Source organism: Bos javanicus, chromosome X, assembly GCF_032452875.1.
Source record: "Bos javanicus breed banteng chromosome X, ARS-OSU_banteng_1.0, whole genome shotgun sequence".
NCBI lineage: Eukaryota > Metazoa > Chordata > Mammalia > Artiodactyla > Bovidae > Bos > Bos javanicus.
Window position 1 is genome coordinate 100,397,953 of NC_083897.1, and position 63,891 is coordinate 100,461,843.

The 63,891-nt window shown below is 39.7% G+C and overlaps 1 long non-coding RNA gene across 1 annotated transcript; it reads left to right on the plus strand.

Moving 5' to 3' along the window:
- Window positions 1–28,666: 28,666 nt before the first annotated feature.
- On the plus strand, window positions 28,667–59,512 carry LOC133243442 (uncharacterized). Its single transcript, XR_009735084.1, has 3 exons — window positions 28,667–30,029; window positions 57,685–57,727; window positions 59,091–59,512. It is a non-coding gene; the product is annotated as an uncharacterized LOC133243442 (long non-coding RNA).
- Window positions 59,513–63,891: the final 4,379 nt, after the last annotated feature.

Genomic DNA, 63,891 nt, shown 5'->3' on the forward strand with positions numbered 1-63,891 from the left:
ACATAGAGCCCAAGGTCAGTCGTCATCATTTTTCCATTGATTCACAGAATTACTGAACTAACAAGGTACTCCTGAGGTTACTACACCAGCTCCTGAGGTGTGAGGGAAATGTGAACTAAACCATTCTATTATTAATAACTTTCAAGGAGGGAGATTCCATTAAGCCTTTGTGGTAGTTCCTACTTTAGACTTTTACAGCCTGTTGTGATGATGATAAATTATTTCTGCCCCATAAGAGTTGGCAAGTATGAATCTGAATTTTTAAGGTGAATACATTAAGAAATTTTAAAAAATCTTAAATTCTGTACCTTTAACCAAAATAAACACCTTTAGACATTTTGGGATGATGAGCAGAGAGCCTAGATGCATGGTCACATACCTGTTTTTCTATAGCTGTGGCCTGAATCCTACACATTCTGAGATAAAGCGAGAAGCTTTGTGACTGTCTGACAGTTCCTCCTGCTTTTCTGTCAGAAACTCTGTGTTCTGTTTACCCCACTTCTCAATCTGGTATAGATGCTTCTGGAAACATCTCTTTTAGTAGTTATCTTTGCCACTTCATAGGTAAGTTGACCTTTTTTTTTTTCTTACAGAAGGCTCTTTGCTTCATGTAGAATTGTACACCTATTTCAATCCTTATCATTATGGTTAAAAGACCTCCTGATACAGTAGAATTCTCAGTTCATGGACTATAGCCTTGAGCCTGTTTTATTAAACTCTCATGTGGTAACTTACCACGTGCAAAGCTTCAGTGATGACCACTTTTCACCTCAAGTCTCATATTCCATGATTTAGTTTATCCCTTGAAAGTACAAGGGAAAACCAGAGCCCCTTTAAATACTTCCATCATGAGAGCACCAGTTGTAGGGGAAACATCTCCCCAAAGTGTAACTTATTAAACTTTCATGAAAGTTTCCCATTTAAAATGTCACATTGATAAGTCTCTGAGATAAAACTAGAAGCTTTATCTGTGCACATTTCATCTTGTTCTTTCTTCATCAGCAAGCTGTTGAAATAGATCCTACAGGCATTCATTCTCTACCCTGCAGAACTATCCAGTTTACTGAGTAGAGGGCTCCTGCTCTCTGGAGTATGTCATGCTGGTGCATGTTTCAGGGCCTTGGTGGCTGTGGTGCTACCTCTTTGCAGTATCTGGGCCATGCTTGGCTTGAATTACCTTACAGCGGCTCTTTCATCCTGGTCCAAGAAAGGACTCATGGCAAAAACTGTTATTCCTTTCAATGTCCAGCTTTTTGTCTAGCTCCTTAGTATACTAAATGTGACATTCTTCTCCATGTACCTAAGATTGTGCTTCACATTAGGGACAAAAGCAGTCTGGGTTGCAGACTTAAACAACATGCAGTTTCACTCAATCAGTGAAAGATCGCATTTGCTCAGTCACTTCAGCCATGTCCAACTCTGCGACCCTATGGACTGTAGCCCCTAGGCTCCTCTGTCCATGGGATTCTCCAGGTGAGTGTACTGGAGTGGGTTGCCATGCCCTCCTCCAGGGATCTTCCCAACCCAGGAATCAAACCCACATCTTTTATGTCTCCTACATTGGCAGGTGGGTTCTTTACCACTAGCGCCACCTGGGAAGCCCTCACATTTGATAATTCCCCAGTTTTTCAAGGTGAAACTTTTCCACTGAGATCACTATGACAGTTGTGTTAATGCTGGTGGGTTTGTATTTTGGGAAAACTTTAAGTTAATATATTTATACTCATTATGTTATTTCTTATTAATTTAATGCTCATTTTCATTTTAGTTACCTATGTAATTATTGAATATCCAGACTCCCCACTGAAGTTCAAATTCCATGATGATGGAAACTGTTGTCACATTGACTCATATATGTGTAGTAGCTGTATATATATAAACAGTCAATACTTGTTTTTATGTGTAAGGTAAAGAACACTGGTGGGGACCTGGAATTTGGGCCCCAATCCCATTTTTGCCTCAACAGCGTAGGCGACCTTGGGCCAGCTACTTCCCATAACTGGACTTCAGTCTCTTCATCTGTGAAATAAGGCCATAGGAAGGGGGATTCATGCAGTCACTTTCAGCTTTATGAGTCTCAGTGTGTGAGTCTGACTAAATGGAGGAAGAATTGCAGCCAGTCCGTTGAATGCCACGACTTTCTTTCCAAACCCCGGCTGATTCCATTGAAGTGCCCTGCCCTGGGCTGGGAAGGGCTGGCCCAGGGCCTTCCTCAGGAGCCCAGGCCAGAACCCGTCACCTCCTTTGGGACATCCGGGAGCAGTGTTTTCCACACTTTTCCTGTTGCAGCCCCGTTCTCCTCAAAATAATAAAAGAATTAAAAAGACTTCTGCTTCTTTGTGGGCAGAAGCCATGTCAACCTTAACCTATGCCTGGCTGTTTGCTGCAGCTAAGATGGAGGAATCCCAGGAGGTGGTTCAGTGGGCAGTTGCTCTGGTGGGAGAGGAGGGTGGAGACACTGGCCTTCCCCTGCTGACTGGACTTAGAATTGACTTCAGCCTCCACTCCTATGTCCCATCCCCTGCCCTACCTCCAGCACCACAGTTTCTAGCCACCTTGTAATACTTGAGATCCTCTGCCTGGCCAGGTAATAGGGATTCAGATGACTGTAGTAAGTACAGTGGTGTGTGACAGACCAGTCTCAGAAGCTAGGAGCCTGAAATTTACCATATCAAAACCCCTCCCCTGAGCCTCTTATATATTCCCCCTTCCCCTCCCCTTATCTGATTTACTGCCAAGAAGATTGGAGCCCTCTCTGTGACAGTTTGGAAAGTCCTGGATCAAATGGTCTCTTCTCTAATGCAAGGGGAATCAAATTTGAGAATTCAACAAAAAATTATACCAATTCCTGGAAAAAAAAAAAAAACTATAGCCTACCAAATCTCATCTGAGATGAAATCAATAATCTGAATAGTTCTATAATCATTAATAAAACTGGATTCATAGTTTAAAACATTCTGAAAAAGAAATCTCCAGGCTCAGGTGGTTCTGCTGGTAAATTCTAACAAACATTTGAGGAAGAAATAGCACCAATTTTAGACAATCTCTTTCAGAAGAGGGAAAAGTTCCCAGTTTGTTTTATGAGGCCAGCATCACTCTGATACCAAAAATGGTAAAAAGAACAAAACAAAGAAAACCACAGACCCATATACCTCAAGAACATAGATTTTTTAAAAAACATAAAAAATATTAGCAATATTATCAAATTTATATGTTTAGAATTGTTCGTAATATTTCCTTATTATCCTTTTAATGTCAGTGAGAATGATGTGGTATTCCCTCTTTCATTCCTGATGTTAGTAAGTTGTGTTTTTTTTTTTTCCCTTTGTCAGTCTTGCTAGAGGCTTAATGATTTTATTGATATTTTCAAGTAATCAGTGTATGTTTTCATTGATTTTTCTTTCTTTCCTTTCTTTGCCTTTTTTTCCCTTTCATTTTCATTTATTTCAGCTCTGTCGTTTCCTTGCTTTGGGTGAATTTTGCTCTTTGCTTTCTTGTTTTTGCATGTGGAAGCTTAGATTATTGATTAGAGACCTCTCATTTTTCTAATATAACTGTTTGTTATAAATTTCCCTATAAGTAGCATTTTAACTGCATCACACACATTTTGATATCTTGTATTTTTTATTTTTTTAGTCACACCATGCAGCATACAGAATCTTAGTTCCCTGACTAGGGATCGAACCCATGTCCCCTGCAGTGGAGGCATGGATTCTTAACCACTGGACTGCCAGGAGGTCCCACCCATGATAAGCTTATATTTTTATTTTGTTCAGTTAAATTTTTTTCACTTGAAACTTTCCCTTTGACCCATACATTAATTTAGAAGTAACATTGTTGATTTCTAGTTTAATTTCATTATGATCAGAAGACATATTTTGCATTATTTCAATTCTTTGAAGTTTGTTGAGGTTTAATACTTTAGAGTTTGGTCTATCTTGGTGGATATTTTATGTGTACTTGAAAAGAATGCATATTCTGCTTTTGTGGGTTAGAATGTTTTATAAATACGAGATTCAGTTGTTTGGTGGTATTTTCTGTCTACAATTTCTACTATATATTACTAAGAGAGGAGTAGGAGTTTTAAAGCTTCCAACTATAACTTTAGATCTATCTGTTTCTTGTTTGAGTTATGTCAGTTTTTGCTTAATGTATTTTGAAGGTCTGTTGTTAGATACAAATGCATTTCAGATTTTCACATCTTTTTTGGCAAATTGACCCTTTTATGTAGTCTGCTTCTTTGTTTCTGGCAGTTGTCTTTGTTTTGAAGTCTGTTTTGTCTAATGTAAAGCCACTCCAGCTTTCTTCTGAAGTGTTTTCATAGTATACCTTTTTCTATCCTTTTACTTTTAACCTATCTACAGATAGTATTATATTTCAAGTGAGGTTTTTGTTAGCATATGGCTCATATTTTTTATTCATTCTCATAGTCTTTGTCTTTTCATCTGTTTAGACCATTTGAGTTTAACATAATTATTGATATTGGATTTATGCCTATCATTTCATTATTGTTTTCTGTTTGTTCCTTCTATTTTCAGGCATCTGTTTTCTGTATCCTGCCTTCTTTATTTATTTCTTAGTGTTTTATTTTACTTGATCTCTTGTGTTTCTGTTTGTATCTTTTTATTCAGTACCTGCTCTAGAAATTGTGACCGTCATAAAGGTCCCTTTATCCTCCCTTCTGTTGTTACTTTCATCTGATCTGTTATATTGGCATACTTTGAAATCCCGTAGGCAATGTTATAATTTTTGCTTTCAACAAAGAGCTCTAGAGGAAAAGTATTATGTTTTATTTTTAGCCAGATATCTACCAGTTCTCTTGCTCTTTCTTCAGTCCTCATGTTCCTTGTGGTATCACTCCCCTCTGACTTTTCTTTAGCTGTTATCTTAGAGGAAGTCAGCCGCCAATAAATGGTCTTAGTTTTCCTTCAAGTGAGGATGTTAGTATTTCACTTTCATTCCTGAAGGATAGCTTTTTGAATGTATAGATTTATGTCTCTTGGGACTTCCCTGGTGGTCCAGTGGTTAAGACTTTGTGCTCCCAATTCCGGGGGCCTGGGTTCGATCTCTGGTCAGGGAACTAGGTCCCATACACCACAACTAAAGATCCAGCATGCCACAACCAAGACCTGGCATAGCCAAATCAATCAATATTTAGATTTATGTTTCTTGAGAAATTTAGGAAGCTTTCAGCTATTATGTTGTTAGATTTTCTTCCTGCACTGCATTCTTTCTCTTTTTTCTGGGACTACCATGACACAAATGTCAGATCTTCTGTTATTGTCCCACAAATCCCCGGGGCACTGTGGTTTTGCTCTTAAATCTTTTTTTTGTTTGTTCCCCTCTCTGTTGTTCAGATTGGCTAATTTCTATGGTTTTATCTTCAAGTTCACTGACTCATCTCCACACAGCACTGAGCCCATCTAGTAAGTTTTTATTTCATTTTATTTTTCCATTCTAAAATTTCCAGCAGTTCTTCTTTGTATATTTTCTGTCTTTGTTCAGATTTTGGTTCAGACGGTAAAGCATCTGCCTACAATGAGGGAGACCTGGGTTCAATCCCTGGGTAGGGAAAATCTCCTGGAGAAGGAAATGACAACCCACTCCAGTATTTCCACTCTGGAAAATCCCATGGACGGAGAAGCCTGGTAGGCTGCAGTCCATGAGGTCAAAAGGGTCGGACATGACTGAGCGACTTCACTTTCACTTATAGGTTCCAAGATTGCACATGATTGGTTGCTGGAGCATTTTTATAATAACTCTTTTAAATTCTTTATCAGGTAGTTCAAACCTCTCTGTTTTCTTGACATTGGCATCTGTTGATAGTCTTTTCCCATGCTGGGTAATTTTGAATTTTATCCAGCATATTTTGAGTATTATGAGACTGTATCTTGTTGAAAGCCCATGGAGAATGTTGCTATTTTTGTTTTAGCAGACAGTCTACTTGGTTAGGTTCATAGAGCAAGTTCTAACCCACCTTCTGTTCTAACCCACCTTCTGGTCCCAGTGTCAGTTCAATTTTCCAAGCCTTGACAGTGGTACTTGAATGTGTCTGATATATATGCTCCCCAGTGACCTGCCTGGGACTTAGGTAGTTCAGTTCTCAGGGTTTTCAGTAGGCTGTTTAGGATGAGATCCACGCAGGTAAAGCTTACAGGTGAGTCCGGGAGTTCAGAAACCATTTATGGGGCCTCTTCCCAAGTTCCTTCCTCTGTGATCTCAACAGTACTTTTAAAAAATTTTTATTTGATTCAAGTATAGTTGATTTACAATGTGTTTATTTCTGCTGTAGACCAAAGTAATTCAGTTATATGTTTCATTATATTCAGTTATATAATTCAGTTATATATATGTGTTTGTGTATATATATATGCCTGCATGCTAAGTCACTTCAGTCATGTCCAACTCTTTGCGACCCCATGGTTTGTAGTCCGCTAGGCTCCTCTGGCCATGGGAGTCTCCAGGCAAGAATACTGGAGTGGGTTGCCATGCCTTCCTTCAGGGGATCTTCCCAACCGAGGGACTGAATCCTCATCTTTCATGTCTCCTGCATTTTCTGCATTAGCAGGCTGATTCTTTACCACTAGCGCCACCTGGGACGCTATATATATATATATATATATATACATACATATATATACACACACACTCTTTTTTTGACTCTTCCATTATGGTTGATCAAAGGATATTGAATATAGTTCCTTGTGCTATACAGTAAGACCTTGTTGTTTTCCAATAGTTTCTAAGTCCACCAGACTTCCCTTTTTTTAACCAAAAAATTGGATTTCATTATTCTGTTCTGCCATGTACTTCCACATCTGTGCCCATATCCCCAGTGCAAGCAATAGAGAGAAACACCAGAGAGAGAAAAAATATCGCGAGCTTTGGCCCCATCCTCTTGGAACCCCTGTTCTGCTGAACCCAGAGGAATGTTCTCCTCCTCCAGAGTTCTGGTCCTACAGGCTCCTGTTGCTCCAGGCTGCTCCTGGGGGCTGTGGCCTGAGAGAACAGAGAGGAGGAAAAAAATGAGGGATTTCCCCCTCTCTGAGTGTCAGGAGTTTTCTTTCCTGCTCTCTGAGCCAGAGCTACAGGGCATCTCCTGGCTCTCTGTCAGTGCCTGGTGCCTGCTGGCAATGTGTTGAGTTGTCTTGGGGCATACTAGAGGAAAAGTCATGGTAAACTTGCTGGCACTTTGGTGGTATTTGAATTCTAGTCTTTCCTAATCTGCCTGCTACTATTTACTCCTCAGTCCTCAAAGAGCTGCTCCAGGCAGTCCTTCCAGGTTTTACAGTTTGTGTTCCCTGGGAAAGACAGGGTGGAGTGTGCTGTCAACATCTTAAGCAGACCCAGAAGTTCTATGTCTGTTTTCAAATATTTAGAATAGCATGAATTTAAACAATGGATACGTGAACTGTCTCCTTAGTGTTACTCTACCCAGCTTTACATCTTTGCTTGAAAAACCATCCTTGGATCTAGATGTGCATTTTAGAAGGAAGGTGGGATTAATACTGCCAATCAGTAGTGTTATATCCATCATTCGATGAAATTAAAGTTGCTTCTTTCTTGACACTACAACTAAAATTAAATGAGGAGAGTTTTTTTTTTTTTTTTCCTCATTGACCTATTTATTACAATGGAAGTTCTTTTTCAAGCACAAAAGTTATACATACAACTCAGAGCTTTCTGAAATCCTTTTATCCAACTAGAAAAAGACCAGGGAGACAGTGCTTCTATAAATTTGAATCCAGCAAGCACCCTCTTGAGGCAATGAAATACTTCTTAAACGAAGAGAGCTTCGTTGTGCAGATTTTTCAGTGCTCTGTTTTAGATTCTGAATGTTAGCTGGGCTTATAATTCCTGGAGAAGTGATTATTATGCTAATAGTTAAAATAGTTGAGTTAAAAATCTGAGAACAAGCCTCTATGAGGACTGGAAGTGAAATTGTAAATGTCTCCCTCCATAGCTAAACAGTTAAAGGTATTACCAGGGTGGTGAATGATTTTCAAAGACCTGTTGTTCAGGAGGGGTGGGGAGCAGGAAACTCTGTTGGTATTAGAGGAGAATGGAATGTTTTAGGCAGTGGGGGGTTGTCATTTCCAGGAGCAGGGCTGGCAGTGCGGTGGGAAGGTCTGGCTCCAGCTTGAGCCCACTCACAGGATGTTAGGGGGAAGTGTGACTAAGGTCATGGCCACGCCACATGGTGGGCCAGCTGGAGCCAGGGCAGGGGCCGCTGTGGCCACACATCCTGAGTTTCCATAGTCTAATGCACTGGGTTTGAAAGAAAGGGTGGATGCAGGATGCTGGCTAGGCGTGCAGAGCGCGTGGGCTGCTATGTCTTTAAGTGACAGTGGGTGGAGATTACAGCATTTCTTCTGCTTTTCCTTTGACACCTTTTAAAGATACAACCCACGGTTTGCAAGGGTTTCTGCCTATGTCTGCTAGAGGGATCTGAAACCCTGCAGCATTCCTAGGAGCACAAGGAAAAATTTTAAGTACCATTGACAATGAATATGGAAATTTTAAATTAAGCTGGAAATTTGAAATGCTCTTCATATTCAGCAGTTTAATAGGGGACTATTTTGAAATCCTTCTTAGGGAATTTTGAGACGTTTTCACATCTGAAAAGGATACGTACATTGCTTGTAACTTTTCTTTGGAAAAAGGCTATTCAGGTTGTTTAGCAGGTTGGGTTTCAGAATTTCAGCAGCTTTATGGTGTTGTCATCCAGTTTGACAGATTGAATGTGCACTTAGAGGAAATGGAATGTATTTTTAATCGCTGGAATGTATTATACCTAAGGAACATGGGAGAGTATATATCAGGTTTCAGCTGAGATTAATATTTTGCTGATGATTTTTCAGCTACATGGCAAGTTTAAACTCAGCCTCTACTTGAACAGTGTCTAGTATTTCCTGATTGTCAAAAAGAAAATGGGTCTTAGAAAACTTGTCTAGAATTCTTATCCTTAGCCCATTAGGAGCCAAGGAGGTCTCACTTGAAAATTAATGTCTTAATTTAGGGAAAAAACCAATTGTATTAAAAAGTATAAAGTATAAATCTTTTCCCTCCCTCAACAAATTATTTTAAAACTGCTTTGAGGAATGAGGCAAGGGGTTTTCTTTAGATTACTTGGCAGTTTGAATTCAAACCCTTTGCCTTCAAGCATCACCATAGAAACTTGGGTAGGAGGCTGTAAGTACTGTGGGCTGTTATCCTTAGGCATCATGGTGAAGATTCTGTGTTTTTAAGATCGTGTCTCCTGGCAAGGATTCATTGAAGTGAAAATGAGTTTCCTTTAAAGTGCTAAGTATTTACTTAGTTGTGATGTTCTTCCTAAAAATTAAGACTTGCATTCCTCCTACAGAGAGAAAGGTAGAGGAAGTAGAAAAAATCATAATCTTGAGTTGTTATTTTGATTGTAATGCCATATTCAAAATATGTGATCTTACCTTTGAAATTAGGGGCCTGAAAGGGACAGATGTCTGTTTTAAAAGCTACAAATTCTTTTAATAGAAAGGGAGAGTGGAAATCAAGCATTTTTTGAGTGGTTACCCATTCCTTTTATGGATTTTTTTTTTTTTAATTTTCACAGCTGTTCATTGAAGTAAATTTATAGACTTGAAAAAAAGTCAATGCATAGGATGGTGAGTTTGGCCTTTGTTGGACAGGGGATGCTAAGAAGGAGGAGAAGCTAAACAGACGGGTGTGTTTGGGGACTTAAAACAGCTGAGAATGACTTTGCCCCTTCAGGACATTTGGCAATGTCTGGAGTAGGTTTTTGGTTGTTCCAACTGGGGAGTGGAGATGCTATTGGCCTCTAGTGGATTGACACTAGGGATATTGTTAAACATCCTACAATGCACAGGACAGCGCTCCTAGCCTCAACACCGATGAATGGTCTGGCCCCGAATGTCAACAGAACTGGTCTTGAGCAACCATAACTTGAAATGAAATAAAAAAGAAATTTAATATTCTCCCTGCCTCACTGAAATGTGTCGAAGAAATGTTAGCCTGAGTCACCCACCTTAGCAAAGAGTTATATCTAAATACTTTTTCTAGATATCTCAATGAGTAGAAACCATAGCTTACTAACAAAAAGGATTTATATGTGATCTCTGGGATCCATTATTTTAATCATTTTTTAAATGTATAGTTCATTTATAATGTTGTGATAGTTTCAGGTATACAGCAAAGTGATTCAGTTATATATATATATATAACTGAATATATATATATATGTATATATATGTATGCTGCTGCTAAGTCGCGTCAGTCGTGTCCGACTCTGTGCGACCCCACAGACGGCAGCCCACCAGGCTCCCCGTCCCTGGGATTCTCCAGGCAAGAACACTGCAGTGGGTTGCCATTTCCTTCTCCAATGCATGAAAGTGAAAAGTGAAAGTGAAGTCGCTCAGTCGTGTCCGACCCTTAGCGACCCCATGGACTGCAGCCTTCCAGGCTCCTCCGTCCATGGGATTTTCCAGGCAAGAGTACTGGAGTGGGGTGCCATTGCCTTCTCCAATACATATGTTTGTTTAGTCACTAAGTCATGTCCAACTCTTTTGTGACTCCATGAACTGTAGCCCGCCAGGTTCTTCTGTCCATGGAATTCTCCAGGCAAGAATACTGGAGTGGGTAGCCATTTTCTTCTCCAGCCATTCTCTTCTCCAGGGGATCTTCCCAACCTAGGGATCAAACCCAGGTCTCCTGAGTTTATATATTATTATATATATAAATATAATTTTCACTTTCTTTCCCCATATAGGTTATTACAAAGTACTGAGTATAGTTCCCTGTGCTATATAGTAGGTCCTTTTTGTTTATCTATCTGGGGCCCATTATTTTTTAGGATTTCACTTTCAAGGTACACTGCTTTTTCTCCATTCTGCTTTTCTCATAGTAGAATTTTGTCTTCTTTCACTTCCACCTGATCTCTCCATCATGGAGGTAATAATCAGTTGGCAGCCATTCTGTATGAAGTATTCTTTTGTCCAGGGTATTTAGAAGCTGCTATTATATTCAACTGAGCTTCAGGTACCATCATCCAGTACAGAGTGCTACAGTGTATATTGGCTATGTTCAAACTGTTACTAAGCATCAAAAATAGTAAGGGTTGCAAAGTCAGAATATAATGTACTGTAAGGATATGGCTTTGTTAGCATCAAGTGGCAGTAATATGTAGTTCTTGTTAATAAAACACTTAAGTTCTATTTTTAGATGTTCGGCTTGTGCCTGGAGACTCAGAAATTGAGTTTCAAAGCCTCAGCAATTCAGAGGTCCTCTGCTCCCTTTTGCCACTCAAGCAGGTTCCTTCCCCTTTTCACCGTTTCAAGTGACCATAGATTTGTAAAAGGTGATATACCCATAGTATCTGACCCAAGACGTCATTCTTAGACATTTTGGAACACTTACCACTGTTTTGGGCTTCCCTGATAGCTCAGTTAGTAAAGAATTGCCTGCAATGCAGGAGACCCTGGTTCGATTCCTGGGTTGTGAAGGTCCCCTGGAGAAGGGCTAGGCTACCCACTCCAGTATTCTTGGACTTCCCTTGTAGTTCAGCTGGTAAAGAATCCGCCTGCAATGGGGGAGACATGGGTGTGATCCCTGGGTTGGGAAGATCCCCTGGAGAAGGGAATGGCTACCCACTCCAGTATTCTGGCCTGGAGAATTCCATAGACTACAGTCCATGGGGTCGCAAAGAATTGGACACGAGTGAGCGACGTTACCTTTCTTTTTACTTTGCACCACTGTTTTAAATGGCAGAACACTGCAATCAATGAAAAGATGGAATAGAGCTAGGACAAGAGAGCTGCAAAGCTGAGAAAGGTGAGGTTTGCAGACAATGGGAAGAGTGTCAAATAAACCAATAGTGGTTCATTCTGCAATATCTGAAATATTTTTGAGCACCTAGAAAATGTGAGTTCTTTAGGCACTGGTGGCAGTCTGGAGAGAGAGAAGGGATGGGATTTAGCTAGAACTGAAAGGGCTGATGGAAGGAACAGCAAATAAGACAATCTAGACTGCTGATTTTATAAAATAAAACATTTTCTCATAGTCCTAGGAGAAGACCAGATGTCTGCCTCTCAGTTTTAATTAGGAAATGTGCTATAGTTATCTGAAAAGGATTACCTTTGCCCTCTTAAAATCATATTTTACAAAGATGCTGCCACTAACTCTACCCAAAAAAAAAAAATAGAGATGTATATGGGTATAAATAATACACAGATAGAGCTATGTTCTCAATGATAGACATTGAATTGAAATTTAAAAATATAAATATTTCCCCATATTACCTTTTTAAAAAATGTTGAACAATGGACATGCAGATTTTTGTTGTGGTGGTTCACTGAACATTATCCTTTCATCTGCTAAAAGTTTAAACTCCACAGAAAATTAGAAAGCAACCTAACCATTTTAAGTCATATTTTAAAAATACATCTCTTGGCCTGAAAAAGTGTACATATTATATTACTTACCTATCTTACAACTGATCTTTTTAATTTGCCAAGGTCAGAGGATACACTGACAAGGGTGGAAAGTGACTTTCACTCAGGCTGGGTTTATCTTTTGTTTTGTTCTTCCTCAGTTTTAATCTCTCAGAAGAACTTTTTATAATTTTTTAAAAAATTTGGCCTGAGCTATAATTTTATATCTTCTTTTTATAGGGTACTTTGAGTGAGGCACTCCCTCTCTAATATCAATTTTATTAACTTTTAAAACAAGGGGGTAAAAACAATGGTGGATGGGGATAGATGAAACAAGCTTGGCAAAAATAACCTTTGCAGTCAATTAAAGGAGTCATTATACTATTCTCTCTACTTTGGGAGATGCTTTTAAGAGCTCCCCAATAAAAATATTTTTAAAGGAGGCAGCAGAAATAGACGATACTAAATCTTGTTCCAGAACAACCATTGGTGCTCTTAAAAGGTCTGGGGGAGATCTGAACATACCCAGAGGCCAGGTTCAAAGGCAGGCATATGTGGTATGGGATTGGCTCAGGACTGTCTGGAACCAGTAGAAGATGAAGGGAGAAGATGAAATGAGTGATGAGCGATGTAGATTGAAATTTCTTAGCTGTGATGAGTGAATCCTGACCTGGCTCTTATAAACTTAACCGTAATGGAGTCTGTCCTCTGCTCATTCTATTCAGCCCCATTTCTCCCCTCCTTTCCTCTATAAATTGGTCCAAACCTCCCATTGCCCTGAACAATGTTATATGTTCATAAATGCAGAAATATGGTGCCATCTCGAGTCTTGCATGCCCTCAGCAAGATGATCAAGAGTTTCTTCTGTCTCAACACTTCTGGGAGCTGTGCATTTGTTTCTGGGACACTTTAGTCTTTGTCATGAAGCTCTGATTAAGTGCCTCACTTCAGTGGTTGGGTTTCTGGAGCCATCTCCTTATTACCTTGCAAGAGTTGTTTTATTTATTCTGATGTACAGGACACACATTAGGTAGAACTTTCACCCTGTCCATCTTGGAACTCACTGATCCTCAAATCTTACACTTACTTGACTTTCTGTTGAATCCCAACAAGAGCTACTGAGAGCAGAGACTTTGTTGTTGTAGTTCAGTCACTCAGTCATGTCCAACTCTTTGTGACCCCATGGACTGCAGCACACCAGGCTTCCCTGTCCTTTGCTGTCTCACAGAGTTTGCTCAAACTCATGTCCATTGAGTCAGTGATACCCTACAACCACCTCATCCTCTGTCATCCCCTTCTACTCCTTCCCTTAATCTTTCCCAGCATCAGGGTCTTTTGTTTACTCTATCCATCAGGTGGCCAAAGTATTGGAGCTTCAGCATGGGTCCTTGCAATGAATATTCAGAATTGATTTCCTTTTAAAATTGATTGGTTTGATCTTGCTGTCCAAGGGACTCTCAAGAGTTTTCTCCAACACCACAATTCAAAAGCATCAATTCTTCAGTTCTCAGCCTTTTTTATGGTCCAACTCTTACATACATACATACATAGATTCATGAGTACTGGAAAAACCATAGCTTTGACTATACGGACCTGAGACATCTCAAAAACCCTAGAAATACATTTTAATATAAGAGCTCCAGAGATGTTCCTGACAACCCCATGACTACATACACATCATTCTAGTTTTCTGGCAAGGACCAGGGCACTGAAGAGCAGAGATTCAGAGGTCTCCCACCTCAGAGGTCTTAACTATCTTCTGAGGCTGGAGATAGATGTAGCGCCACCTGCCACCCTCATATGGAACTGCACATGTATTCCCCATTTTCTTAGTGATTTTGATTTTTTTTTTTTTCTTCCTAAAACCCTGAGTGAAATCTTGGAAGAAAGAAGGGAAAAGAGGAAGGAAAGAACTAGATTGAGATTGAGGTAATCATAACATCATAACAGAAAACTTTGAAGAACTGAGGTGTGGAGGGCAAATCCAGTAATACTGGCTCTGTCAATAGTGACCTGTGAGTAATTTATCCATAGATTGCCCTTTATGTAGAACCTGTTACCCCATATACTTCCCCTAAGCTGTGGTGTTTCTCTAATGGAGGAAAGACAAAAGAAGTTGGGTTACAAACTGCTGCCTAATATAATACTTGTTTCTCATTTACTCAACAGATATATATTGAACACATATGTACATAAACACAGCTGGGCAAGATGCTGGGGCTAGTGCAGTAAGTAGGCAAGATAGATTCAGACTCCTTCTGATGTAAGAATGCACCATGGCCTGTAGGTATATTCTCTGGCTCACACAGTGTTATAAACACTGCAGTGTTTCTTTCTTTTGAAAAAACTGGGAGATTGGGCCTCCTGGACCTCTATCTTCAAGTGGTAAAAGTCAGGGAAGTTGGGGAGGGTTAGTATGAAAAAAATACCTACCATGGTAAGCAGAGGCACAGGTTCCACAACTTGCCCTGGCCTCCACCTCTCATTTGTTTTTGGTACTTCAGCCCCGGGGACATCTTGGTTGGGATCTCCTGTGGTCATGTTCCTTGTTTTCACAGGGATCACACTGTGGGATGGGGTGGCTTGGGTGAGAGCTGGAATGAGAAACCAGGTTGGGATGGGAGGTGTGGCTCCTGCTGCTCTCCCTGCCATTTGGGTGATGGATGGAGTTACGCCCTCCATCCAAGCCTTCCCAAGCCACTGCTGCACAGCTTACTTTAAATAGCTGCACAGTTGCTGTGCACTCTTCAGGATTAGAATTTTAAGTCAGAAACGGGAAATCATGGCTCCAGCTTTTTCTAACCCTCCTATCCATGAAGCCTCCATTTCTGATCGTTGGGTTCTTTATTTTTTTCTTCCCTAAATACACTTACAGCATTGTTTTCGCCTCCACACCTGTGTCTCTGCCATTCTTCTTACCTAGCCAGCCCTTTCCTACCTGCTCATTGGTGCTGCTCACCTTTGAAAGCATACCCTGCCTCGCTTTCTCTAGGCTCTGAAGGCTGGGCACTGGTGAGGTTCAGGCGGCAGGGAATAGAGCCGCCTGTAGGGGCTCTTGTGGCTTCTGCCAGATCACTTACTTTGATCTGTTTTACATACTGGGCTTTCTTGTTAATTTCCTTTGAAGAATGCATTCCAGACCTTCAGATATTTTTCATTTGTTTAGAGTCTATCTGTTACTTCATAGTATTCATTATCGTTCCTAACCTGCATGCCTGGATTCTACAATTGTATCTTAAATCCTAGACCACAGGATTCCTGTCCAACTCAGTTCTACTGTTCCAGAGCCCAGCCTGGGACTGCACATAGTCAAAAATAGATATTTGTTGCACAAGCAGATAATTTCATTTACTGATCGTCAGAGTACAGTTTCTAGATTATCCAAATTTAAATATTAATACCCTGAGACCTTCTTCTGAGGGCATACCCATTCGTTGCTCCTCTCAAAATGTATTAATATATAGTTTAAAAAATGGAATCCATCTATACCACCGTCACTTTATTTCCCTTATCTGTTGGGTTCTGTCTCTTTAAGTCTGAGTCTAAAAGTAAGGGACAGGTGGTGACAGGCCTCATGGGAACAGACGTTGGAGCCTCAAACCACCTGATGTGGGGAAGGTAGGGAGGGATGGGCACTTTGACAGCATTCAAGGTGGAGACCACAGTTCAGAAATGCCCCGGGGATTCCCGGACTCTCCTTCAAGAAACACTGTGCCTGCAGCATGGCATCTCTCATTGGGCAAATAGGTACCCTTTAGGGGAGACTCCACATTCCAGCCCATGGTGGAAGGATGGCTGAACTGGCTGTTGGGGACCCTGATTTATTTGTTAACTGTACCACTTGCTGTTTTTTTAACCTTTAGCAGTCACTGAACTTTTCCAGGTCTGTTTTGTCTAGCGTTAGGAATTAAATGGGCTTCCCAGGTGGTGCTAGTACTAAAGAACTTGCCTGACAGTGCAGGAGATGTAAGAGATGTGAGTTTGATTCCTGGGTTGGGAAGATCCCCTGGGGGAGGCCATGGCAACCCACTCCAGTGTTCCCCTTAAGTTTCAAAAGAGAATACTAAACTCAGACCATGGAGGATGAAAGGTACTGAGGCGAACAGACATATAATTTATTGATCAAGTCTCTGCCTTATCCTAAAATGTCAAGGTTGTATTCCATTCTTCACTAGATGTCTATGTTCCCAAATTAAGACAATTTAAAAATTATTTTTGCTGAGTTACATTATTTATTGTCCTCAAATTTTGGAGTACAGTTGATGTCTGGTTTTGCAAATTCCTGAGAGGGTCCTCATATTACTTCTAATTTTTTTTTTGTTCAGTTTTAAATTCCAAGATAGAGATGATGACTTTATAGTAAACATTGCATGTAGCAATTCACTTTACCCTCCCAGTAACCCTATGAAATAGGTACTGTTGTTTCCCTTCGTTTTACAGACAAGAAAGCAGACATAGAGATGTTCAATGAATTGCCCAAAGTTACCCAGTCTGTAAATGGTGGAGCTGAGACTTGGCCCCGGGCAGTCTGGCTCCGAAGTCTGTGGTCTTAACCTTATTCTGCTGTCTGTCTCTAGAGTCAGTTAATTCAGGTAAACCAATTGATTTTTTGTTGTTGATAATGGAATTGATAATGGAATTTTGGTGCTGCTTTTCACAGCCACTACCTGACTCACAGCTTTTTTGCAATTAACTTTAATGTCATTTCCAGATAACTAATTTTTCTAGAGCTCTAGAAGTTCAATGGTTGGGCTTAATGTCTTCTGTTACCAAGAACTTGGTCAGCCTCAGTTTATGGCCACAGAGACTTTACCTGATAACTACCAACTCATCAGCTTCTGAGAAATGTTACACAGCTAGTACCTCTAATTGGGGTGATCAGTGTTGCTGAGCACACAACTGAGCACACACGCACACATCCCCTTCCAGCCACTGTGCCATTTCTCTTTGAAAGTGTTGTCTTTATTTACTGCTGCAAATACCTCTCTTTCCATGCTCCATTGTCTCCACTCCAATTACACTTCGTGTCCCTACCCACTGTACCCCCAAAATGGCTCCCATCAAGCACTCCCAGACCTCTGCATTTCAAATTCACTGGTGAGTCCCCAGTCCTTATCTTATTCAGCTTCCCAGCAGGATTTGACCCAGCTGCTCCTGCCATCTTCCTTGAAATTGTTTCCTTCCCTTGGCTTCCTTGAGGCCACACTTGATGCTCTGCCTTCCCAGAGGATGCTCCTTGCCAGTCTTCCTTGCTGAATCCTGGCATCACTCCAACCTCTTCTTATTCAAGTGCCTCAGTTCTCCTACCACTTCTCTATCTGTCCTCACTCCCAAAGTCAAATTAATCTCTTGGCTTTCAATACCACTTAAACGCTAATGATTTCATCTTGGAACTCTTCACTCAATTTCAGATTCATTTCTGCTTGGATGTCTACTTGGCATCTCAAACCTAGCATATCTAAAACCCAACTCTTCATCCTCCTCTACACACCTCCCTAACCCCAGCCATACCCAGCCTGCCTCTTTTGGGGAAATAGCAGTTTTGTTCTTTCAGCTGTCCAGGCCAGAAACCCTGGAGTAGTCAGTGACTTCTTTCTTTAGCTTATATCCCCCATCAGTGGGCTTCCCTGGTGGCTCAGACAGTAAAGAATCCTCCTGCAATGTGAGAGACCTGGATTCAATCCCTAGATCAGGAAGACCCTCTGGAGGAGGGCATGGCAACCCACTCCAGCGTTCTTGGAGAATGCCATAGACAGAGGAATCTGGTGGGCTACAGTCCATAGGGTCGCAAAGAGTCAGACACGACTGAAGTGACTTAGCATGCACGCCCCCATCAGCAAATCCTGTCTGCTCTTCCTTTAAAATGTATCCAGAATCTGACCAGTCACCTTTATCTCCCACGGATATCACTTAGGCCAGGCCACTGGCATCTCATCTGGGTTAATCAACTAAGCATTCTGTTCCATCCTTGCCTCAGGTGGTACCTCTTCGATCTTTCCACTCTTCCCGATCAAAAGCCTCCTAGGTATTTATTTTTCTTAGAGTAAAGACCATAGTCCTTGAAAGATAATGGCCTAGAAAGCTCTATGTCATCTGCTCCCCTCATTCCTGCTCAACCGAATCAGTGTCATCTCCTTCTTTCTCCCTTGCCCATTCTGCTGTAGCGTCATGGCCTCTTTGCTATCCCTTAACTGACCACGTATAATCCTATATCTCCTCTGCCTTGCCCTCTCGTTTGTTGCCTAGGTTTCCATGGAACCCACTTCCTCCCTTTCCTCAGAACTTTGTTCAAATGCCTGCTTGATCCGAAGGGACTTTATTCACTGATCACCCTAAACAAAATAAGAGTCACCCACACACTCCCACCCCCACCTGCATCCCAGGATTGTTGGTCCTCTGTATCCTACCAGAGATCACATCACCTACTGGCATATTTTGCATTTATTTGATTGTCTGTCCTTCTCCTCTGGACTGGAAACTCCACGAGGTCAGAGACTTTGTCTCATGTTAATTGCTATCCCTTGAACCTAGCCCAGTACATGGAAGTTGAGTACTCAATAAGTTTTTTTTTTTTTTTAATGAGCAAGTGAATTAATCATTTGAACAAGGTGGTCAGAAACAGGCTATGGGAAATGAGGATTTTCCCAGGCTGGAAGGAGACCTACAGCATCTACGAAATTTTATGTGTTCTAAGAGACCACCTCTACCTATCCTTCATATTTGACTGTTTCTAAAACTGGGATACTTATTAGAATGGACAGTCTGTCCCACGTGCCATCTGCCATGCAGTGGTTATGATGCAGTTGCTGTTGCCCATGCATTTACAAAGTTGGCCATAGCTGTTCACATGGCCAACAGCTTAGTTGTGTTGTCTTGTATATTACTGGCTCTATATATGGCTGAGAGTACCTATCATTTGATGCACTTTCAATAAGAGTACACTTATTGTCCTTCAGATGAATGCATAAAGATGTACAATGGAATACTGCTCAGTCATAAAAAAGAATGAGATAGTGCCATCTGTAGCAACATGGATGGACCTAGAGATTATCATACTAAGAGAAGTAAGTCAGAGGAAGACAAATGCTGTTTGTTATCACATACAGTGATATATGTAGAATCTAAAAAATACAACAAACTAGTGAGTATAACAAAAGGAAATAGACTCACCAATATAGAGGACTAGTGTTTACTAGTGGGGAGAAGGACAGGGGAGAGGGGCAACATAGAGGTAGAGAATTAGGAGGTAAAAACTACTTCGTATAAAATAAATAAGCTACAGGGATACATTGTACAGCACAGGGAATATGGCCAGTATTTTAAAATAACTATAAATGGAGTATAACCTTTAATATTGTGAATCACTGTGCTGTACACCAGAAACTTACACATCAACCATGCCTCAAAAGGGAGGTTACACTTAATAAAATAAAATGTTATTGGCACTGAAACAAAATGTTATTGTGTACCCAGAACAGCGGGGAGTAAATTTGATATTAGTGAAGCAAATGTTCATTGTTGGATAAATGACTGAAATCCCACATTTTCTTTCAAAGCAACAACTGGGAAAATACAAGTAGTTGAAGCTGTGTTATTTGTTGCTGAGATACATGCAGGAGGACTGCCAGTTACACGCCAAGCAGTGTAACTGAAGGCAAGAGAAATCTCCAAACCTCACAGAACAAAGCAATGAAAAGCTAGTTTGACTGTCACTCAGGACTGTGTTTAAGGGATTGTGTCATAGTTAATTGACAAAGTTTGTTTCTTACCTAATAATGCATAGAAGAATTGAGTGTCTTACAATCAATGGCATGTCAGGTTGGATGAAATAGAGTGGGTCTGTTTTCTAGATCTTAAATTTACAAAACGAATTTTTCTTTCTTTTGTCATTTATAGTTATTAGTTTACATTTTAGATTTTATGATGCCAAATTTACTCTTCCATATACATTAAACAAAAAGGGAGAAGCTTGGCTAGAAACTTGTGTTTTGGTTTCTTGATTTTCCCCCTGAATGTTTTTTCTCCAGCATTAAGTAGAGAGCTAGTATCATTGGGAACAATTATCCAGAAATGAAATTTGACTTTGGTTGGTTATGATTGGTTTGAAGATAAATTTTTTCAGACACTTGCATGTTTCTGGTTTTCAGCTTTTTCATTTGAATTAATTACAAGCTCCCAAGAAGATAGAAAAATAATAGAGAGAGGGTTCTGAGTGACTATCACCTAACTTCCCACCATGGTGACATCTCAGTTATCATAACCATAGCATAGCTACAGTTTAAAAAATTTGTTTTTATTTTATATTGGAGTATAGTTAATTAACAGTGTTGTGTTATTTTTCAAGTGTACAGCAAAGTGATTCAGTTATATGTATACATATACCCATTCTTTTTCAAATTCTTTTCCCATTTAGATATTTACAGAATATTGAGTAGAGTTCCCTGTGCTATACAGTAGGTCCTCGTTGGTTATTTAAGTATATCTGTGTGTACACGTCAGTCCCAAACTCCCAATCTATTCCTTTCTCTTAACCTTCCCCCCAGCCCCAGAACCATAAGTTCATTCTTTTAAGTCTGTGAGTCTGTTTCTGTTTTGTAAATAAATTCATTTGTGTCATTGTTTTAGATTCTGAATATAAGTGAGATCATGTGATATTTGTCTTTCTCTGTCTAACTTACTTAATTTACTATGAGAATCTCCAGGTCCATCAATGTTGCTGTAAATGGCATTATTTCAATTCTTTTTAATGCACAGCCACAGTTTTTAACGGATCATCTTGCACTCTTCCAATGACCTGCTGGGGAAGGAAAAGAGAGGAAAAGTAGCTTTGTCATACTGTCCAACCACTTAAGGAGTGTTCCTGGTCACAGGAGGTGAGATCGGAGGAGCCATGTTCTAGAGAGAGTCATACATTGATGGTTACCTCGTAGAGGAAGTCATCAGGTTAAATTAATTTGTGAGCTAAAACTCTCCAACAGAGAAGGTCATCATTAATTTGCTTTATTTTCAGTGCAAGGTTTCTTTTACGGAAATTGTTTTAAAGCAATTTAAAATGCTCTATAAAACTCTTAAAAGAACAACTTGGAGTTCTAGAATCAGTCGGAAGGGACTTCTGGTCAACCACTGGTTAAGTAAGGTGACTTCCCCTTTACCATCCCTGATAGGTTCCTAGTCGGCTCTTCTGAAGGCCTCTTTCTGCTTAGGTCTTCCTTCCAGTTTCCATATGGTAAGGCTTTTTTTTTTTTTTTTTTACGGACACATCACACCACAGACAGTTACTTTAGCGCTTTCTCTCCTTCCTTCTGCTTAATCAGCCTCAATCCTTTAATACTGGAGTAGTTTAAGCAGTTTCCCTCATTACCCTGCTTACAGCTCCTTCACAGGCTGCAGTTTTTTGAGAGCTTGGCCACATCCTGGAGAGAGGATGATGATGGATCAGATAAATTAGAGAGAGCTGAGAGATACATTTTTGGAAAAATAATGACAAAGGGGATTTAGTACTAGATTGGAAACAAAAGCTCACTATTAAAATCATGCTTTTCACATGAAACGGTGTCCTCCTTTTCTTGTTTCTCTGTCCCATGTCTATTATTTGTTCCTCTTTCACAAGCTAGGGGGTGGTCTGCATTTTAAGGGGTCCCAACACCTCCTTCTCCCCAGCCTGAGCCTCCTACTCACTTCCTGTTTTCTGCCTCACTGACTCTGTGACCTTATCACCTCCCAGCCAAGACCACCACCAGCACCTTCACCTCCACCTCCACCCCCACCCCTGACCTTGCCTGGATGCCTGACTTCCAAGTTTATTTCAGTGCTGTTTTTCGTTTTTCTTCCCTATTGTTAGATGAGAACCAGGTCACGTCAGTATAGTTGGTGATTGATTTACAAAGTCTTAAGTTCACTTACACTTAGCATCAATTATGCCTTTGAAAATTCTGTTTCTTTCCATGGAAAACATCAGAATAGTAACCACCCCATCCCCAGTCTCACCCCAAACATTTTGGTATATTAGGAAGCAGAAAAAACCCATGCAGAGTACTTCAAGGACTCTTCTTTTCAGAGGACTGAAACTCTGAGAATTAATAAGCCTATTTTCAGTGTCTTCTCCTGCAATTACTGTGTGTGTTTAGTCACTCAGTCATGTCTGACTTTTTGTGACCCCATGGATTATAGCCTGCCAGGCTCCTCTGTCCATGGGATTCTCCAGGCAAGAATACTGGAGTGGGTTACTGTTTACTCCTCCAGGGGATCTTCCTGTCTCAGGGATCAAACCTGTGTCTCAAGTGTCTCCTGCATTGCAGGCAGATTCTTTACCACTTGAGCCATCAGAGAAGCCTTGATCAATTACTATTTAGATCATTTAAAGAGAGAGGACTAAAATATGACTTGGCAGTTTATGGACGCTTTTTCCCTTGCAATAGACACAGGTCAGGGTGTGAGAAAACTAGATTTGGGAATATTATTTCTGCTTCATAAGAAACTAAAGCTTTTAATTAGGAACAGTACTGACTTGAAAGTCAAATACTGCGACATAGTGAGCTTGACTGGAGTCAGGTGGCAAGGAACTTGAAGGCGGGGGAGTAGAGAGCCAAGTCACCAAGTCTGAAAACCAATCTAGCTCAGTTTATATTGACCCAGTGTTGATATATTTTTGTAGATATGTAAATAAACCTTGAATAAAATCTCTAAAATGTTCCTTTATATAAGCAGATTTGGAGATATGTAAAACTGGGCATACCAACTGTGATCCCTAAAGAGCTTATCATTATAGATGAAAATTTCCAAATTGAGAAACACATAGACATGGAAAAGTTATTAATAAAAGCTTTTGCCTATTCAGAGTGGTCCTGAAAGATTTTATTTGGTGACCTTATGAAAGGTTGTGCTAGAACAAAAACACTGTCCCATAAATAGAAATGAACTTTGGAAAACTTGACAGTGTGATAAAGACACTGCTCTCCTTGAGCTCCTGTGTGTGGAATATTCTGTAAAGGTCCTAAATCCATTGGGAACTTTTGCCTATCTACAGAATGTCCATACCTATGTTTAAAAGGGAAAAAAATAAACGCACCATGGATAGATAACCCAAAGGGACAATGCATTTTAGCTCATTGGTGTAGGAAAATATGTAAATTTGTCAGGAAAGTTCAAAATATGCCCTCTTGATTTCCTAAAGCATAGACCTGCCCTGGAATAGGACATATTCGATCACTGGAGCCTTTTTTTTTAAGTAGGCAATTTTCCCCATGGTAATATTTATATTCCACAAATTACTAAACAGATTGGGTTAAAAATATGGCAGAAAAGGAAGTGCCTTTCCTGTAAGTCTGGTTAGATATGCACCCTGACTGTAAATAGCTGAGCTATGTCCTTACTCTCCATGTAAATTTAAAAAAAAAAGCAACCTGATTTCATATGTTTCCATCCGCCTTCTTCTCCATATCACTCCTAATAAATTCTTACAAGGATGAGGATCCACTTATTCCAGCATAGTACAGTTTGGAAGTTTCATATGACAACCCTTTTCTCACCAAAAACTAGTATTATGAAAGGAATGCCCACTTTGCTCCACAGGTTTGTTGTTGCTTACAGCCTTCCCATCAGTGTGCTCTTGAAAGGTTAAACTCACGTCTGAGCGATTGTTTTCATAAACTCAGAATTTTGCTTCCAGCCCTCATGGCTCGATAGTGTGTAACCTGGTCTCTCCCCAGTATTAGCCACGTTTTTTTCACACTTATCTCTAAGGGCCAAAGATTATCTCACAGAAGCTCCGAAATAATTCCTGTGTCTGCAATGCATGTGTAAAAGGAAATTTTTCAAGGGAAGAGGGTGAGAATCAAGTTCAAACTCTTGAGAAATTTTGTAAAGGATTATATTGATTAGCAAAAGCTCTCCGGCATCTTCTGGTAGACATGTGAGAGAAAGCAGTGATTGTAATTAATTTTTAGTGAGTGCCACATATTTGATAATTGCTCTGATTCATGCTATTATATTCCTCTTCCTTCACCCACAGCAAAACAAGCTTAATTTGATTCATACCCTTAGGAAGAGGAAAAAAAAGCCTAAGATTACTCACATGGCTGTGATTCAGCTCTTGGCTCTTACCCCCACCTCCCCCTCCTCCTCCCCCCTTTCTCCCACCCTGCCCACTCCCATATTCACTCCCACCCAGTGGCGTTGCCATCAAAAACTGAGTCAGTTCATTCTTTAAAATGGGTGGGGAAAAGAAGACAACTAATGAAAACTTTTCTGAGCAAAGTGTACTGCTTAGATCTGAAATCATTGCAGGAAGACGGGCAGAGTGGCTGCTTATATAATAGGAAAAGCATGGAACAAAGGGCAACTCTCATAAAGAAATGTTAAGAGTGTCTTATATAATTCTAGACATAGTTCACGTGCATGTTAGTAGAGGTAGACACATAGCCACATAGACAGGCATCTATGAACATCTTCTTATTTTGGCAATTGTATATACACTGGATATAAAACTGATCCTCTCATCTTGAAGTATATTACTTTGCTATAATCAAAAAGTGAATCTAGCCATTATCCAAAGATTTTTCTAAATTGAAGTAGTTCATTTACAAGGTTGTATTAATTTCTGCTGTAAAGTAATTCAGTTATGCATGTATATATGCATTCTTTTTTTATATCCTTTTCCATTATGGCTTATCACAGGACATAGAATATATAGTTCCCTGTGCTATCCAGTAGGTCCTTGTTATTTATCCCAAATATTTATTTTTAATTTCTTACTTATTTTTAATTGAAGGATAATTGCTTTACAGTATTGTGTTGGTTTCTGCCAGATATCAACATGAATCTAAAAATGTTTGATCATTGTAAAACATAAGTGAGAAAGTCATTTTGTCAGCCTTCAAATGAACAGTGTGACTTAGAAGCCTTAAGACTGTTGAGTTCCCTCCCATCCCGGAGGAGCTGGAAGATTGGTACTGGGGGTGATAAGCTCCCCTTTAGTGAGCTGATGATTATGGCACATATTATGGATGCAGTGATTTCTGTTCCTTCCTCATATTTTCTCAGTTATTCCCATTCTCCAGATGAAACCAAAGCTGTGAGAAAAAGGAAGTCACTTTCCTAAGTCCCCACAGGTTATAGTCCCAGATCCAGTATTAGAACTCAGGCTGTCTGACTGCATCCTGACCTGTAGTTCCGGTTTGTGGGAATCTGACACAGTTGGATCATTTGGTATTTCAGAGATTGCCTGGAGACAGGAGCGGTGACCAAGAGGAAGCTCTGTGCCCAAGCTCCAAACCTGGCTTTAACTAAGCTGTTGAATCAGGTCTCTGTGTGTCTTCCTGCATGGAGGGGAATGGAATCAAGCCTTCCCCAAACACTCATTTGTAATCCTAATCACCTTCTCTCCATTTTTGCTGGCTTTCCCCCCATTCTGTTACCATCTGTCTCAGAAACACTGCCTGGATAAAGACAAGTCTAAGCAGTTGCTCGCCCTCCAACAAAACATAGAATTATTTCTCTTTTCCCCCAGAGCAGTGCCGAGCACCATATTTGAGGAGTTCCATATTTATAAAACTTGCCTGCATCTCAGCGATGTCTGGTTGCTGTCCATTTTATCATTCTTCAAATATGTTCTATGCTGGCTGGAAACGATTAGCTTTGTTACTGGAGGGTTTGTGGGATGCTTAAATTTCTTCACAGAGTTTTCAGATGGAAATCCATGTAGTTTTCTCCTTTAAGAAATGAAATTCCTTAATAAAAGACAGCATGGGAGAGAGTGCATGCTGAGGTTTCTTTTTGAACCCCCCACACACCCTCACTCCTTGGTTTTCCCTGAGGGTAACTATGGTGGAGTCTTATGTCATGACCCTGTGGAGAGAATAAACAGTGAATCTCTTTTTCCTGGGTCTGAAACCACTTCCTTATGCCTCTGTTTGGGGGCCCCTTTTTGATGCCAAGGGTGGTGCTCCACGCCCACAGGACTGTAGTATTTCCCCCAGTCTTTGACCCATTCACCTTCTTTCCTGGCCAGCCGATGAGTTTCCATGTCTTAACCCATCTGGGCTGACTGGAATGGAAATTCTTCTTGAATGTCCTCCCCAGCAGATCCTAGCCCGATTCTGCACTGGCTTTTGGAAACTCCAAGAAGTTTGGACAGAAAGGCCCCAGCAGATGTCAAATGTAAAACCAGACAAGTATTAAAATCACTGAAACTTTGGGAGGAAAATATGGATTGGCTAGGTGTTTGTCAAGTGATTCTTTTAAGAAAAGTTATGGAATTGTATTTTTCTCATGCAGAAATGTTAAAATGACTATGTATTACTCTAAAATGATGGTGCGTAGAGGGCTGTTAAAGCGCAGAGATTGGATGACAATGATAACAAAACAGCCAATCCTTACATAGTACATACTATCTGTCAGGCATTGTCCTCCACTTGTACATGTATTTTTAACCCAGGTATCACAGCTAGGTATCAGCAGAGCCAGCATTCAAACCTTAGCAAGTCTGGCTCTAGGCTTTAAAAATATGTTATGAATTCTTTTAGATGTCCAAATTTTAGGCATTCGATTCTATTAATATGCTGTTTTCATAGTCTGTGTTTATTTCCATTGAAAACTGTGTAATTATAGATTTTATGGTCTTTATATATTGTAGGAAGATAACTTTCTTTAAACCAATAAAATTTTACTCAAAAAAAAGTCAGTGGCTAGATTAATACATCCCTATGGAAATGTAAGTTTTAAGAACCAAATGAGAAATATGTGCACATAGTTAAAATAGAAAGGTTTCAAAAGTACAATTTGGCAATGTACTTCTAAATTGTTTTGTGTGGATTTAACTTCAGAAAGTCAGTTCTATCTATACATTTAGTGTGGGATTTATTCCAGTAAAAGAGTACAGGGACTCTTTCTGTAATGCGAATAGTCAGCTCCTAAATCAACTGGATTTACAGGGTATATACCTTTTCTCTGCCTTCCTCTACCAATTTGAAAATGAGATATTTGAACATTTTGATATATTATAGAAATAGACTGTATTTTTTTATATTATAACAAAATTAGTTCTCCATCAAGGCATAATCAGCAATGCATGTCAAGCCTTGGTCAGAGCAGTTGCTAACTCTGTCAGGGTTAAAGGAAGTATGCTGAAAGGAGATAACTGAAGTTAAACTGCTCAGACCAAGGCTTCCAGATTTTTTGTGTGGGGACTTGGACTCCTTATTACTGCATTCTTCCTGTCTGTGTAATACCTGGGAACAATTTATTCCATGTAATCCCACCCCCATCTTGGTAGTAAACTTTTTTTTTTTTTTTTTGCTGAAGAGGAAGACTTTCAGGCATGCCAATGTATTTAATCAGAATTTTCTCAGATGACATTGGAAGATTTTCGGGTTTTTATTTTGCAGCTTGTAGGCAGGTTGGGATTTAAGAACAGTACAGATGCTTGTGTGTGTGTGTGTGTGTGTGAGAGAGAGATGTGGTTATATTGCATATGTGCTTGTGTGTGAGTGGCTCAGATTAGAATGTGAACTGTAGTAAAGGCAAAAGTGAAAGTTGCAACATGGCTCCCATGCCCCTGACCACTTCCGAAAGAACATGCCACGTGGGCTGCAGACTTACAGACTTAAACTTGGATCCACAGGACAAAAGAGTCCTAGTCCTCCATGATAAAAGCCTCCAGTAGACTAAAATTATAAAACCTGTTTACTGCTGTTCATGTGAACTCAAACGTTCAGTTGCCTCAGTTGCAAAATTTTCAACAAATAATTAGGATGGTTTAAATATTTGGGACTAGAACCAGAGCCTCACCATACCTTCAAAATAATCTTGCAGCTTTCTCCTTTACATGATCCAGTTCTTTGAAACCATTTATAATCTGCCTTGTGGTCCTGAAATGTACAAGTTATAAAAGAAAAAAAATGTGAGCTTGTCAGATTAACTACAATCACCAGTCTAATAAAACTGAGTCACATCCAAATGGGCTGCACTTACGCTACCCTCCCATTCTAGGGAAAACGTGGCTGGGGGAGGCAGTCTGAGTCATCACCTGGTTTGTTTGACATACGCTTCCTTCCATAAATTGGGAATGGCAAGCAGCACAGTGTTCCCGGCTTGCCTCGGAGACAGAGCTTTTGCAGCCTTGCATGATCAAAATAGGGTCTTTTAGGTTTGAAGGTTGAAGCTATGTCCATATTTTGGCTTCAGATGTCTAGGGGAGAGGGAGAAATCGGACAGACCCAAACAAAGAACAAATGTAAGTACCATTTTGGGTGGGGGATAATGAAATGGTAGGGTGTCCACAGTTGAATGTTTCCTAGGATATAAAAAATAATTGAGAACTACATTGGGGGTGTTAGATAAATTAGTAGCTGGCTCACTAAGCGGGGGGCTCATTTACTTAACGAGAATGTTCTCAATGTGAACAGTCCAAAATGATTACATGAGAGAGAGTGGAGAAAGAAAGGGGTGGGGGGAGACTGATGATTTGGTCTTTACGGTACAAATTGGTCCTGACTGTGTTTAATTTTGTCTGAACTATGCAACCATTTTGAGATAAATGTATTTCGTTTAAGAAACTTTTTCACAGCAGACTTTGAATCTCCTTTAGTGGTATTTGGAAGGGCTGAAAAGAGCGGGGGCTCTTGTGTCTCACCCATTTTTCCTCCAGCCGCTGTGTGGAGGCTCACCGGAGCTTTTTAGAATAAAGAAGTTAAGAATGCAAAATTGTTGGGGAGACTGAAGAGGAAGGGGAAAGGAGGAGTAGATTTATAGCTGAAGTGGGTTTGTAAACTCAGCCTCGGCTTGGGGATTATTTTTTAATATGTGCCAGGCACTCCTCTGATTTCCATCCTGGCTTGGTGGTAGCTTTTTGTCTGTCTGTGTGAGGCTCGGGTGTTCCCTATTTTAAAGCCGGAGTTGTCACAGCCTGGGCGTTTTCTGTTTCGGCTTATGGCTTTTTTTTCCCCCTCTTTTCCTGAATGAGTGTCCTTTGTGTAACCCCAGTAATTCAGAAATCCTGCAGTCATAGGGACTGCCCTGTCATGTGACTTAGGTACTAGGTGCTGCCTGCGATTGGTCAGCAGCTAATTGGCGGGTCCCTATAAGAAGTCCCGCTTTGGGCGACCAGTCACTCTCCTGCCTGGGCTGCTGCTCAACAGGGGCCGGGGTGGGAAGGGAGGCGAGGGGGTGGCAATGGGTGTCCAGTGATTCAGCCACATATGATAGATGACCAAGGGACCACTTCCTTGGGGTCTGCACATCATTGGAAGACACCCAAATTGGTTGTGGCTGCCTTGATCAAACTCTGGCTCCCTGAACTGGTAACTGTCACTTTAATGTAGCTTACTGATTAAACTCAGAAAAATGCAGCTAAAAAAATCTTTGCCAGGAACTTGTGTGGACTTACTCCCTGTTCCCCCCCAACCCCCACCCCCTTGTTCTTATTCGTTTTGTCACAGGAATGAAATGCAGATAACTCTTTAGAAAACTTTCATAGGAAAAAAGCGCCTCGTGTGATCTGGAACAAAGACATTTTCTAATCAGATTTATCAAGCTGTGAAGAGGGAGTTTTAGCGAACGGAAGCAGCAGCATTCTGTCACCAGGAAATACTGCTTTATCCAGAATTGGTAAGTGAAAAGTGGCATTGCTCCCTAATAGATATCATATGCTGTGTGTGGGAATTGTAAAATTGTTCACAGACCCCTAACAACTGTGTTGAACTAAAGAACATATAAACAGAGTGAGGAATTCTAAAAAGGAACAGCTCGAGAATATAGCATAAAGACTGAGAAGAAGCCAGGTAATTAACAAAGATGAGCTGAGTATTACCAGTTTAGCCAAATATGAGGGAAAAGAAAATAAAAACGAGTTCTTTGGTAGAATTGTGGCATTAGCATTCCATGGATATAGATTTCCATTTAGTCTGAACAGTATATGTGATAGATATTTGAAGAGATGCTTTCAGAATTAGTCAACTTGCCCTCCTTTTCATCCTTCTACCCCAGAATGTCCAGAATTTAGTTAGAATTCTATAAAATTAAAGTTTAAGTAATGCATTCAAAAAATTTCCTATTGATTATGAAGGGCAAATGGTAATAGATTTTTTTTTTTACATTTGTGTCATGAATTTTAAGACTGTTCCATTTGATTACGTTAATACAGTGAAAGGGTGGTTATTTCTTTTTTTTTTTTTTTTTTTGGTTATTTCTATATGGTTTATTTTTGAGAGACGTTTTGAGAAATCATGATTAGCAGTTCTTACTGGTGTGCCTGTGTCTCCCTCTGAAACCTCAAATTCACTTTTCTAATCTTAAACCTGAGTGGCCCTTATGTTTAAGTTTCCAGAGAAATACAATAATACTTTGAATAACTGTATTATTTTGAATAACTGTATTATATACAATAGTTTCTTTTTCATGAACCATAAGGAAACACAATTTTACATTAAGCATGAATGTCTGATTTCTTGATTTGGCTTCTTAAGGATGACTGTTGGAAAAGTTGAATAAAATAAGAAAATAAATCCAGAATGGTTGGTGGCTCTCTGATTTTACCAGTTTCTTATTGGTCAATGGAAGTAATCATGTGATGTCCACTTATAGAATCAGGTGGAAAAATATTTTGTCCTTTAACTGCCAGTAAACGTGTAGGTTATTTTGGTGGTCTCCCTTTATGAATCCGAATATGTACAATAAAACTATTAGTGACAGACTTGTAAGTTTGGGGTTATAGAGAATACAATATTATTAATTTACTTCTCAAAAATACCTTATTTCAAAATGAAAATTGAATCTGCATTCCTGACTTTGGGTTTTCACTTTCAAAATTTTGAAATCTTTAACTCAAAGAGGGGAAATGTATAATAAAAAGCAGGATAGCAGTTCTACAGTTTCTCTTGTTGGCACTAGAGTGAGGTGAGAGTGGAAGGGAGAAAGATGAATCTAGTGGGATCTGTTAATTGGTCTTTTTTTCTTCCTGCTTATACTTTAAGAGTTTTTAAGATCATTTTTCTCAGACTAGTAGCTCTCAAGACTTCTGCAGAAGTATTTATTTTCAAAGAAATAGATAAAAAGCAAGGTAAGCGTGGTCATTAAGGGCAGGTCTTCCAATAAATCAGACTGGTGATCCGAACTTGGTAATATTACAGCTTACTTGACTTAATTAAAGTATGGTTGAGGATATGGAAAAATGCTACTTTTTTTCTTGAAGTACATGGATTTGTAGGTTTCAAAGTCTTGGAGCCAGAGGAGTGGTGACAAGACATTAAGATATTTACAGGTAATTTATATCTGACTGCTAGCTTGTGTTTAGTGATTCACAATTATTTTCAGCTCTGTATTTCATGTAAATACTTGGGAGAAACATGATGATTTAATAATCTGTCTAAATACTGCTGGGCTTAATGGAAAGGAAGCTTCTATATAATTTTTAGGTTTTACTCATTCATTTAGAAGCCATTGTTTTGAATGACAAAAATATGACAGAAGCAGGTTGAAACAGTAAATGCTAGAAAGTATATTCAGAAGCATTTCTTTAAATCTTCATGTTTTTTAGTTCTGTGTGCTCTTCTCTGTTAGCATTTATTAATTTTAAAAAATACATGTAAAATAAATAACAGCATTGCCCTGAATTCTCTGCTGGGATTATGGAGAGTATTAAAATTTTTGTATATCTTGTTAAAAGATATTAATGGTACACACATGTCTCTATGTGGGTATGTAAAGTTGTAAACTGAAGGGACTCAGGTCAAGGGACAGACTTAGAAATAGTTTCTCTCAAATAGTATTGATATTTGCAAATCCAGGATATAAGCTCTTTCCCTTTGGGCTTGTATTTTACATTTTTGGTGTGGTATACAGTTTTACCCAACTAAATGTTATGAGGTATGGATATGTATGTGTGTATATATTGGATTGGAAGGGGGAACTTTAATCACTAGCAGAACAAGTGACTGTTTGTCAGAACCTAGATAAGCCTCATAGTGTTCCTATGACAACTGAGGGGCTGGGTGTTGAAATGTAACTTTAGGTTCTCGGTTTGCAAATGTCATTCAGACCTCCCACTACAGTCTCACTGAGTAGGAGGATAATGAGAAGGGGAAAAAACCATGAAGCAACGTAAGTATCTCTGTTCGTTCCATGTCTTCCTGACTTGCCTTTGTGTACCGATCGCCATGGGAGTGGTAAACAGAAGTCTTGAACAAAGCAATACTTGAGTATAAAATAAGTGGAAAGGGGTCAGAGAAGTTGGGGAGGATAAATAACAACATATGGGGGTAACAAAGAGGCAAGAGAAGCCGGTTTCCATGCATTTGTGCAAATCCTTTATCCAGTGCTGACCAGCAGTGCGAACATCTTGAACCAGTTATTGTATAGCTCTTCAAGAGCTGCAAATATTTCTTCAAGTGCAATGTGGAGAAAATTCTTTTGGTAGCAAGATAGTTTACCTCTTTGGTGTAACATTTATTCATTTCCCCTAGACTAACTACAGAGCATCCTGTATTCTTTGAAGGTCTATGTTTTTAAGTCAGTTTTTAAAATCATTTAATAGCTTGTCCTTTTTCCATAGGAAAGATAGGGTTGTACTATTAAAATAGTGTACAATTTAAGTATATTAACCTAAACCCAAGACATGTCGTTTGTGGAAATAAATTGGTTGACAGAGAAGTTTATGGCACACTCTATTGGAGGGGTGAAGGATTGTTTAGATTATATTTCAGTTCAGTTCAGTTCAGTCGCTCAGTCATGTCCAACTCTCTGCAGCCCCATGAATCGCAGCACGCCAGGCCTCCCTGTCCATCACCAACTCCCGGAGTCCACTCAAACTCAGGACTGTTGAGTCGGTGATGCCATCCAACCATCTCATCCTCTGTCATCCCCTTCTCCTCCTGCCCTCAATCTTTCCCAGCATCAGGGTCTTTTCAAATGACTCAGTTCTTCGCATCAGGTGGCCAAAGTATTGGAGTTTCAGCTTCAGCATCAGTCCTTCCAATGAATATTCTGGACTGATTTCCTGAATTATATTTAGCATAGATTAATTGTGCAGTTGTGGATTTCCCATGCCTGAAGGGCTTCCTATTTTCTGCTCCTAAATGGTTTTGACTATTTATTCGGTCATTAGCATGTCCAGACCTGGGTTCGATCCTTGGGTTGGGAAGATCCCCTGGAAAATGGAATGGCAACCCACTCCAGTATTCTTGCCTGGAGAATCCCAGGGACAAAGGAGCCTGGTGGGCTACAATCCATGGGATCACAAAGAGTCGGTCACGACCGAGTGACTAAGCACAGCACAGTGCATGCAAACACATATGGCCCAGCTTTATCTACTGACAGAACACAGAAGCAGTGACACCTTGGTAGCAATGAGCATACCTAGTTCCCAGGTCTTTGTTTCTAAATGGAGCCTGGTGAGCTACAGTCCATAGAGTTGCACAGTGTCAGACATAACTGAACAACTAACACTTTCACACACAGCATATCCAGAAGTTAGAAAGGAAAAGCAGACTTCAATGGGTTTTGCCCCTTACTTACTATATAGGTCCACCGTTGCTTCTGAAATCCAAAAACATCTGACAAGCAAAAAATTTGAATGTAAAAATTTTGGTAGCAAATCCTGACCTAAACTGGCATGAAGCTATTTATAGTCTTTGTTTATCCTACTTAGTATAATGTTCGTATGTTTTACTGTAGAAATTATTAATGTGTTTGGTCGTGAAGTACTGGGGTTTAAATTCACCATCATCATAATCAGTCTGAGAGTCAGATAAGAGTTTGTAGACTTCTCATTACTGATATACATTGAGCTCACATTATATGCCAGGCACTGGCATCTAGAACAGTGTCTGGCACATGGCAGATGCTCAGTAGATGTGTCTTGGTGTAAAACGCTTTCACCTATTAACTAATGTAATCCTCACAAAAACTGAAGAGAGCCGATAGGGCTGTTATTCCCACTTTACGTGGAGAAACAAGGGGAAGCAACTTACCCAAAGTGTCCCAGCCAGGAAGTGATTAGAGCCAGGATCGGAACGCAAGCAGTCTAGCTGCAGTCTGCTCTTAATGAATCTACTTCAGGTATGTGGGAGGCCTAAAGATATGGCACTGGACCTCTCCAGTGAGTTACAGGGGCGTTTCAGGTGTTTATTCCTGGTCACCCCGCGCCTGGTATCATTGGCAGCTAATGACATCACCATCATGGTCATTACCAAGGGCCTGCTGTGGAATGGTTTTCCTGGGTGGAAGGGTGGGCATTCCAGCGCTCTGAGAGGCTCTTCATCTCATTACAGGCTTCCCAATAGGTGCTCCATCAGCAGTCAGCCTGACTTCTTTATCTTGAAAAATGGAGATGCACAGAATAACTCTTTCCTCCACCCCCAAGGAAATGATCTTGAATAGTGGGAAAAGTCTTTTTGGAGACATTTCTTGGGCCCTTAATCCAGCAGGAGGTCTGGGCTCTGAGAAGGGCATGGATCACCTCAGAGGGAATGAGCTCCTTGGCATGGGAGCCACACTGGACACAGCACGGGTCCCTATGGACCTTGAGCTGCAGGACCCTGTATCCACAAAAGGATGCTTTGAACAATACTTCTCAAAGAAAGGTGTCTTCCAATACCTCTGTGTTTCTAGTGTTAAAAATTAATTCCAAGGTGATAACAACCTCCCCCTCTACTTCCCAACTTCCCTATCCCACTGGCTTGCTTAATTTCCCTCTGAGCACTTACCTCTGACATGCTATATTTGTGCTTATTTATTGGTTTGGCCTTTCAGTCAAGCACTAGCAATTATGTTATCTTGGAACAAATCTAAGGGTCCTAGATTTATTTCTCTTTGATGTCCTTACTCAAACTCATTCCTCCTATCAGTCTCAGACTGTTAGAAATAGTGGAATTTTTTTCTGCTCAGTGGATTTTTCTGACTGTTACCATTTTTATATTCGCAACCATGAGAATTTCTTTTTCTTAAACTGTTTTGATTGTGCAATCAAAATTTGGAGAACCCGTGTCTTCATTCAAGAGAGGAAACTTAGCCAAATTTGAATATAATCATTGAGTATTTAAAAAATCAAGACAATTTTAAATTACTAAGGAGAAGTAATTACTTTACTTTTATATTTTATGAACTACTTTCAATTTAGATAAGGAACTGGAGAACTGTATGTATTCCAGTGAAAACATCTTAAACTTGCCTACTTGCTATTCTTTGAAAAAATTTTCTTAATTAATATAGAATAATCATTCTACATATTAAAAGATGTAAATGATTTAATTTTGGACACTTCCCGCCTCAAGTTCTTAAATTCTCAACTGTGTAACCTATTGTCTTTCAATCTTATATTTATTCTAGTTTATACATGCCAAAGTATTTAGGATAGTCTAAAATATAAAATTAAAAAATACATAGATATTATTAACTGTAAGTACTGTTGTCATATATATATATATATATATATATATATATACCATTAGAGCTCTCATGGAGTTGATTTTCTTAAATTTTTTTCTTTAAATTCTTAAAGGGACAGATTAGATGAGTATAAAAGTTGAATATAAAATACTCTTGTAAGTCAATATAATTAAGACCTTTTGTTTTTCTTAGCTATATTTTAATAGCAAAACAGTTGCTAGTTGCTTTCTTTTAAATGGTCAATCTACCAAAATAATTACTTGCGTAAAAGCAAAATATAACTGATTAAGGTAGAAGATGGAGTCATTGATTATGGAAAGCAAACTAAGATTTTATTTTAAATCATCTTCCCTTTCTGTCTTGGAAGAGTTTAATTCTCCTTTAGCACCTGTTCTACTGAAAGCCCATGGCTGGTGGTAGTGGAAGAAAGCTTAGTTTTCCCACCTTTATTCCGAGATCAGACGAGATCGGGCACCTTCAGGCTGATGTGGGCGGAGACATCCCACCTTTCTTAAAGCAAATGGACACAGACTTTTCAAGTGAGAACCCATTGACGTCTCTCAATTAGGATTTGTGTGAGATACATAAAGCGAGATTAGAGTTCGGAACAATGAGAGAAACTGAGTGATTTTGTGCAGGCCCAGTGAAATGTTACAAGATTCTTTCAAAGTTCTGGTTACCTGAAAAAAATCTCCATGCATCCATACACTTTCCAGTGGATATCAAGTATGTGACGGTGGTTCCCATAACCCCAAGAAGGTACCTGTTCACAGCAGCCATTGATGTGTTTGCTCCCTAAGCGACCCAGGTTTTGAAAGCAAATAGACTTGTGCTTTAAGCTTACTTGGCCCCTTGCTGGCTGAGTGAGGGGCCAGATTCCCATTTCTGTCCCTAAGCCCCAGAGAGTGGATTTAGCTCCCAGGACTGTGACGTAAGAGAACACACATAAAGCACATGTGGTGGTTCCTGGAATGATGGTGCTTCACACACTTGAGTTCCTTCCCAGATCCTTTTAGGACCAGACTTCAGTTTAGTCTCAAAGCCTATGGATCCATTCTAAATGGTATGTTTTTCTTCACATCAGATGAAGTGAAACAGTGATGATAATGGTGGCTGCCATTTCTGGCACACTTCCAATGTTTGGGGTAGGCACAGTTATGAGGACTCTGCCCACATTGACCTGTTTAGTTCTCTTGACCACCCACTGGTGCAATTCTCATGACCATTTCATAGATGAGGACACTAAGGCACAGAGAGGTAAAGGAATGTGCTTAGGACCACTCAGCTGATAAGCTGAGGGACCAAAATCTATATCCAAATGGTGTCACTAGTATAGATGGTAAGTACTTCAGACAGAAAGCAGAATAAAAGTTGACTGAACCTGAAAGTCTCAGAAATGGTCTTCTCATCTCTGTTCTGCAAAGTGTCATATCTTCCAGGCCTGGCCCTCTCAATATTGAAATACAAAATTGACTTTTTCTGCTGCTTATTTTGCAAATCGATGGAGCAGTTTTAGTCATTTGTGTTTTATGAGTTTTAATTAGGCCACTGAAGTCCAAGAGGGGAATTCCTTGTTTTCAGTTGATCTCATGCACTAACACACTTACTCATGTAACTTCCCCTATTTTTTTCTCTAATGTTTTCACTTGAAAGTGGGGGTGGAAGGGAGAAGTGTGTGAGCATTTGGGTCCTCAGGATGCACTTTCGTCAGCCTTTCTGGAGACTCTTTTATCCGGTATAGTATTCATCCATAGAAAATAAAATGAGTAAGAATCGGTAATTACTAGTATTTTCTTTTATCTTCATCTCATTCTGGGAATGACCTAGAGGGGCAAAATTTCTAAGTAAAGATTTATAAGAAGCCATCTATGTGCATAAAACCCCATGTTTGGATGAGGAGTTAATTTTCAGAATATGGGAAAGGAGTTTCACCTTGAGAATTTCCTCCTTCAAATGTAGGTTGAGAATGTGGTTTAGAAGGCAAGGGCAGGCTGCCCTACCCTGTTGGGTTCAGCATGCTTAGAAATGTCTTTAAAAATTATCCTGGCCTTGGTCTGAGCCTGCCTGTAAGAGGATATATTAAAGCATACCTGTCTTTATTCTTTCATTTGTTCATTCATTCATTCATTTACCTGTATTCTCATCTAACTCATTCAGTCCCTACCTGCAGACAGATGAAAGAAAGGACAGGGGGAAGTCCATTAGGAGAAGGAAGAGGCGTAACTACAAACTCAGTCTTTATTCCTTTTACCTCAATGACTACATCTTTTATTTGATCCTTTGCCATCTTGGAGACAAGGCGCATTTCACAGACTGACATTCATCAAAATCTCTAAGCCTCTTCCTTTGGCAGCTGGACTTCTGTTTTAAAGTAAGGGGAAGAAGGGGCTCCTGACCGGAAAATACTGCAGAGAAATGATTTTTCTTTCCTTCTTTAATGGTGGTGGGAAAAGGACTCATAGTAGGAAATCCATCAGTAAATCCAGTCTAAGAGTTCCCCTGAGTTTTTGACTAATTTCTCTGAAGAAAATTATGAGACAACAAAGGATTCCACAATGGTGTCTTGGAAAATAATTTAAAAATAGAATTTAAATCAATTTTGAGGTCAGAAGTCCTGTCCTGCCCTCAGTTAAATATATTAGGAATTTTTGAAAATATCTGTAAGTGAAAGTGGGAAAAATGAGGGATACTCTCTCTCTCTCTCTGGGGGAGATGAGGATAGGGAAGAGGGCTTAAACTACCAACGCTTAAAAAAGTGTACTTGTCACTGTGCTACAGTTAGGAATACTCTTTCTCAAGGCAGTCATTATGTTTACTCGTGCTTTAAACCTGAGTGTTATTTTCCATAGTTTTCGAAACACACATAACCATTCAAATTATTTGTAATGGTGCAAACTTTGTTTTCTGATACAGGTGTGACTATAGCAAGAAAGGTAATGCATGACATGCGAAGTCTACATCAACAGCAGGTATATATGGCCCAATGGAAGGAAAGGTTTAATGTAAATTTAAAAACAAAAATCATTCAGCCTCTAAAAGGATGGCTCATGATCTCAGGGCTCTTCTCTCTGAACTAGATCAACTAAGGACTGTTTGGGACAAGTTAAGTTGGTAAAGATAGTAAATTTCTACCTTTTCCTCCATCCTGTTTGGCAGTGATACTCGAAAAGATTTTCACGAATCTTCTACCCTTGGATGGCAGGCGGACTATAAAGAAACATCTTTCTCCCACAACCTCTGCCCAATTTCTCTTCAGGCTGGGAAAAAAACTTTCCTATAGCTCCTATCCACCTGGTCCTTGAAGTATGGGGTATTTGGTAAGATGTTAACAAAAATGGTCCCAGGTGCCAACCAGACCCTGTAAGGCTTGTAGCAGAACAGTTGACAAAGCTGTCAGGTGGGAAACGTTCATTTTACCAAAATGTATTGCACACCTACTATATATCAGATGGTGTTCCTGGTCTGGGAATATAGCAGTGAACAAGCTCCCTGATTGCATGGATGGGGCAGGCTGACAGTGATTGAACAAATAAGTAGATGCCAGGCATTAAAAGGTGCTAGAGAGAAAAAATAAAGCTTGCTCCAACAGATAGAGAGTACCCAGGAGTCTGAGGAAGAGCTACTTTATCCAGAGCTGACAGGAAAGTTCTTTCTGATGTTGCAATATTTGTGCAGACTTACCTGTGGGAAGCAAGGAGACAGCCATGTGTGAATCTGGGAGAAGAGGATTCTAGGCAGAGAAAACAAAACTGTTGCATTGGAGGAGGGAGCAAGCTTGGTGTGTTCAAAGGACAATAAAGAGGTCAGTGTGGAGCAGCAAGCAAGGGGGAAAGTAGTAGATGAGGAGCGGGAGGTAGTAAGTTACAGATCATGTAGGGCCCCGTTGGCTGTAGTAAGAAGCTGCGAGAAAGTTGTTCTTGTTGTTTAGTTCCTGAGTCGTGTCTGACTCTGCGACCCCATGGACGGTAGCCCACCAGGCTCCTCTGTCCATGAGTTTCCCAGGCAAGAATACTGGAGTCGGTTGCCATTCCCTTCCCCAGGGGATCTTTCTGACCCAGGAATTGAACCCACGTCTCCTGCTTGGCAGGTGGATTCTTTACCACTGAGCCACTTGGGAAGCTAGAAGATAGGAAATGGTAACTGAAGAGAGGGAAGATGGTGTTCCAAAGGGACAGGTGACTTCTGTAAAGATCCTGGAGAGTCTAGCCCATTGTGCCTCATAACCAGAGTGTGTAGAAGTTGTGTAGGACACTCTTTTGGGAAATGCTACTTTTGTCATTTAAGTTATGACGATATGAAAACCTTGGTAAAGAAAGATAAAGTTGAGCTATCAACCTCTTACCAGCTAAAGATCCAAAAGTGGGTAATTTTTTCCTGTCGCATCTATTCCTCAGAGGCATGGAGTACTCAGTTTTCTAGCAGTGAGATGTTTCAATTCCATTTACACTTAGCCCAAACTCACTTTTCCAAGGGACCTATCTTTGCTGATTTTTCACTCAGTGATAGTTTAGACTTTTGAACTGTGTGGTTTTTAATGAATTCTACCTTCAAAGTGATTTATATAGCTCCTAGTTTTCAGTTCAACCAGTTGATAGTTTACCTCTTAGAAATCTATATGAAAATTTACCGTTTGATGTAGGTTAAAAAGTCATGTCACACGTGTTCATTTTACAATTGGAGACAGAAAGGGATTGTGGGAAAATCATACCAGTTGACCAGTTGAGAAGAAGGGGATTCTGTCTACATTTTTTTCTTTAAATTTGTGTTAAAAACACTTGCAGTTTCTTTAAAACAGTGTTGACTGCTGTAAATGAGTTGCATCCCCTTGTCATTCTTTTATTTTCATCATCTGATACTAAAGTTCTACCTTTCGCATAAGGTAGACACAATTTCTGTTTTCTGGGACTGTATATGTTAAGAGGCGTGAAGTGAGATGAGACATAAAGTATGTATAGAGGTCGCCTTATCAACATTGGACCATGTCACCAGGCCTGATAACTCCCAGGGCTTAGCAGATGCACTTGGTAGCTATTTGGAGGTATTGTCCAGGTTTATCTTACTTTACAGCACCTGAGATTTCACATCTAAATTTTATCCCCTAGCCCTACTAGTTAGTTATGCGTCTAGGTTATCATTCGTATTCTTGTAGCCAAGGACCCACCTGCAGGAAAGAGTTACTGTCATTTATAGTTTAGTTCAACTGGACTGGATTTCCTTACTGCCTCTGGCTTAAACTGACTGAGAGAATAACAGTTTCCCTTGTGGGGAGGAGAAGTCAGTAATTTGGGAACATAGAGTGTTTTGTGGAAGAGGGCCTAGTGTGCTCCTTTCCATCCTGCCCCTTAAGTAGGAACTGCAGTGAGAGAGGGAGTGAGAATTCGCAGATCACGAGGAAGCTGACCCAGCTGGATGGACCACATTGGGAGCTGAGAGAGAAAGAAGTAGAAATAAATAACGAAGGATGGAGGGGAACCTTAGAGTACCAGCAAATCTCTGGTCCTAAGCGCTGGTGTCCTTGGGCCCTGGCCTGATTTCTTTCTGGCGTCCCTGCTAGGATTCCATTCCTGCTCATCTACTTAGAGACGAGGGGCAGGCTCCTAACTTTCTGAGCAAGGAATTCCAGAATGGGCATTCAAGACACTATCTTCCTGCAGATTCTCCCGCACATATCTCTCTTAACTGAATCTACTTTCTAGGTGCACTATAGAGAGCTAGACATTCAGGTCCTTTTTTCACCAGCCTCTGACTTTAAGCTTTGAGGGTAACACCTATATTGCCCACGAAGTCATAAGTTTTGTTTAGTCTTTCTCCTCAGGCCATCTTGATGGTCTCCTAGGGCTTGAGCCATTTCATCCCATGTGCCCTGGGATTTCCCCCTCTCTCCCCCCAGTAAAGAGACAATTTGTTGCCTGTGTTCTGAGACCTCCCTATTTCTGCTTTTGACTGGAGTCTATTCTGGTACGATTGTGTGGTAGCTGGGCACTGCAAAATGAGTCAGTTCCTGCAGTTTGGTTACAAGTTCTCAAAAAGTATTTCAGAATGTGGATGTGGTCAGCAGAGTCATTTTCCAGGCATCTAAAAGGAAACCCACATCAACTGTAACAATTGAGCTGCGAACCGATGCCCTGCACAGCAGAACTGGGCTTGCTTTTCCTCAAAGGAAAGCCCGTAGCAGCCCTCAAATCTAGCCTGTTTTACAGACCTTAAAGGAGAATTCATCTTCATGCTTGCAAATTACATTTTAGCTGTGGCTGCTGGCATAGTGTGACAGAGGTTTTGGTCTTTGTCACTTTTTGAATGTAGGCACACATTTGACGTAAAAACATTATTTCTGAAAAGTAGAATCTTATGATATTAGAACATAATTAGTACAAAGTATGAAATATGGCTTCAAGACAAAATTTGGTGATTTTCAGCTCATGTATGAAGGAAGAACTAAGATGGTTTGGGTACTAGTAGAGTACATGGAAATGCAATTTTTTTTTTTTTACTAAGTTAAACCTGTGTAGACTTAGCAGCAATACTGATTAAAAGAATAATTAAGTTCTTTTCAAGCTTTAGAAGAATTTCAAGTTTGCCCTAACATTTACAGAATGTTTTACTTCAGCATAGGCTTTAGGAAGTAATCATTGTGAAGTTTTTACTCTCTTGGGTACCCATGAACTATGTAAAATTTTGATTGAATTCTTAGTTACCAATCTTGTACCAACTGTAAAAAAAAAAAAAAAACTGGAGTTTTTAATAATAAGGAAACAAACAACATAGAAAAAATGGGCAAATGGCTCGAACAAACACTTCACTAAAGAAGATACAAAAATGACAAATAACACATGAAAAGACGTTCAGCATCATTAGTCACTGTGCTGTGCTTAGTCACTCAGTCATGTCTGACTGTTAGCAACCCCATGGACTGTAGTCCACCAAGGCTCCTCTGTCCATGGGGGTTCTCCAGGCAAGAATACTGGAGTGGGTTGCCATGCCCTCCTCCAGGGGATCTTCCCAACCCAGAGATTGAACCCTGGTCTCCCATATTGAAGGCAGATTCCTTACCAACTGAGCCACAAGGGAAGCCCCAAAAAATAACCTCCGAAGAGACTGGAGCCTAAATCCAGCACTTTAGACTGTTCGGCCATGCTACCTGCATGCATTAGTCATTCAGTTGTTCGGTTCAGTTGCTCAGTCCTGTCCGACTCTTTGCAGCCCCATGAACCACAGCACGCCAGGCCTCCCTGTCCATCACCAACTCAGGGAGTTTACCCAAACTCATGTCCATTGAGTCGGTGATGCCATCCAACCATCTCATCCTCTGATGTCCCCTTCTCCTCCTGCCCTCAATCTTTCCTAGCATCAAGGTCTTTTCCAATGAGTCAGCTCTTTGCATCAGGTGGCCAAATTATTGGAGTTTCAGCTTCAACATCAGTCCTTCCACTGAACACCCAGGACTGATCTCCTTTAGGATGGACTGGTTGGATCTCCTTGCAGTCCATGGGACTCTCAAGAGTCTTCTCCAACACCATAGTTCAAAAGCATCAGTTCTTCGGCGTTCAGCTTTCTTTATAGTCCAACACTTAATATCCAACATGACTACTGGAAAAACCACAGCCTTGACTAGACGGACCTTTGTTGACAAAGTAATGTCTTCTTTTTAATATGCTGTCGAGGTTGGTCATAACTTTCCTTCCAAGGAGTAAGCGTCTTTATTTTAATTTCATGGCTGCAGTCACCATCTGCAGTGATTTTGGAGCCCAAAGAAATAAAGTCAGCCACTGTTTCCACTGTTTCCCCATCTATTTGCCATGAAGTGATGGGGCCAGATGCCATGATCTTAGTTTTCTGAATGTTGAGCTTTAAGCCAACTTTTTCACTCTCCTCTTTCACTTTCATCAAGAGGCTCTTTAGTTCTTCACTTTCTGCCATAAGGGTGGTGTCATCTGCATATCTGAAGTTACTGATATTTCTCCCTGCAATCTTGATTCCAGCTTGTGCTTCCTCTAGCCCAGCGTTTCTCATGATGTACTCTGCATAGAAGTTAAAGAAGCAGGGTGACAATATACAGCCTTGACATATTCCTTTTCCTGTTTGGAACCAGTCTGTTGTTCCATGTCCAGTTCTGTTGCTTCTTGACCTGCATACAGGTTTCTCAAGAGGCAGGTCAGGTGGTCTGATAGTTGCATCTCTTTCAAAATTTTCCACAGTTTATTGTGATCCACACAGTCAGAGGCTTTGGCATAGTCAATAAAGCTGAAAGAGATGTTTTTCTGGAACTCTCTTGCTTTTTTGATGATCTAGCAGATGTTGGCAATTTGATCTCTGGTTCCTCTGCCTTTTCTAAAACCAGCTTGAACATCTGGAAGTTCATGGTTCACGTATTGCTGAAACCTGGCTTGGAGAATTTTGAGCATTACTTTACTAGCGTGTGAGATGAGTGCAATTGTGCAGTAGTTTGAACATTCCTTGGCATTGCCTTTCTTTGGGATTGGAATGAAAACGGACCTTTTCCAGTCCTGTGGCCACTGCTGAGTTTTCCAAATTTGCTGGCATATTGAGTGCAGCACTTTCACAGCATCATCTTTTAGGATTTGAAATAGCGCAACTGGAATTCCATCACCTCCACTAGCTTTGTTCGTAGTGATGCTTCCTAAGGCCCACTTGACTTCATATTCCAGGATGTCTGGCTCTAGGTGAGTGATCACACCATCGTGATTATCTGGGTCATGAAGATCTTTTTTGTACAGTTCTTCTGTGTATTCTTGCCACCTCTCTTAATATCTTCTGTTTCTGTTAGGTCCATATCATTTCTGTCCTTTATTGAGCCCATCTTTGCATGAAATATTTATTAGTCATTAGTTCATTAGTCATTGCATGAAATGTTGCATTAGTCATTCAGTTCAGTTCAGTTCAGTCACTCAGTCATGTCCAACTCTTTGCAACTGCATGAACCGCAGCACGCCAGGCCTCCCTGTCCATCACCAACTCCCGGAGTTTACCCAAACTCATGTCCATTGAGCCGGTGATGCCATCCAACCATCTCATCCTCTGTCATCCCCTTCTCCTCCCGCCTTTCACAACATCAGGGTCTTTTCAAATGAGTCAGCTCTTCGAATTAGGTGGCCAAAGTATTGGAGTTTCAGCATTAGTCATTAGGAACTTGCAAATGAAGAAAATGAGATGCTACACACCTGTTTGAATGGCTGCAGTTAAAAAGGCTGATCATACCGAGTGTTGGCAAGGTTTTGGAGGATCTAGAATCCTTATAATACATGTAGGTCAAAATGTAAAAATGTGTAAAAGTCTTAGAAGACAGTTTGATAAGTTCTTAAAAGGTTAAACATACACCTACCATTCCATCCAGATATTCCACTCATAGAAAAAATAAAGAATATGTCTCCATGAAGACTTGCACATGAATGTTTACAGCAGTTTTATAAATAATGGCTAAAACTGGAAACAACCCTAACATACACCAGCAGATGAATGGATCAACCAATTGTGGTATATCTGTATGGTAGATTATACTCAATAATGAAAGAAGTGAGCTATTGATACAGTGAACAACATAAATGACCTCACTTGAGAAAAGTAGAATGAGAAATGAGACAAGCAGAGCCCCCAAGGAAGTACATACTGCATAATTCCATGTATATAAAATTCTAGAACGTGCAAAGCAATCTCTAATGACAACACAGATCAGTAGTTGCTTGGAGTGGGGGAGTTGGTGGGGGCAAGTGGGAGTGATTACAAAAGGACACAAAGAAACTTTGAGGCTGGTGGATAATTTCAGTCTCTTGATGGTGGAGATCATTTCATGAGTGTAGATATATGCCAAAACTTATCAAATTGTATGCTTTAAATATGAGCAGTTTATTGTGTGCTAATTCTTCCTCAATTAAAAAGAGCAATCTTTATGGAGGGATTTAAAGATGCCCCCTACTTGGTAAAATAAAAACTTGGCATCTCTTAGGAGGAAAAAAAAACTGATGAAGTTTTAATGATTTGGGTATAGAAATATAACCTTTTAGTACAGATGAGAAACCAAAGTTAAACTGTGAACATAATAGTTGCCATCGCTTTAGTTCCTCCTGTTTACAAGGTATTGAAATAAGTGGTTCAGAAGGTATCTGGTCCAGCCCTGTGGGGACAGCTGCATGTTTGGTTTATCAGCATTTGGACTTAAACACAAGTACTGTAGCACTCACTTTATGATGAGGGCTAAAGCATCGGAAGCAGGGTACAGATTGTGAAGACAGGAAAGTGCTACCTTCGTATTCTACCTTTGTGAGAGACATAAAATCTCTTCTATCTGCATCATGCATGAAAATCTGTAAAGTACTTTCATAAATTTCATTTTTTGGGGTCATCTCAATGATCCCATTATAGGTAGGATAAGTATTATCCCCATTTGCTTGGGAGGCATACTGAGACCCAATGAAGCCAAGCTGTTTACCTGGATCACAGAGCCCCCATCTTCTTAGGCCGAGGTCACCATTCTCCCCATGGCACTTTGCTGCTTCCCCAAACTCATGTCTTTGAGTATTTGGCCAGGACTTTTTGCTCATCAATTTGTCAGGCAGTTAGGAGAGTCCCATCTATTTGTATATGAGGTGTTCATGGCTGTGATCCCATCTAATCCTGTTTCCCTATCTATAAATAGATAATAACACAGTCACTGGCCTCACAAGGTTGTTCTAAGAGTCAAAGACTCAGATGTGAAAGAGCTGTGATAGTCAGACAGTACTGTACACACAGCGGGTGTTGACGTTTACTACGTGATTGCCTTCATCTGGCCTGATTACTGAGGGCACAGTACTGAGCAAGTGGCTTTGTAAAACTATCAGGGAAACACAAGAGCTTAATTCCTTTATTTGCACCATGCCTTCCATCCAGATTGCCATGTTTCATAATAAATGAAATCTGGTACACTGGATTACTTTAATTTTAAATTCTTCTTTCCAAGGTCTCAAAAAGCATTCTTTTTGTCCCAGCCACAGAAACTGGTAGCTTTGAAAGGAGACAATACAGAGCTAAAGGCAGGCAGGCTGCAGTCCATGGGGTCACAAAGAGTTGGACACGACTGAGTGACTAAGTACAGCACATGAGGGTTTACTTAGCCAGGAAGGTTGGCACATGCCTGGTACCCCCTTTCCCCTTGTTTGTGTTGACTGACATCTCTCCTTGCTCTCTGTCACTTTCAGTGGCCCTCTCTCTTCAGTATCCCTCTTCGTTTTCATATTCCTGGTTTAGGAGCAGCTGCCTTGGCACAATTCTTGACAGACTTCTCCCCAGAGTAAGTGATAAATTGTGTGCATGCGTGCTCAGTCGCTTCAGTCATGTCTGACTCTTTGCAACCCCATGTTCCGTAGCCCACTAGGTTCTCTGCCCATGGGATTTCCCAGGCAAGAATACTGGGGTGGGTGCTATACCCTCCTCCAGGTATCTTCCCAACCCAAGGATTGAACCCACGTCTCCTGCATTGTAGGCAGATTCTTTACTGCTGAGCCTCTGGGGAAGCCAGTAATAAACTGTGAGGCAACCAATATAGGCTTTAGTACTGTCTTGGATGGCATTTCACAAAACAGATTTTCAGGAGATCGGGAAAAAAATTCTGTGGTCCAATAAGTTCAGGAAAACTGGGTTGAACAACATTAAATAGGTTCCTTTCTGGTAGGACTTTTTAGAACCTTTCATGTTAGTATCGAAACTTCAAGAAGGGGCATATGGTACATCAACATTTCCCAAATCTGATTCCAAGAACTCTGGGGGTTTTTGTGAATCATCTCTTGGTTTAATACTCCAAAGAACACACTTTGAGTAATGCTGTTTTGTAACCTGTTATTTGATATATTGGTAAAATGACAATTTTCTTAAGAGTTTTCTGACTGTCCCTACTGGCATATCTAAAACAAAACATAGACATGTTTTCTTGACTGAGTCTCGAGAATTCTAGTTTCTCAATTTTCTATTCATGATTTTAAAATCCATTGAGGTTCATTTAACCTTAGAAAAACTGGAGATAAAAGAGCACACAAAGACTGTAAGGTTTCGTCTAATAATGAAACTCAATCCAGGAAATACCTTTTTTGTTCTAATTTTTTTCACCAAATCCTCTAGATTCTGCCCTTTTAAGTCTCTCCATTTATTCCATCCCTAATTCCGTGGCCCATCCTGGCTTCCATAGGAACAGACATGAAAGAAAAGTGGTGATGTATGTACCTAACAATTCTCTTCTATCAGCATAGGGTTTGCATTAACTTTTAGTGTTCCCAGTAGTAGGATGAGTTTAATTATCAGCATGAAAAAGATTATCGTGATATGGATGTGTTCTTTTACAGTTTGTTCCCCAGACTATAGAAAGTTCAATAATCAGACTAGGACTTAAAGAGAGTGTCAGAATGAATAGCAATTTTCAGCGAGAAATTTGAATGAGTTCGATGCTATGGCCTACCAGCAAGGAATGGGAGGCAGGAGAACGAACATGGGGCTAGAGACATGGAGTCAGGAAAGGGAACAAGTAAATGGGGTCATTTCTGGCTTGTAGTATGTATGTGGTGCTTCTCAGGTGGCTCAGTGGTAAAGAATCTGCCTGCAATGCAGGAGATGAGGGTTCGATCCCTGGGTCAGGAAAATCCCCTGGAGAAGGGAATGGCAACCCACTCCAGTATTCTTGTCTGGAGAATCCCAGGGACAGAGGAGCTTGGTGGGCTACAGTCCATGGGGTCACAAAATAGGTGGACACAACTTAGTGACTAAACAACAACAACAACAACGTGTCCACAGGATATGTAGCTACAGGCTAGATACTCCAGGAAAGCTTGGGCTTGTGGTTTGGATTGCTCATCGGACTCTGAGGTTGACCACTCTTTTAGAATTGCCATGTTGCATCTAGTGTGTTCTCATTAGACCTCAAGGGTTTCCCTTCATTTCTGAGCTCCTTTTACCCGACCTCTTCTCTAAATGAGAGGCCTTTGCTATTCCTTTTTGACTGAAAATGACTTCTATAGCACATCGCCACCTATACTTACCCAGATTACCATGTCCCCGGTACCCCACAACATACACACGTTCTCTTGTCCTCTTTGAGCAGTCCTTTCAAAGCTGTACTACCCTTCAGTGCTAAGTACCTCTCCTGGTCTCTTTCTCCACTCATAGAAAAAGGAACCAGATTCCCCCTGCGTTACTTACCATCAATATAAACAGTAGTTTTGTTTCTGTTATTTCCCCTTTCAACCTAGCGGTAAAGTTTGCCACTGTTGCTCTCTCCACCCGACACAGGAAGAAAGACTTCCTTCCGTCATTGCTTGACTTTGCCCAGGCCTATAAATAATCTTCCCTTTCTCTTGGACTCCAGATGCTCACCTTTTCTTTTCTTTTTTTTTTTAAAAAAAAAAGAAAAACGCCTGAGAGTCACTCCTCCTGAATCCTTCCGGTTTTCTCCATCTGATAAACTTCCTCTTCTACCTAGTTCATCAAGGACGCCTATGAAGCTGTTGTCCCATTGACTGGTGTCTCAGTGTTGTAGGTCAGTGTTGGGCTTCTCCTTTACCCATCTTTTAGCTGTATTGACCTACATCTTTCCTCTATGTCTGTTTCCTCTCAGTGGCCCTCCTTCTTTGGTATCTCTTTGCCTTCTTCCGCTCCAGACTATTTCTGTGACCATCTCAAAAATCCAACTCCAATTGTAATCTGAGAGCTTGATCTGTTGATATTTTCCTCTGTTATTTTTTTGATCTGACTTTTAATTAGATCGATAGTGTTTCTCTGAACACCTTCATTTGCTCTACAATACTGTCAAAGGCCCTGACAAAAACCCTTCATGGAGCATCAACTGATAAGAAGAGAAGAATGGGGGAGAAAAAATGTTTTCAGCAAGACTTTTATAGGCCCTTTGTTTGTACTGAATTATTACCACTGAAGCACTTTTGGTTTCCTAACCACCAGTTGGAGAAAGTGGTCATACTGGGTGGTGACCACTCTGAGCAAATACTTGAAGTGTAGGTTTGGACTTTATACAGCTGTCTTTCTTCCCTTCTCTAGAAGCTTGAAAATAACCAATTACTCCCTTTTCCTTTATTTAACACATATCAAAGCGGTCTTTATAAATCTGCACGTTCCCATTTTCTCTTTGTTGCACAAGTAGCATTCACATTTTCATCCTATTCTTTTTTGCTGAATGTCTCCTGGGTGTTGTAAGCTGCTTGGTCATTAGATAGTATCAGTGTGATATATGCTACATTTAGTCTTTCACTATTTTCTTTCTTTCTTTTTTTGGTCAACACATTGGATTTTTAAAAATATTTTTTAATTTATTTTTTCTAATTGAAGTATAACTGATTTATAGTGTTGTGTTAATTTCTGCTGTACAGCAAGGTGACTCAGTTATACATATATACATTCTTTTTAATACTCCTTTCCATTATGGTTTATCTCAGGATACTGAGTATAGTTCCCTGTGCTACACAGTAGGACCTTGTTGTTTATGCATTCTATGTATAGTAGTTTGCATCTGCTAACCCCAAACTCCCAGTCTCTCCGTTCCCCTCTCCCCCTGTTCTCTATGTCTGTGAGTCTATTTCTGTTTCATAGATAGGTTCATTTGTGTCATATTTTAGATTCCACATATAAATGATACCATATGGTTTTTGTCTTTTTCTGACTGACTTCACTTAGCATGATAATCTCTAGTTGCACTCCACCATTTTCTAATCATTTGTATTAGCCCTTCCACATCTTCACACTTATCTGTCTCCCCTTCTCTTCCTTTGTGGTATGAACCATTTATACAAACCACATAATTTTAAAAATCAATGTGCCACCATACACCTCATAATAATCGAAGCTCAGTGTTAGCTGCTGATAGACATGTATGATTTTTGAAAGAGGCTTCATTTGCTAACAGTATACTTCATTTCATAGCCATCACAAGCAAAAGAAATCGCAACCTCTGGATGTTCCCTTTGTTCTTCCTTCTATAATCTTCTCCCATCCTCTGCCATTACCTATTCAATTGTCTCAATTTTTCCATTTCATCAGAGTTTGCTTGTCCTATGGAATGAAGACAGAATAGCATTCCTGAGCCCCAAAGACTCTTCTGTGCTACAAGGTTATTCTTGTGCTACAAGAGGTTGTGGCTTCTCTGGTGGCTCAGATGGTAAACAATCTGCCTGCAATACAGGAGACCTGGGTTTGGTCCCTGGGTGGGGAAGATCCTCTGGAGAAGGGAATGGCAACCCACGCCAGTATTCTTGCCTGGAGAATTCCATGGACAGAGGACCCTATCCAGGGTTACAGGAGTCAGACCCAACTGAGCAACTAACACAAACACAAGGGATTGTATAAAAACATGCACCTTGAGGCACACCCTTCACTAGTTCACACTTCTCTCCAGAAAATATCCTCCTTTACAAAGAGCTAGATCCTATAGGCACCCACAAATATTATAGAAAAGTACCATAAAACTAAGCTAGGAAGTGAATGGTGTTTAAAGGATAAAGAAATAGAAGAGTTTTCCTGAAATGAAGATGGTCTCCCTTTGTTTTTTGATTATTTTGTTTTTTGAATCGCATCAGTACAGGTGCCAGACATTTCACTCGGATTTCTTTATTTGACAAATATTTATTGAAAGATGACTATAATCCAGTGCATCTGCTAATACTTCAGAATCTCAGAAGTATTACCCTCATAGAACTCATATTCTAATGAGGAAACATATTTCTAAATAAATAAGGAACCATTTGGCTTGTGTTTCTGTCTGAGACACAGACTTGAGTGATGAGGGAGCTGGCCCTGAGTAACATGTAGCTAACTTTGCAGAAGACTCCAGGAAAGCCTTTTAGAATTCTTCTAGACTCTTCGAGAATCTCTTTGAGCTGGGCCCAGCAGAGGGAGAAGAGGAGCTAGGCAAGCAGTATGCAGAGGTCAAGGATTTGCTTCTCCTTACTCCATCTGAACTGAGTGAAACTTGATGGGAATAGTCAAGGAAGACCAAATGAAGAATTTTGTGCCATGAGAACTTCCGTGGCAAAAGGAGTTCTGTATAATGGTGAAAGCAGAGGCTTGGTGGAGATTTGATTATAAATGAATTATTAGGTATATGTGATGTTGATGCCTTTATAAAATAGCACAAGGCTTAGAAATGAGGGCAAATTTAGGAAGACTCCAGTAATGGTATAGACTGGTGATGGGTTAATTATGATTAAAAGTCTATGTCAGGGATTCTGAAAAACAAGAGAACTTTTCTCTATTATTTACAGGTTCAGAAAACAGTCACCTTACTTTGATACTGTTTTTTTTAACTTACCATTGATAGGGTGCAAATTATTTAACTTCCTTTTTTTTCAGCGATAAGAATTCCTCACCATTATTGCACCCCACCAACAATTGTATGAAGAGAATTTAGAAGTTTCTTTCAAAGAGAGGGAGAGTGACAAAGAGAGAGATATTTGCACATGGCTTTAGAGCAATTAATTTCTGGAACTTATCCTTAAAAAGGCAGTTACTTTGGTGAAAACTATTCTTTTCATCTGAGTGCTTCTAATGAGTAAAATGATTCATGTTTTCATCGAATGGTTGTTTAAAAGAATTTGGTTTTCGTTGAGAAGGATTAAAGGCATGTGCCTAATTGCTAAATATTATTTTTAAAAAACTCGTCTGAGTCTGTATGGGCTGTGAGTGGTTTCGTCTTTAGAAGCTTGTTTTAGGATCTCGTGCCAAAACAGGCCTGTTCAGACTAGAATTATCTGGCAGGGAATTTTTTTATGTCTTGAGCAGGAACATCAGAAAATGTTCACTGCAATTGCCAAGTTGACTTGCTGAGCAATTTACTAAATAAGAGATATGAAAATCAAGTGACCATCAGCTGGTCTAAATGTTTTTGGTCAGTGTAGTCACAAGACCTCAGGTATGCAAGACTTGGACGGGCTGCAACCATGTGCTGGTTATGGTGAGACCCTGGCTTCAGTCCTCAAATGTAACACAAAAGGAATTCGAGTTCACAAAAACATACTTTAATTAGACACCTGTATTTAAAAGGTTGGGATTTTCCTCAGGCGTAGTTTCACCCTGTGCCTTTCTTTCCTGGGTTACAGTTAGAGTTAATTTGACTTTTTGTTCTTAACCACGTGGGAGGCAGTTTGTTTGTTTTTTGTAAACAGCTTCATTGATATACAGAGAACCACACATACGTAATGCATGCAGCTTGATGAGTTTACATATGCAAACACCCATTACCATCACCACAATCCAGGTAAGAGAAGTATCTAACACCTAACATAGCTTTCTTCTATCTTTTTTAAATGTATGTGTGGTAAGAACACTTACCATGGGATCTACTCCATGGGAGGCAATTTTTGTTTACTTTTGAAGTAAACTCTGTTCAAGTAACTCTGTTCGAGTGACAAAGCACACTCCAGTATGTTACTCGAACAGAGTTTACTTCAAAAGTAAACAAAAATTGCCTCCCATGGAGTAGATCTCATGGTAATGAAAGTGAAAGAGGAGAGTGAAAAGGTTGGCTTAAAGCTCAACATTCAGAAAACGAAGATCATGGCATCTGGTCCCATCACTTCATGGGAAATAGATGGGGAAATGTGGAAACCATGGCAGACTTTATCTTTCTGGGCTCCAAAATCACTGCAGATGGTGACTGCAGCCATGAAATTAAAAGACGCTTACTCCTTGGAAGGAAAGTTATGACCAACCTAGATAGCATATTCAAAAGCAGAGACATTACTTTGCCAACAAAGGTCCGTTTAGTCAAGGCTATGGTTTTTCCAGTGGTCATGTATGGATGTGAGAGTTGGACTGTGAAGAAAGCTGAGCACCAAAGAATTGATGCTTTTGAACTATGGTGTTGGAGAAGACTCTTGAGAGTCCCTTGGAGTGCAAGGAGATCCAACCAGTCCATTCTAAAGGAGATCAGCTCTGGGTGTTCTTTGGAAGGAATGATGCTAAAGCTGAAACTCCAATACTTTGGCCACCTCATGCAAAGAGTTGACTCATTGGAAAAGACTCTGATGCTGGGAGGGATTGAGGCAGGAGGAAAAGGGGACAACAGAGGATGAGATGGTTGGATGGCATCACTGACTCAATGGACATGAGTTTGAGTGAACTCTGGGAGATGATGATGGACAGGGAGGCCTGGTGTGCTGCGATTCATGGGGTCACAAAGAGTCGGACACGACAGAGCGACTGAACTGAACTGAACTGAATTGACTATCTTCCTATTTAGTTCCAGAAAGCTGTTAGTGCATGTGCTAAAATATGTGAAAAATCATGGATGAGGATTGGTCCCCGCCAAACTTAGAGCCAAACTTTACAGTCTTTGACTTGGTAAAGCTAATATTCTAGCAGTGCTATGAAATTCTTCATCCCTCTTCATTTACTACCTGTACATATAGTGCTTGGGGTCAAAATTTCTTTCCCCAAATTATAATTTGTAAACTTAGGGATACTTTGGGGAGGCAAAGTAGAATCATCCAGATAATCCCTCAAAAAACAGGGAAGTCTATTCTTCTTTTCATTGAATAACCCATGAAGCAGCATTTCATTCATTTCCAGGGAAACTTTGATGAGAATGTCAGCTTGGCATTAAACATCAGTGGGTGTCTACCTCTTGGTTGGATTTACAGGCTGCCCCTGGTCTCAAATCCTAGGTTAACATTTCAAGAAATGGTCTTTATCCCTGTTCCAGGCAGGCTTTCCAACAGCAGGTGGCAGGCTTAACTTTTAATAAGTCTTTTCCTCCCTTTTAACTCTCTTTCCCATTATGTGTACCTCAATAAATGGTCTTCAGCCAGGATGGATAGGTTGTTGTTTATGACTGTCTTTGTTTTATTTTTTTTGCACTGTGAATAGGACTTGAACAGTGACTAACTTGGTTATAGTTCTGTTACTCGTCCCTGGGGTTTAGTTGTCTTCTTAATTTTAGATAATAGAATTGTATAATTTGCCATTATTAGTTTGACTTATTCATAAACTTATAAAATGTATTACTGGTTGATAGTCTATGCTATAGTATATTCCTTATATATTCTAGTCCCTGTATTTTAATAATCTTTAAAATGTGTATTATTGGCTAGCAGTTGACACTAATCTATAGAGCTTCCCTAGTGGCTCAGACAGTAAAGCATCTGCCTTCAGTGTGGGAGATCCTGGTTTGATCCCTGGGTTGGGAGAAGATCCCCTGGATAAGGAAATGGCAACCCACTCGAGTATTCTTGCCTGGAAAATTCCATGGACAGAGGAGCCTGGCAGGCTGCAGACCATGGGTTCGCAAACTGAGTGACTTCACTTCACTTCATTTCTAATCTATAGAGTAGCCTACCATAAAATTTTGTCTACAGTTTTTCCTTTTTGTATTACCCAGATAAATTTAAAAGTTGAGGGAAAAGACTATCTTAACTTTGTAGTTCTTTAGACCTAGGAAGATTTGGAGAATAGTGTGAGCTTTAGGAATTAAAAATACCATTCTTCTAATCTAAATATATACCAAAATTTATAAAAGATAATCCTTTGAATTTTGGTGCTAAAACTAACCAAACTTGCCTCATTTTAATCGTTAGTCTTCTTATTCATAAAGATAGTTATGAACATTTAGTTTTAGTGGTTTATGAAATGTAAGTTTGTGTGTTCTATAAATGCTTTATTTTATACTGAAGGTAAGATTCAGCCAAACTCGTACAAGCAATTTGTTTTTCTTACTTTGGTATGTATGCCCTGGCTTTTTAGGTAATGACAAAATATACTTCATTAGATGGAGTTGTTTTTAATTTATTTAAAAAGAAAAACAATCAAAACAAAAACCTACTTCACTTTATAAATTCCATCCTTCTTTCCTAAGAGCTAACCACCTGGTGAAACACTATCATTATAACTTGGCAAGTGGGTTCGCTCTTAAAATTAGACATCTGTGATTATATAGTTAAATCATTCCCTTGAAACTGACATATTTAGAGCTCTCAGAAAACCAGTCATCTTATACCTAACACATTTTTTATTTTTTGATTTTTATTTTATATTGGAGTAGAGTTGATTTACAATGTTGCCTAACATTTTTGCTGCTAAGCTGCTGAGTTACTTCAGTCGTGTCCGACTCTGTGTGACCCCAGAGACGGCAGCCCACCAGGCTCCCCTGTCCCTGGGATTCTCCAGACAAGAACACTGGAGTGGGTTGCCATTTCCTTCTCCAATGCATGAAAGTGAAAAGTTAAAGTGAAGTCGCTCAGTCATGTCCAACTCTTAGCGACCCCATGGAGTGCAGCCTACCAGGCTCCTCCGTCCATGGGATTTTCCAGGCAAGAGTACTGGAGTGGAGTGCCATTGCCTTCTCCGTTTTTTAAAGCTACCTTTTTTAGGCAATAAATATTTGCATCCAGCTGCATGTCCACTCAAACTGTACTAATGTAAAGTTCTAAGTATAGCCTTTTTTCCAGTTGATGATAACTTTCCTAAATCTTTTCCAAGTGATAGCCAAAGCATTTTAAATTCATAAGAAGGTTAGATTCTAAAACGTGTACTTGGACCAAAGTTGCGTAGTTATTTACTTTCTATAAAAATCCAAAAGTCGGAAATAATAATTGGCTACCAGTGGTCATGTGCTGATATAAGAACACCTTATCCAAGACACCAGGCTTCTTCCCACTTTAGGGCTTTTGTTCTGAATCTTGCCTCTCTCTGTGATGTTATCTCACTGCAGGTGTGTACACAGTTTTCTTTCAAGAATGTGCTCAAATGTCATACCCGCAATGAGGTTTTCTGTGACTACCTTCTGAACATTCCTCTTCGCTCTGTTGCTTTATTTTATGGAAATGATCATCCATACCTGTTGAGTTTCTTTTTTGTCTTCCTGACCCTAAATATTCAGCTCTCAATACCATGAATGCAGGATCTTGGTTCAGTGTCACATCCTCAGTGCCTGGAAGAAATTAATGAGTAGGCATTTCTGGGGTGAATGAATGAATGAATAAATAAATCAATGAGGAGGACACCTGTCCTCTAACTGTTTAAACCTACATGGTATTATTGGAGGAGGGGCTTCTCTGGTGGCTCAGATGGTTAAGAATCTGCCTGCAATGCAGGAGACTTGGGTTCAATCCCTGGGTCGGGAAGATCCCCTGGAGAAGGGGATGGCTACCCACTCCAGTATTCTTACCTGGGAAATCCCATGGACAGAGGAGCCTGGCTACAGCCCATGGGGTCACAAAGAATTGGACACTACTGAGTAACTTTCATTATGGGAGGAAAGCTGGGAACTGACATAGTAGTGAGCTGCTCCTTTGAGTACTTTGTAACGTATCTTCTTTGCAGTTTTCATTGGTGTTTTAGGTGTTTGGTGGAAATAACTATCATCCTATAATAGAGGAAGTGATATGATTTTTCCTGTAATTTATTGTATGTATGTGCATCATTGGTATATTAAAGTGCTGTAAGGCAAATGAAAATTCTCCAAGGCCACAATGAAATGGTGGATTGAGTTTTTGTTTATTAATTCATTTGTTTTTCATATATGCATATATATTTTTTTCCATTTTATATGTGTAAATATTTCACATTTACATACACACACATATACACTTTACTTCAAAAATGTGCCACATAATCAAGTGTAGAGTTTTCTCCCAAGCAATCATGCCTGCTCTAAAAGGGCAGGGAGTTTCATCTTGTATTTTGTTTGTTGCTGACTCTCTAACACCTAAGAGACTATCTGGCACTTTCCTCAATATCACTCAATATATGTTGAGTAAGTAAATAAATCTAGAGACTGTTAAATTGCATGCGTGGAATTAGTGTCAGTCAGACTGCCAATAAAGAAAATATGCAATTGAAACCTCCTGATACCATTTCCACATAAGTTTCCAGAACTGATCTCTTCTCTTTCCTTCCACAGAGCCCCACCCTGAAGGCTGCATATCATCTAGCTGCTGGAATGTGTAGGTACCCTCAATGGCTCAGTAGCCAGTGTAGATCCTGTCTTTTGTAATCAGTAGCTACATCTGGCTACTGGGTCTCTGATGGCATCTTCTACCTTCAGTTACTGTGTCCTGAGTGAGATTATTGAGAAGTCCTCAATAATAAAGCTTTACCTTGATTTATACATACGTATACACACAGAGTTAAGTTCTGGGGTGACTGGTAAGTCTTCCCTTATTAGCTGGAGTGTGGGAACCATCAAGCTTTCATGAATGATAATGTCTTTTGAAATTCAACACCACAAAGAGGAGGAATCTGGATAGTTTATCCATAGATTGTTTACAGATCTTTTTTTCTCTCTCTCCCATGTGCTTCCATCATTTGGTCACAAGACTATCAAGCATTTGGTTATAAATCAATCTATCTATCTATCATCCATCTACCTACTACCTATCTTACCTATCCATCTAGCTTATCCATCCATCCATCCATCCATCCATTTCCTCTCTCGACTTTTAAACGATATTCTCAAAATAACATGGTAATTTTATTTTAAGAAAGTTTCACCTGTAGTAGATATATCCCAGCAGAGCATTTGTGACTTGTGGTTGTCTTTTCCCTTTGTTAGAGAAGATAAATGCCAGAAATCTTGAATGCAGCAGGCAATTCTATTGAAATCATATGTGGGAAGTCTTACAGGCCCAACATCCAGGTCTAGGGCATGAACCTGGCATACAATGTAGATTTCTGTGTTTGTTGAGCAACAGCTACATTGTCTGCTGGGTTTCAGGCTACCTGGAAACACGTTCTTCGTGGCTGTTTTCATCAATGCTTCACCTATACTGTTTTGGATTAACTTTTGCAGGCAGCATAAACCATTGGGCTTAATCATTGGACAGAGTGCAGTGAAAGGACCCCATGAAAGCTGATCGTTTTAGCAAAACACGATTTTGTTATGATTTCACCAAGATGGGCACACATCAGCCTGGGAAGCTCAGTGAACCAGAGACCAGGTGTAATGCTACCCTTCCTTCTCTCTGCCTCAGCTCTCAAGGATTGGTCACCTACATGTTATTAGTAGTATTATTTGATTTCTATTCCTATTTACTATCAGAAGGCATAGCCTTTATGGGCTTCATCACTCTGCCCTGCTACCTCACCATTCCTCCTCGTTTTGGCTTCTTGACCACCTACAGGAGCCCAGTTTCTTTCTGTTCTTTTTCCACAGCCCCATAATTTTTTTTGAATGACTTTCAGTCTCACCAGAATCTGTATCTCTCTGCCCCAACATCCCACCCCATCATTTGCTCCCTGACGTGAACTCTAAAGTGGATTTTTTGTTTTTGTTTTTTTGCCACTATTCACCATCTCTTATGAAACCAGAAGAAGAACAGCTTTCTTATGGAATGAAAAAGAACTTGTAAAGATAAACCACCAGTTTTCAGGAGAAAAAGAAGAAAAGAATGTTGGAAATAGCTTCTGGAAAACTTTTTCCCATTATGTTTTGTTTGTCTGTTCCTGGTAAATAAATTTAAATCTCTCAGTGTTAAAAAATAGATAAACCATTAAATTCTCAGTAATAAAGGAATATAAATTTTAACCCTTGGTTAGATGAACTGGAGACTTTTAGTAAGAAAATATGAATTTTAAATGAATACAAGTTAACAGATTTAAAGCAGAAAATGAATATAAGGAACACAAAGATAAATGTCTGTATGTAATAGTCAATTGTAATGATATAATGTATTTTTTTCACCCTGTGCTGAATCAGTAAAAATAAAGTCAGTGACTTGGAGCTTTTAAAATATAGTGTATGTGTGTGTATCTTTTGACTTCCAATCCATTGTCTATTTTGTACCTAAGTCACTGGTCTTTGTGCCCTGCTAAGAGAAAGTCATTCTACTTGAGCTACTTGACAGCCTTTGAAGAGTGAGAAAAGTCTCTGGGACACATGATTATGTTTATTAAATTATAATTGTCAAGGAGACAGTTTTCTTTCTCCTCTCTTCACCCTTATACTTGTGATGTTCTGAGTTCCTTTGACTATCCTTAAACAAGACAATGTTGACAGTGGAGCCTATTGTGAAGAAGAACTCCCTAGTTACATGGTTAAGTTTTCATTTCCTTCTCAAGTTTGATGGACCAGTATCAAATTGATCCCCAAAGCAAGAATAAAAGTGCAAATAACCAAGAACTTGTTTTCTCATTTTTTCTCAGCTTTTACTCTGGGACCCAAGAAAGGATGGACATTGCTATATTGGCTCTTCCTAGAGAAGGCATAGCACCCACTATATGATTATTTTTAACTTTCCATTTTGAAACAATTTCACACTTTAAGAAAGCCTAAAAAATGTGAAGACAGTGCTTGTGGGAATTTAAAATGGTGCAACTGTTTTGGAAAAGTTTCACAGTTCCTCAAAGTTAAAACAGTCACCATACATATGAGCAAGCATGTCCACTCCTAGGTACATACGCAGAATTGAAGACAGATACTTACATAAATACACGTTGACGGCAGCACTATTCCTATTCATAATAGCCAAAAGATGGGAATAACCCACATGCCCATCAACTGATGAATGGATCAACAAAAGGTGGTCTATCCATACAATGGAATATTATTCACCAAGAAGAGAAATGAAGTACTGATAGCTGCTACAATATTGAATGAAATTTGAAAACATTACACTAAGTGAAAGAAGCACACCCCCCCTCAAAAAAAAACAACAAGCTGAATATTGTATGAATCCACTGTATGAAATTTCTAGAATAGGCAAGTTTAGAGAGATGGACAGTAGGTGAATGGATGCCAGGGGCTAGGGGAAGAAGAGCGTGGGGAGTGACTTCTAATGGTAGAGGGTTTATCTTTGGAGTGATGAAACTGTTCTCGAATTCATGTCCAAGTAGTGGTTGCACAACTTTGTAAATATACTGAAGACTACTGAATTGTATACTTTAAAAGCATGAGTTTTATGGTATGTAAATTAAATCTCAAAAATATAGACACTCACATACTCCTTTTCAATTTCCCAAGTGTTAATATCTCATGTAACTACAGTTATAGAAATCAGTAAAATAACATCAATATGATAAAATAATCAAAGACACCTTATTCAGCTTTCATAATTTGTCTCACCGTTGTCCTATTTCTGGTTCAAGATCCAATCTAAGATGCCGTGATTAGTTGTCCTGTCTCTAGTTTCCTTTAAGCCAGGACACTTGCTCAGCCTCCCCTTTGTCTTTCATGGCTTTGCCACTTTTGAAGAGTACAAGCCTGTTATTTTGTAGATGGGCCTTCAATTTGGATTTTTCTGATAGTTCCTTCTGCTTCAATTTGAGTTACGTGTGTTTGGCAGAAATACTACACCAGTGACATCGTGTCCTTGGTGCACCATATCAGAAGGCACGTTATGCCAATTTGTCCCACTAGTGGTGATGGTAACTTTGATAATTTGGTTAAGTTGGTATCTGATCCTGGCTATTTGCATTTTTTCTTTCTTGCTTTAAAAAAAATTCTTTTTATCACCATCCTGTACTCCCATTTTCCTTCACTCCCCAACCAAAGTTAACTATGTTTAACACACATCATTTAATTTGTATATATTCTTGAAAATATATCTTTTTTGGCATTCTGGTATTTTTAATTTACATGAGTGGTACTAATTATAGCTCATTCTGTTTCTTTTTTAAATTGAGCACTATGTTTTTAAGGTCAGTCCATTTTGCTGTCTAATTTGTTGCTTCTAATTCTGTATAACACTCTTATGATGTTGCAACTAACACATATCTATACCATTTCCAGTAATGGACCCCAAATGGGAACCAATTTCTTGTCACCACAAATAACATTATAATAAACATTCTTTTTTTTTTCTTTTAATTTTATTTTATTTTTAAACTTTACATAATTGTATTAGTTTTGCCAAATATCAAAATGAATCCACCACAGGTATACATGTGTTCCCCATCCTGAACCCTCCTCCCTCCTCCCTCCCCATACCATCCCTCTGGGTCGTCCCAGTGCACCAGCCCCAAGCATCCAGTATCGTGCATTGAACCTGGACTGGCATCGCATTTCATACATGATATTTTACATGTTTCAATGCTATTCTCCCAAATCTTCCCACCCTCTCCCTCTCCCTCAGAGTCCATAAGACTGTTCTATACATCACTGTCTCTTTTGCTGTCTTGTACACAGGGTTATTGTTACCATCTTTCTAAATTCCATATATATGCATTAGTATACTGTATTGGTGTTTTTCCTTCTGGCTTACTTCACTCTGTATAATAGGCTCCAGTTTCATCCACCTCATTAGAACTGATTCAAATGTATTCATTTTAATGGCTGAGTAATACTCCATTGTGTATATGTACCATAGCTTTCTTATCCATTCATCTGCTGATGGACATCTAGGTTGCTTCCATGTCCTGGCTATTATAAACAGTGCTGTGTCCAGCAATCCCACTGCTGGGCACACACACTGAGGAAACCAGAAGGGAAAGAGACACGTATAATAAACATTCTAATACATGTCTCCTTCTGGATCTGTGTAGGAAATTATTTGAAATATATAGTGAGTGGAATTGTTTGATCATAACAGATACGGAGACAGACACACACACACATGTACATACAACACACCCCTCAGATGGCCTGATCAGTCTGCTCCCTGCATCAGTGAATGAGACGTTCTATGCATATCCTTGCCAAAAATTGACTCACTGGAGATATTTTGCCAGGCTGAAAGGTGTAAAGTGATCATGTTTCAGTTTGCATTTCTCTAGTTACTAATGATTATGAACATCTTTTCATATGAATTTTGAGTTTGGGGAGTTTAAAATAAATTTCCTGTTCATATCTTTTCCCATTTAAAAAAAATTTTAATTCTGAAATACAGCATGCTAATGGGAAATGCACATAAAATAAATGAACAACTCATTGAACAGATGTGTGTAACCATCACCCAGGTCAAGAAATGGAATATTGCCAGTATCTCAGAAACACTTCCAATATGTCCATCCCATTCACCATCCCTTCCCCTGCCCAAAGGAAACATACCCTAAAATCTAAAAGTATAGCTTAGTTTTGCTTGCTAATAAAGTTTCTGTAAGTGGAATTTTAAGCACATAATCTTTTGTGTCTGACTTATTTTTCTCAAAAAGTGTGAGATTAACCATGCTTTATGTAGATGTAGTTTGTTCATTTTCATTGCTGCATTTTAGTCCATGTTAGTAAACATTGGGATATTTCCAGTTGTGCATCCGGTAACCTTGCTATGAATGTTCTTTTACGTACAGCCTGATGGCACCTGTGCACTCATTCTATTGGAGAATACTTAGGAATAGAAGTGTTAGGGCGTGGAGTTTGGATAAGTCAGCTTTAGTAGATAATGCCAGTGTTATGTGGTGATTGTTAGACTTTACATTTCAACCAACCATGTGTGGGAATTTCTATGGCTCCACATACTCATCAACACAGTACTGTAAGTCTTAATTTTAACCACTAGGTATTTAGTGGTATTTATGGTGCATTTAACATGATGAGTAATGAGAGCAGATTTTTATATGTTCATTGGCCATTTATACCTCCATTTTGGTAAGGTACAAGTTCAAACCTTGTGCTCATTTTTATGTTGGGTTGAGTTTCTTGTTCACTTGTAGATCTTCATATATCCTGGATGTGAGTTTTTTGTTATTTTATTACAAATATATTTTTCTCTGGTTTCTCTTTCATTTTTTCAGTGGTTCAAACAAAAATCTTTTATGTTATTCAATCTATAAACCTTTTCTTTTATAATAATTACTGGGTTTTGTGTACCTGGTTAAAATCTTTCCCTTACCACATTGTCTTTTTTTTACTAAGCTATGTAAGTTTGATATCCACTAGAGTTGTTCTTTGATATTGCTTAGGATATTTGTTTTAGGCATTTCACATTTGCATTACACAATTTCAGAATCCATTATAAAGTTTGACAAACAGTTTAGGATTTTAATTGAAATTGTAGTTTGTCAGTTTGGGGAGAATTGACATTTATACTTTACTGAATCTTCTGATACATGAATATTGGAATTTCTCCATTGGTTCAGGTCTTCTTTACTTGCTTAGAGTGTTTCATAGTTTTCCACATAGACCTCCTGTATATCATATATTAGATTCAGAGGTAACTGGTCTTTTGTGAGGCTA